This window comes from Ursus maritimus, unplaced genomic scaffold (assembly GCF_017311325.1).
Source record: "Ursus maritimus isolate PB19 unplaced genomic scaffold, ASM1731132v1 scaffold_2, whole genome shotgun sequence".
NCBI lineage: Eukaryota > Metazoa > Chordata > Mammalia > Carnivora > Ursidae > Ursus > Ursus maritimus.
The window spans coordinates 95,770,181-95,840,468 of NW_024424452.1; the positions used below are offsets into that span (position 1 = coordinate 95,770,181).

Consider the following 70,288-nt stretch of genomic DNA (forward strand, 5'->3'; position numbering starts at 1 on the left):
GAGGGAAACCAGGGCCACAGTTAAACGTACAAGGCACCAGCTGGCAGCGGCCGGAGCTCACCCGTTCAGGTACCATGGAGTATTTACGGTGCTGGAGCTGTCACTGTTCGGGGCTTTAGAGTCTCTATCCTGCCTCCTTTTCTATAGCTGCCTCCCCAAGATATGAGGTTTGTTGTGGGGGGAGGCGGTTCCTGTCCCCAGCAGCAACAGTCCCCCCCCACCCCAGCTGTCGCTCCGCATTGCCACACAGCTGTCTCCACACACACAGACTGGGGCCCGATATACTTCTGTCCATCATGGCAAATGGAGAGGTAAGGAGCTCCGAGCCAAGCAAGCCCCTACCCCCACCCCACCCCCCAGTCTGATCATAAAGAGCCGGGAGCATTGTGTTACAGTCTGTTAACTACAAATAATTCAGAACTGTCCGCAGGGAAACTGGTGGAAACAAGCTTGGAGGTGCTGTCGTTTTACCACTCATCTGCACCCCCACCCCCATCACCAGCACCCTCACCCAGGGGCAGTCTGTTATCAATTCATTATATGTGAATATTCTCTTTCTCCCCTTCACATATGCTCAGCTCCAACAATGATGAATGGCACCGATTCCCTTATGGGAAACAGTTTTTCACTTAGTTACAAAGATTTCATGCCTGATTAGAGTAAATGAAGGCTGGGTGTGCGTCCACTTCTTTTTTGGTCATTTCTAAAGGTGAGCCCTGCCGAGACAGAGAAAGGCAGTTCTTCCCGGGGTCAAACGGCTGGTCCCAAGGCGCCCTGGGAGGGGTGGATGGTAAGAACGGGACACCCCTTTTCTCCTCGGCTTAGCCCTCGGGCTCTCCGGGGCTCCATTCCCTGGCACTGGGGCATATGGAACCTCTTTATCTAACTCCACACTGTTCCATCTGGAATTCGAGGGCAGAAATAGAGGCGAGAAAGTTCTTTGTTGGGGAGCAGGGTCCCTACAGGGCAAGAGTGTAAAGGAAGAGGAGGAGGGGAGGATGAGAGCTAAAAGAGAAGGCTTAGGCCTGAGCCCTGCAGAAGTTCCCTGCTCCTGCAGTTGGTTAACCATTAACCCCCTGCACTGCCTTGGCCAGATCTCCCGCTTGGGGGAAAGGATCCTTCTCAGAAACCCAGAAGCCCAGCAGGTGTTCCCTGCATCCCCCTCTGGCTCAGCAGAACATTTGTTCTGTCTCCCCTCCTTGCTCCAGCCAGAGGCTCAGGCCTGGCCCCCACCCCCCCCTTCCCCCCCTTCCCTGGCAGGGTCACCCTCTTCCCACCCCCTGCCAGCTGTCCCTGCACCCAAGCATTGCCTGTTGTTTCATGGCAGCATGCCTCTCAGCGACCAGGAAGCAGGGGAGCTGGTGGGGAGAATTGATTGAGGGGAGCAGGCTGGTTCCACTCAAGACCCCAAAACCAGAGCGCCAAGCTCAGGTTAAACAATGTTTCAAACGTACGTATCAACCCAGAGGGCCCAGGTTTGCTTGGGGGACTGAGTAGGGGAGAGTTTCTGTCCAATTTCTGTTCTCCTCCAGCAACACTGAATTGTCCTAGTGCTTCTGTGGTCTGGCTGGCAGGTCCCTATTTGGGCTCTCTGAGAGTGGGTCATTTGATCCAAAACCATGTCAGAGCATTTCCAGTTCATCAGCATCTTGAACTTCAGAAGAAAAAAAATAAAAAAGCTAGCCGATGAACCAAGCATGCAGACCAACCAGATCCAGGAGCAAAGGCACACGTGGAAAGCCCGAGTCCAGATGTAGAAACAGTCACAGACACACAGAGAAGCAGGGTGACGGGAAAGGAAGATAAGGACAGAGAGACTGACAGTATGAACGGGGCACAAAGAGCTGAGAGCAAAAACAGAAAACAAGTGGGAAAGAACAGTCTAGGCAGAAGGAAGCTCTGCTCAGTCTTCCCAGGCAAGGGCAGGCTCCATCTGGGCTGCAGTGGGAAGCTGAAGTAGCAGGTTATCTCCACTAGAGGGGGCTCTTGAAAACCAGGCTTGGCCCTAAACTGTGGTTTTTGTGCCTTTTTATTTTTTTTTGAGAAGAAAAAAAAATAGATGTATTAGAAACTCCCAGCTGTCACTACCCAGAGACTACAACTGGTAGGGTCCTATTGCCAGTGGGACCTACGGGCCGCCGTCTGGGAAAGGCGTCTGCGGCATTAAGTGGAGGGGGCCCCAGCACTGTGTGCAGCTAGGGAGAGGCCTGCCCCCGCAGGATGCGTCTGGGGGTGGGCCCTGGGGAAGGGGGTGCCCTCTCGAGTCAGCAGGCAGTGCAATCTGTTGGCCCGCCTGCCAAGAGGCTCTTGCCTTTATCAGCGGCAGAAGTTCTTGGCCCAAACCCAAGGGGCCTTCACATGCCTCCCCTACCACCACCCCCCTCTTCCAACTCCCTAAATGTGGATTTTTGAGATCCTCCCAGGTGGTGGCAACACTGCTCCTGGGGAGACTTTTTTTAGAAAGACTTTTCCGGAACTGAACGCATGTCAACGTCGTATCGCTGATTTAATCTTTGTCTTCATCATAGTCTCTGTGGGAGCCTTTCTCGGAATCATAATTCCCCCCTCATTTCAGCAGAGGACGGTGCGGAGAGGGAGCAGAGTCCAGAGGCTTTTCTCCTCTGAGGAGATAATAACTGTCTAACAGGGGTCTGGGAAAAGATCGAAGTTTGGGGACGGACAGGGGGCCCGAGAATTGCGTCTCTTCAGATCTGATATCAGCCTCTGATGCCTCATCTTCACTTCCCTTTGGCTCCTATTTACCTGGGGTCAAGCGGAGGGAAGGAAGGGAGGAGAGAGAAACGAAAAAAGAAAAACAAGATAAATGGATCATGTTATGAAGTTTAATCCTGCTTTTCCTTGGCTAAAATTACTCTCAGTGTGAGAGATAAAAGGCAATGGAGTTGCCCTTGGAAAGTTCAACTTGTCTTTGAGAGGGAAGAGGGGGAGGGATCCTGGGGCTCAGCGTGAACTGCCCATGAATGAACCTCTTTCCTCCGTGCCCCCCACAACAACATTCTCTCTGAAGCTGAGAGAGAGAGAGAGAGAGGACAGAGGCACCTTCAGTGCTCTGCGCGGTCAGGGAGCTCACCTCCAGGCTTTCTCTCCTTGTCTTCAAGCACCCTCCCTTCCCATCTTAGTTGCTTGGTTGGGGTTGCGGGGGATGGAAGAGGGGATGAGGGAGAGCCCCAGGATATCCCCGCCAACTCTACCCTTGGCATATGGATTGGCACACCACCCGTCTTGCCCTCGCACTGAACCAGGGAAGACACCAAAAGCAGAAATGGGAACCATTTACGTGTAAACAAATCGAAACCGATCACTTACTTGTGCAGTGCTGGTGACGTAGCAGCCCCAGAACAAGGAGGAAAAAGGAAGAGAGCCCCCCTCCAGGAACCAGTGCGGGGAAGGGGGCGTTACCTCAGCCAGGCTCCTCCAAGGAAACTTCAGTATAAGGCAGGATGGAGTTAACGGTGTACTGGGGGGCCTGGGGAAGTGAAGGCACAGAAGCTCCTGGAAGCTTTGGCTCTGGTCAGTGGAAGGTGCAGAATCCCATGACTGACAGTTTCAGCTGCCTGGCAGGAATGACTATCTAACCCATTCCTCAGCTTCTCAGAACTACCCCCGATTCCCCTCATTCTCGGGAATTTTCAGCGGACAGCCACCTCGTGTTCTGTTAGTCAGCATCCTAGAGCAAGACCTCCATGGCTGCACTCCTGAGGGCTTTCCATACTGCATTCTATGCAAATTGCATCCCTTTCCGGCCCTCTGGAGCTGGCTGCATGATGCCCACGTGGTTCATCAGGAAATGTTGTTACTCATCTGTGTTCACATTTCAGTGTCCAGAATCCTGCTGTTAACTCACCCACTCTTACCTGAGTGAACTCATTAAATGGATCAGACCCGAGAGAAAAAAAAAAAAAATTGGATTTTACCCCTACACCTTGGCTGGGCAGCCAAGCCAAGTCCACCAGCCACCTCTGCGCTGTTTCCTATCTTGAAGAAGGAAGCAATCTCTTTCTAAGGTTTCTGTCCGGGAGGAAGGCAGGGAGGATGAGTGGAAGGAGGCTAAAAGGAGGAAGATTTCAACTCAACAGAAAAACTTTATCCAATCCTATAGTGGAAGGCCGTACTCTCCTTGCACCTGAAAATGGTCACATAAGATCTGGGGTGGGCAGATCCTGCTTTGGGACGGACGGGACAAGGGGGCATGCTTGGGCTTCAAGAGGCCTTTGATCTATGTACATATATATGTAAATATTTGTATATTTGTATGTGTATATGATATATACGTGTGTGTGTGTGTGTGTGTGTATGAAGAGAGAAGTTGATGATACCCGCCCCCCACAAAGGTACAGAACCGCTAGACTCTAGAGTCTGGGGCCTCTGCCTGTCCTCATTTTCTGCTTTCAGCTCTGGTTGTGGAATGGAGCCTTCAGATGAGGAACTAACCCAGCACCTGCCCATGTCCAATGTGGTAGGCCACTCACTCTCGGGGTAAAAGAGAAATCCAGAGACAAGACGGGCTCCGAATGCCAGGGAAGCCCAGGCTTTGTCACTGCTCTGAAACTCTGGACAAACTGTGGAAGTTCTCCGAGCAGGAGGCAGAGCAGGGCTCCTCCCGTTAGGGGAGAGAGGGAAAGTTCAGGAGGAGAGGAAAAGGAGGTACAAAATCCCTGCCTGCCCTGTGAAGGCAGGGGGACCAGAGAGCAGACAGAAGTGGCAAGAGGGGATGTTGCTGCTTTGAAGTGGTTTCCTGCTTCATAAAAGCGAAAGGCCTCGGCTGGGCTGGGTAAATATTACGTTGGCCTCTGACCTCCCACCTCCCTTGACTGCTTCCCCAGCTTCCCATTTTTTTTTTTTTTTTTTCCTCCTGAACAACAGAGATACCTGAGGGAGAAGAGCCTATTTGCTCCACTTCAGGGTCCTCAGCGGAAACCTTGGTCAGAGCCAGACAGGAAGACCAGGCTCCTTGCCTGTCCCTCTTCTGGGTCAGCACACTCTACCTGCCCGCCACACCCTGCCGGCCGGTGGTGGCCTGTTCCCACAGAGAGGCGGTCAGGGTTTCAGTCGCCCGACCAGACTGGCCCGCCACCATCATCCCAGCCACCTAGACCCTTCCTGCCAAGTCCTTTGACATTCTGTGGAATGAAAACCCACACTACTAGGGTTTCTCTTAGGCACATACTCCTCCGAGATTTATGCAGAAATGAAGACATTTCAAGTCCACTGCCCCAGTCTTGAGGGGCCTCTTGAGGGACCTCAACCCCTCAGGGTGTGGAGCCCTCCAGCTTTCTGTGAGACACTTGGGGAGAATGATGTGACTTGCATGTGGCACTGGGAAGCCACGCCTGGTGCCCTTGTGTAGGAGGGACCCCCCCAAGAAGGGTGTCAGAACAGATGGCCAGGAAGAGTCTGGTGTCGGAATGAGGTCCTACTGCACAGGAACAAAGGGCCTTTCCTCACACTTGTCACTCTTCCCTCTTCCTAAAAGATTTCTCACCTGCCCACTGGGGCTTATCTACCATTTGCTCTCTGGTCACAGGAGGAAAGCAAGAGGGAGCACACTGTAGGAGGGGGAGCTCCTGCCCCTTATCCTGTACCTCAGTTTCCCCATCTGTACAGCGGGAATGTATGCTTTTCATGACTACCCAGGCACCCTCACTTCTCTTTGTTTCTGAAGCCAGGCAGAGGAAGATAGGGGATTTGGAAAAATGACAATTGTTGCAAATGTGCAAAACTATTCTAAAATTTAGAGCAGGATTAAGCCAAGCTAGGGACATTTTTCTCCTCTCTTTCTCTCTCTCTCTCTCTCTCTCCCTCTCTCTCTCTCTCTGTCTCTCTCTGAATTTGTTTGGAACTTTCTGAGAAAATAAGATTTTATTTAAAAGAAATCTATATGCTAAAGGTTCTTCTATATAAAAATAGATAAAAGTCTCAGTGGAGACTGAGAGCTGAGAGGAAAGGCAGTGGTGATCCTGGCATTGGGGCCACACGCATGGCTCACGCTTAACATTTAACCAGTGGGGCTGGATTTTGAATTTTGAACGTGCTACCCTGAGGGTTTTGGTGGCTTTGGCTTAAAGAGCCGAGATGAATGATACTATCACAGAACTGGTAAGTTGGCATATTTCTGGCAGTGAGCCTCCCGTGGCAGGAGTAGGGGCAGATCTCATGGGCCTCTGGCTGCCTGCAATACGGCTTCCTCGCTCCTGCGGAGAGCTCCTCAGAGTGCGAGTGTTAACGGGGCAGACTCAGCATGAAGGGCAATGGCAGGAGCTGGGTCCCAGAGCCCATGCTGGACCCCGGGCCTCAGGGATTAGATCCTTGGCCAGCGCGGATCACTGGACAGAACAGGAGGATGGCTGGTGAGATGCTCAGCTGTCGTCTCTTAGCCCCAGAAGCCCCCCGCCCCCCACCAGCCAGCTGGGGCACAAGGAGCTGGTCCCTTGCTGGAAGTGCAGAGCACGGGCAGGTGGCTCTGGAAGGAGGGAGGCCTGTGCATTGACAGCACTGTCCGAGAGCCAGCTGTGGACAAATGAGTGTGACAAGGTGCCTTGATTTTTTTTTCTAAATCACTTTTGAGAAAACAACTTGAATTACGAAAGAAATGGGTGTTATATGTAGAATACCTGGAAACTGTCTCTGAGTATTTGGTAGCAGCTTTTCCCCAGGCTCATATCATAGATGTGAAACCCGAGTCCAAACTACGTGAGTAGATGGCCCTGAGTCACTCAGCGAGTGGCCATTCACGGCCCTCCGTGTGCAAGGAGGTGTGTTGGCTCTGGCCTAACCCAGCACTCGTGAGCCCTTAGCCACGTTCTCTTCCATTTACTCAGTTCCCAACCGTGCCCAAAGACCTCCCCCATCTCTCTCTCTCTCTCTCTTTTAAGATTTTATTTATTTATTGAGAGAGAGAGAGCACGCACAGAGGGAGAGGGAGAAGCAGGCTCTCCACTGAGCAGGGAGCCTGATGGCGGGGCTTGATCCCAGGACACTGAGATCATGACCTGAGCTGAAGGCAGTCACTTAACCGACTAAGCCACCCAGATGTCTCCGTGGAGCAGCGCGGCGTGGTGTAGAAAGGCCCCCCTCTTTTCAGTTGCTCCAACCGGCTTTCCTCCATCCACCGCAAGCCTTGCTGTTTGCACAGTCAATGGCTCTGGCAAGGCCAGGCCCCCCTCCCTCCGCGAGAGGCACTGTGGGCACTGTTTGTGTCTCGGTCTCTATAGACTCAGCATTCACCACTTGAAGAGGGTGAGACAATGGCCAGAGCAGCTGCTTGCAGACTGGGCTGGCTGGGAGGCTGCCGGGGAGCGGAGCGGCAGGCCAGCCGGGGTTTGCGCACCATGCACCTGTGAGCTTTCTCAGGCAGCCAGGGCCAGCGCAGAGGGAATGAGCAGGGGAACTGGGATCCAGAGGACCTGGTCCAGGCCACCTGATTGGCTCCCTCCGCATGCCCGCAGCTTTCCTGGCCGAGCCTTCCACCAGCTGTGTCGTCCCTCAGGGCCTGGAGGAAAAAGCAGGGTCCTAGCCCCTGGGAAGCCACCATTTATAGCGTCAGGACAGGAAGAGGCAGGACACTTGCCCAGGTAGAGAAAGACGGGACACTTTGCCAGGAGCCTGTCTAGGTAGAAGAAAGGGACGTTACTTACAGAGATTGAAGTTGGTGCGATGTGATTTAATTTGATGGAACATGTATTTATTGAGTATGTACTGTGTGCCAAGTGTTCTGGGAGGAAGGCATGTCTCTGTCCAGGCTCATGACAGGCTTGCAATATGCAGGGGAGGCAGGGGATGAACATAAATGATGCTCGTACAAGTTCAGTGGAAGCACTGCAGGAGGACGGAAGAGAGAGGGATTACAGAGCCATCTGACCCAGAGGGGCCCTCCAGGAGGGAAAGAGCCCTACTGCATTTGGGGAATTTAAACAAAGGTGGGAAGATGACAACCGGGTCTCAAGAAGGGATTCCTCTGTGGAGCAGAAAGGTATAAGGGGTGGCTGAGATCCCCACCCACTTCCAGGTCTTGTAACCTGGAGCCCCTGTTTGCTGCTCAGTAAACACAACGGAGGAAAAAGGCTCCGTTGGAAGTGAAGTGGAGTGTTGGCCTGGGCTCGTGAGAATGACCTGCAGCTGCTGGCCTTAATTCCATAGTAAATAGAGCCGGTTCTCACCCCTCCACCCCCACGGCTCCCCTCCGAGCAGGGTGCCAGGAAGGCTAGGCTGGGCTAAGCCCTGGTCTCCCCTGGAGCCAGAATTCTCGCAATCACGTTAAAGTGAGCACTCCATCTACAAGCAGGGGCGGACCCGTCAGAACAGAGTCTTGGTCAGCTCTCTGCTTGCACAGCTCTAACTTCTAATCATTGTCATAAACAGGACGGAAGCAGCTGCTCACTCCAGTCTATTATCAGCTTGGTTGGAGACAGAGAAATTTAAATGACAGTACGATGCTTAGCAAAGAAACGAAAGTCGGTGTTAAAAATAAAGAAAACAAGACAGCTTGTTTCATCGAAATGGAAGGGTTATTAAACAGCCCCAAATTAATCAGTGATCTGCCAGGCCTGGGAATTGAAGAGCAGCAGGGCGAGGGGAGAGAGCTGGGAGGTGGATGGGAGAGTCGTCCCAAGGCAGGTAGGCGCTGCCGGTGCTCTCCTCTGGGCTGGCTGCAGGGACTGTGGAAACCAGGAGGTCTTCAGAGCGGGAGGTGGCAGCTGATGCTCTGCCCCACAGGTAAGAGCAGGTAGGGGGCCCTGGGGACTTCGGCATCCCAGCCCCTCTCCTTACAAAGTCCTGCTTCTGGCATCTTTCCATCAGCCACCACCTGCACCTGCCCCGGGGGCTGTCTCCAGCCCTCCGCCTTCCCAGCAGCCAGGGCCAGGCGGGAGCCGAATGGCTTTCTGGGGATGGCCAGAAGCTCCCCACCAGGCCTTTCCCTCTCTCACAGGGAGTCCGCAAGAACTCAACTCTGAGTTGAGCTCCTGATACCCGCCCCCCCCCATTCCAAAGGGCATCGCCGAGGATGACCAGTCTTGCCCAGCTGGAGGCAGTGAGGGATCCCTGGAGCCCGTGGTCTGGCCTTGGAGATCTCAGGGGGTGGCACCTCGACTCCAGGCAGCAGAGCAGCAGGCTAACAGGAACCCTAAGTCCCACTTCCACACTTGGGGCCTTTGCCAGAATATTCCATCTCCGATATACCTCTCTTCCCACTTGTGGAGCGGCTCTCCCACACGGGCTGTGGGAGGGGTACGCCAATGACACAGCGCACGGGACATTCTTGTGGGTGCTGCTGTCACTGCACAAATGGCAGTTTCTGTTACGGGGGGCGGGGGGTTCCTGGGTCCTGAGAACGAAATAGCAGAGGAAAGGTTTCCCAGAGGGCGCAGAGTGGGTCCGGCAGAGAAGCAGACGCGCTCGCGCCTCGGCAGGGCCGTGGGAGGGGAGGCGGGCCGAGCACATCTGCGGGCGCGCGTGCACCCGTCCAGCTGTGCAACATGTTGGATCCTGAATCAATCACTCCCAGAGCATTTTCTCTGCTCTTTGACCTCAACATTCTTTCTCCTCACCCCTCCCTCCCTCCTGCTTCCCTCCTGGCTGTTTACCCTTTTCCAGGCTCTTCTCTCACACCCCATTCATCATCCCGGCCAGATTCTCANCTCCCCGTGTCAGCCTCTCTGATAACTATGTCCTTCACTTTCCCTCCAAGGAGAGCTGGGGTCCTAGACGGCGCGCGCTGATAGGACGACAAGGGTCTCACCACGGGCTGATCCGCTCCAGGCGCTAAGGGTCCCGCAGACCGCGTGCTTGGGCATCTTGGCACCGACAAACCCCGTCAGTGGACGGATCTCTTTCCGGAATGGCAACCCCCTCCCAGTCCACATGTGTCCCTTTTATCCAGCTCCAGAACGCTCCTCTTGCTGCGCGTGCAGGGGTGTGAACGTGCCTGTGACTTAAGAGAAGCTGCCTGGCAGCTCAGGATCTTTTCTGCAGGAGCTCAGAGTCTCAGACAAAGAGAGAAGAAGAATAGAAACTGAAGGTGGGAAGGTACAGGGTGGGGACACAGCCTGCTTAAGAAGCTTCCTCTTAAAAAGGAGTTACAACTTTTTATTCGAAGGCTGGCTGTCAGTTCAGGAGAGCCCTGCAGAGGAGGAGAGGCAGGGGAGGATCAGGTGGGGGGGGGAGACTTCACCCCACGTTCTGGCCAGACGGATGGGAAGAGTCCAGAGAATGTGGAGCTCCAGCCCAGGGTGTGGGCTCCTGCCCCGCCTCCCAAGGGCCAGCTTTCCTTTTCCCTCCTTCCCTCCCTCTTTCCTGCCAAGGGCACCTGGATGAATCACCAAGAGCAGCAGAAGTGGCCCTTAAATCACCCTCAAGGAGAGGAAGTGGGGGGGTGAGTTGGAAAGCGTGGGGCTCAGGGGACTGGGGAGAAAGGTGACAAGGGACGAGCAGCCCCCAGTTCCCCAGTTCCCGAGAGGCCAGGGTCTCAGGAGCTGCCCCGTGATAAGACGGGTCACCTGATTGAAACAGAGCCGCCAGCCTTTGCCACCAGCACACACAGGGCAGCCGGTGCTGCCAAGGAGGTGATGTCCTTGTGCAGTGTTTCTCCAAAAACAGAAACAAGAGTCACTGGTGTTTATTCAAAGCGGTGGAGTTTGCGGAACACTTTCCACAGCCATTGTCTCACTGATTCTCACCACAACCCTGCAAGGTGTCCTTTCACAGCTGGGGAGACCGAGGCCCCGAAAGGTTAAATAACAGGTTCAAGGTCACTGATCTAGGAAGTGGTTGAGCGAGACCTGAGCCCAGGTCTGTCCTCAAAGCCCACAGTGTCTTTCCTGTGCCTGCAGTCTGGCCACAGGCATCGCCGTGAGTTTGACCCCTAACGGAAGAGCCCTGTTCCGGAGCCTTCTGAGGGGAATCTCACCCTAGCCCACTTTGCTCTTGATCACTCTTGCTGTCAGTTGGCCACTTATTATTATACGCATTTTGTGTGATCTGTGAACTTGTGCAATTTGTGTCTTTGGAGCTCTCTTGCCAAGACTTTTCCTGCACGAGCTCTGTCTGTGTTATGCATCCTTCACCGACAGAACTGGTGGCCCCACTCCCCCTCATTCTTCTTCATCCTTGTCCCCACCTCTTCCACCTCCCAGGGACATTTGCTCTTTCCCCAGCGGGTTCAAGATGAACAAGAGCCATGGTCCTTCCCAGACGGTCCGGCCCCTTCTTCATCACCTCCATCAGTTACAGCAAATCGTTGAGCCAAGCGCATTCGTTCACACCGTGTCTAAGGGCAGACTAGTTGCTGAGAAAAGCACATGAGCCTCCCCCTGTCCCCTCTCCCCTGCTCTCTATGAGTCAGACTGAGCACAGAACTGAGTGAGAGGTATCATGCCACCCTGCACGGGGTGCCGAAGAGCACAGGGATTACTCCTGCGTGCTTACCTAAGAGCCTCTAAGTCAACCGAGAGATAGGACACAGTCATGTAACAAGAGAGCCAACAACAGCAATGCAGTGTGTGCTAAAAACAACAGCTTCTGATTGACTTTGGAGGAGAGAGAGGTGATTACGCGTGGGGAGGTCCTAGAGGCTTCCTGAAGCTTTGAAGGACACACAGGGGTTGGAGAGGCCAAGAAGAAAGTGGAGACAGGTGTTCCAGGGAGAGCGGCTGCAGCCATGAAACTCTGCAAGGTGTCCTAGGGACTCAGCACGTGAACCGGTTGGTTGGGAGTGGAGTCAGTCTGGGAGAGGGGGAGAGGGAAGCTGTAGAAAGAAGAGCCAGCTTGGGAAGAACTTGAACTTGGGTACTTGGTAGACCAGCCTTGAGTCTATCTGGGCAACAGAAGGGGTTGCCATAGGTGCATATGACACTCTGGCCGTGTGCCTGGCAAACAGACAAGGAGTTTGAAGCACAAGAAATGATGCGGTACGAGGCATACCGGGCAGGACATCTGTGGCCAACTCTTAGCTGCCAGTGGCTTCCACCAGGGTCCGGCTCCGCGGATAGTCCCTGGGCCAGTCTCACATGGCTCAGGGAGACGACACCAGGCTTGCTGGTAAAGAGACCCACTCTTGAACTTCGGAAAGCCTGACTTTTGGAAAAGGACAGGATTTTTAAAATGCACCTTGATCTGGCCCCAGTGATTCCTTTCTTTCCCTGCCGCGAGGAAGAAGCCGCAGTGGTGGAAAGTGCTCCTTGTCCATGGAACACGTCAGTGGTCAGTGGCTGCCTCTGGGAGCCACCAGGGAGCAGAGAGCAGGAGGGTCTGCGAGAGGAGGAAGCGCCGGGGAATGGCCGGGGCCATTACAGCTTACCTTCAAGAGAGGAAAAGACAGGGCAGCTTGAGGGGAAAGCAAGTGGGGTTTAGGGCAGGCCATTGCTGGAGAGCTGAGATGAATGCCTGGTGTTTTGTTTGGGTTTTTCTTCCTCTCCTTTTCTCTCCCTTTCCCTCCCACTGCTGTGAATCAGAGCTGTGTCATTATTCTTTGAAAACATTACGGTTAATGGCAGCATAATATGCCATTATGTGGAGTAACCGTAATTTATTTAACAATTTAGTCGGGCGCTTTCTACCCTGTGTCCTGCTCTTCTGCCCCATTTCAATCCCAGAGCCCCGTGGCTCTCCCGTGTACAGTAAGGGTGGGGTGAGAAGGCAGGAGATACGTCTCCGGGCTCCTTGGAAAGGTCGTTTGGAATGTCTCTGAAAGGGGACTGCCAGCTAGTGATCCTCTTGCCACAAAACAGCCCCAGGATCCACCTTGTAACAGATATCTCAACCCCCCCACCCCCAGCCCTGCTTCATGACCAAAATAAAATGGGAGCCTCAGGTTTTGATCTTTAAAATAAAGTACTTGCCAGATCTTCCTTACCATTCTGCTGAGTTTTCCCAAACTGGCGATAAGAGGGTTTGGTTGGAAAATAACATCTCAGTATGTAGGCAGCGTGGAAGAGGGGAAACACGGCCCCAGAGAGTCCTGCTTCCTAGCGGAATGACCCCGGTCTAGTGATTCAGGCTTCCCGAGATTCGGGTTTTTCATCTGTGAAATGGGGAGAATACCCATCTTGCAAGATAATCACAAAATCCTCCATTGCATGTGCAAAGGCCCTAGCACAGTGTGCCACGTAGCAAGTGGCTAACAAATAATACAATAACGGTAGCTCCTCTTTATGATGTTTTGTTGTAGGAAACAAATGGCGGTGGCTATTTTATGCTACTCATGGCCCTTGTGGTACAAAGGCTCCTAACATGAGTCCGACTCAGCTTAGCAAAGCCATGTCCCCACGTTGATGCCTAGCCTGCCTTTGGAAGGAGCCTGAGAATTCCTTTCTCTGTCCTTTCATCACAGAATGCCTACCAGAACAGTAACCCCACTTCTAGGACGGTCGAAGCAGGGGCCAGCTCAGAGTCAGGGGAGAAGCGGAGTGACCTTTCAAGGCCCCACGCAGTGCAGGGAGCAGGCTTGCTCCCAGGGCCTGATACTCAGAGTCCTGCTAACACGCGGAAATTCTTTGCGCCCCAGGGGTGAGGTGGCCATGGCAAGGCGTGCTCCTCCCTGGCCATCCCCCAGAGGGGGTTGAAGAGGGCAGAGCCCACGGAAGGGGACGGGGCAGGGGGGTGGGGGTGGCGGGGCAGGCAGCTGCTTGAAATTGATTGCTCTTGTAGTTTAGTTTAGACCATGGGCTCTCTCAGCGCTGCCCGGGTGGCGACCTTTAGATAATAAAGGGAATTCTGGGAGATTTCTGACAGGCCCATGACATATGGGGTAGGTCTGCAGGGTCAGGCGGTGTATCTCCCTGCTCCTGGCCCCGGGGTAATGAATCTTGTTTTGACTTTGCAAAGCCGGCCCAGGCACTGCCCCAGAAAGGAGCCGAGCCCCCTCCCCTCCACCACCCCTCAAGTGTGTGTGTGTCTTTGGAACCCTTCATAATTCAGGGAGACAACTCCAAGCTTTTACAGCCTGTGAGGGGAGAGGACAAACACCGCATGTTTTGCTAAGGCCCTGGGAGAGCTGGTGTGGTTTCCAGGGCCCCATCAGAGCCCACTGGGAGAGCTGGGGAAAAAAGCAACGAAAACCCTTGCCTGGTGTAAAAATGGCAGTGGTCTCATAACAGGGCTGGGAGAAGAGCTGGGGTGGGTTGGAGGGAGTCACAGAATATCCCATAGGGTTCTAGGGGTCTGCAGGTGACACCCCTACTTCTCTGGGCAGGTGCAGCAGAGAGGACAGGAACCACTCTGCAGGAAAAGCCCCACGAGTGAGAGACGGCAAATGTCATCTCTGATCCCACTGGGGATAAAGGGGTGAAAGGCAGTACAGTCGAGGTCTCTGGGCCTCCGTTTGGTGCTGGGTGAAAGAGGGTGTATGTTTGCTGCCATCGTTCCCACGGAGATGTGGAGATTGACGTCTCTAATGCCTCGGCCCTATGTTGGCATATGCAAACACGCATGCTTGCGCGGGCCTGCCCACACACCATTGCCTTTAAAAGAACAACCCCCCTGAGTCAAGATGGTAGAGTACGTTATCCCCCCCACGCTATGTTAGTTCGCTAGGGCTGCAATAACAAGGTGCCACCAACTGGGGTGACTACAACAACAAAAATGTATCGTCTCAGTCCTGGAGGCTAAAGTCAAGGTGTCTGTAAGGTTCTCTCCTTCCAAGGGCCATGAGGGAAGGGTCTGTTCCAGGCCTTTCTCCTTGGCCTGTCGATGGCCGTCTTCTCTCTCCGTGTCTCTCCCCTTGATCTTCCCTCTGTGCCTGTCTGCCTTTGTGTCCAAATTTCCCCTCTCTATAAGGACACCAGTCATTTGGATTAGGGCCCAACCTAATGACCTCATTTTAATTTAATTACCTCTATAAAGTCACTGTCTCCAAATAGAGTCACATTCTGAGGCTCTGAGGGTTAGGACTTCAACGCACGAATTTTGGGGGTTCATGATTGACCTCCGAACGCATGCTTTCCTGCCTTTCTTGCCAGGACCCAGCCTCTGCACTTCGCCCTGTCACTCTGCCTCTGCCCACTGTGCCATCCGAGAGGTCAAGTCCTTCGCTGTCATGTCACCATGTGGATCCGGAGCAGAGAACCACACACAGCTTGGGTCACCCAGGCCCTCATGGCCTCACCTCCTGGAACACGGGTTCCTCTTTCACTGCCGATCAGGACCCTTAGGGCCTCCCCACATTGCCTTCTCCACTCCTTGATGCTTGGCCACTGGCTCTGGCTCACCCACCTGTGACAGGAATCCCAGGTACACACTGGTGGGGCATCTCCCTGCTCACAGAGACGGAAGGTGGCCAGATAGAAACTGTCCCCAGAAGTTGTCTCGACACACACCGGAAGGCCACAGTATCATCCAGTATCATTGATCCCACTTCCTCAGGGATGGATGCTGAGAGGGCGTGTAGGCAGAGGCTCGTTTTCCCCCTCTGGCTCCCCTCACCATCTTCCTCTCGCTCTGGGGCGAGATGTAGTCACTTAGCTTCACATAACAGCACAGAGTCTGGGGAAAAAATGACATTCGATTAATGAAGCAAACGCAGCTGGTATAGCAGTGACATCTAAATTGTTCCTTTGGTCCCTTTATTTTCTGTAAGAAATTCTCCCTCTCCCCACAGCCCCCCCTTCCCTTTAAATCGCGTGCATAAAATACGCTAATAACAATCTTCGGTGTCTGTGCATGAGTGACAGCTGAAATAAGAAAAAGACTAATCGTACCTCCTGCAGCCCTGTCACATGGAGATTAAATGAGCCTCCCTCCCGCCCCTCCATGCTCGCAGCCCCCTCCCCCACTCTCTCCTCTCTCGCTCCTGGTCTCTCCTCAATGAGAATCATGGGCATTTGAATAATAATATTATAGACGCCATCAGGGTGACAGTGGGGAAAAAATCAGCTCAAACCCATGATTATTCCTTCAATCTAATAATTATTTAAATACCAGATAACTCCTTTCACTCTAATTGAGGCCTTTCAGCTGTCGGCATTACCCGGGGCCTTTGCGTTCGCCCTCTCGCTCACCTTGTGCTGCCCAACGTGCCTGGACTACCTCCGAGGTCCGTGTTAGACAGAGTGGCGCTTGGCATGTTTGCATGTACGACGGCGCAGATGACATTATGACAGGTCCTTCAGGATCGTGCCGCCCACAGGGGACAAGCCAGGGCCCCAGAATCGCACATGTAGACCTTTTATCCTCATAGACTTTAATTCATAGAAATCTTAAACCCAGAGGAGCCTTCTGAGGTCACTGGGACCAATCCCTTGCCTCTGGGTAAACGTCTCCCTAGACAGCTGTCGGGAAAATTCACCATTAGAAAAGCCCATAGTCTCCTTGGCATGAAGCCCAGGAATCCTCTCTAGACAGGATGTCCCCCTTAATACCTAACTTTAGTCTCTCCTGCTGCAGTTCTAACTCTTTGGGAAGAAGAGGCTTTCTGTCACTTAGACTACATCTGACCTGTCTGTGAGGTTGTCTGCAGCCCAGAGGGATGTGGCATGGGACAGCATAGCCCCCAAATCACAACGTGGGTGCCATTTCTGCATGTGACAACGGCTGTGGCTTCAAGTAGGTCAGAGGAGGTTGTTCTCCCGACACAGAAAGGAGCCCTTGACAGTGGCTTTTTCAGCCCCCTGGGCCCCTAATCCCTGGCCTCCTTGAGTCTGCCCTGTGCACTCGCTCGCTGCCCAGGCCTGGTGGCAAGCTCACTTCTGCCCATCATGGGACTGCCACCATCACAGGCATCTTCTTTCACCAAACAGGGCAGTCTCGAGGCAGAACATAACTGACTCTCAGGATCCTTGCACCCCTCGTGCAGAGGAAGCACGAGACTTTTTGTCACAAAGCCTAGCCTGTCCATGACTCATCTGGGGTCACGTTGGACAACTGGTTTTCTTTCCATGGTCTGTGGTTTCTTTATAGAAAGAAAGAAGAAAGGAAGGAAGGAAGGAAGGAAGGAAGGAAGGAAAGAAAAGAAAGGGAGGGAGGGAGGGTGAAAGAAAAGAAAAAAGAAAAGAAAAGAAAAGAAAAGAAAAGAAAAGAAAAGAAAAGAAAAGAAAAGAAAAGAAAAGAAGTGGGTTGGAGTGATTCTATGATCTCCTTGAGCATTGGCCAGGACTCCCGCTTTATAGGCTCTACTCATTAGAAAGGCGAGCTCGGACAGAGGACGGCCTCCCCCTGTGGTGGGTGAGGAAGGGGGTGGCAGTGGAACCCAAGAGAAGCTGCCAGCTCCTTCTGATGTCACAGCCTTATGGCCACGCTTACCTTTGCTCTGTCACCATCCGGCACCTCGGGATCCTGGCCGTGAGAGCCACTGAGTCAGTGCCGTGGTAATCACAGGCACCTTTCACCACTACTGTCATGAAGAATATCATCGGCAACAGGATGCTGCTGATGACGGTGCAAGTGGTGGTGACAAAGGCGGTGACAGTGACAATACAATGGAGATAGTGGTGGTGGTATTGCTGCAGATGGGTCCAAGGGTGTCAGGTCTATGATCGTGAACTTTGACTCAATTTGGCAAAATGGTATCCCGACTCTAACTCCTCTTGCTATTAGCTCCTTTTGCTCTAGTGGAGACCAAGAGAAAGCATAGAGGCGTGTCACCCGGATCTCCTGGGGAAAGGCACCAGAGTGGGTAGGCAGGGAGGAAGCCTGCCCTGAGCTGAACTGGGAGTGCCTGATTGTCATTTCCTCCCTGCTTTGCCACCGACACCTACAGCACCTGATCTGGAAGGTATTAGATGCTTCCACTGGCTGTCACCAACACCTGCCTCCTGAATCCTGATCGGGGAGATGGTGTCATCAAGCCCTCCAAATAAAATATTTAGTGATACTTGCTTCCCAGAGAGGCGAGTGTGGCCTCTCCTTGGCGTCAGGAGTGCTCTGAGTAAAACGGATCCAGACGCCCGGCTGACAGGGCGAGTGTCCTGGAGCAGCATGTCCTGAATTGGGACCGGGGGCAGGGAGAAGAGAGAATAAGCAAGTTTTGGCTCTTGAGAATGCATGTGACAAACTGACCTCACAAACAGCCACAGAGAGAGAAATGACAGAAAGAAGGAGGCATTGTTAAGGGAAAACTCCCCAGGTTGACATTAGACAGTTGGTGTTAGGAAGAAATGCTGGGTGCACAAAGTCAGAGGCACGTGTTCGCCGGCTCCCACCAAACCGAGGCTGGAAAATTCATCCTAAGACAGATCATGGAATGGAGGAGTTTGTGAAGAGCTGGAAATATTGACAAATAAATTATTAATAATAAAGGCTAATGTCTCTGGAACGTTTCAAATGGACCGGACATCATTCTAAGTGCGTTATATGTATTAACTGACTTCATCATCATAATCCTTCAAGATAGATGTGACTACTAATCTCATTTTATATAGATTGGGACAGAGCACCACAGAATGGCTAAGTACCTTGACCAAGTTTACACAGCTGTCGGCTCTGTTTGAATCCATGCGGCTAAGTTCAGAGCTCATGCATTTAACCATTAGAGCACACTGCCTCTCATCAGAGGCCCAAATGTTCTGCTTTCCTCTGAACTCACACAGGGGACCTGATCCTTGCCAGCTGAGCCCTGCTTTGGAATGGCTACTTGGTAGTATCAGCCTTGGCACGGAGAGACGGAGGCTCTCAGCTTGGCCGTGAAGTCTGTCGTCCTTGTGAAAGCCACATTCCCAGAGCCGACCGTGAACCTCCCCTGCCAGCCCTGCACTGCAGACCAAGCCTCCCCTTGACTCCTGTGCACCAGTACCCACCGCTGCAAGATCAGAAGGTCCTAGGAGCTGTCGGTCCCAGAGTAGACGCTGATTAAGGAATGAGAGGAAAACAGCCCAGCAGAGAAGTCTGTTGAGAACTCCTGGCCTGACCAGCCTTACCAGGTAGCATGGAAGGACCTCAGTCTCAATGACAAACTCTAGAAGCAAAAGGACATAAGCCTCAAGGTTATCACTTCAACTGAAAGAAGAAATCCTACAAACTGGTTAATTCAAGCACCCTTTATTTTAAGATCAAGAAATAAGCTCAGAGAGATGCTAGACCAGTTTAAAGCCATAGTATTCATGGGGGACCCAGGCAGGATTTGACCCAGGAAGTCCTCCACTCTTCCTCCTGCTCCATGACTTCGTAGCCATCAGGTCATTTTCCCATTCATAGTTCACCTCCCAGCATTCTGCACCTCCACCAGCCTCCCTGCAGGCTGCCGAGAGACTATGTTGGGACTTGTGCAGTAGTATGATAGAGAAGATCACCTTGGATCTCTTCCCTTTCCCCTGACACAGGCTTCCCAGATTGAGCGCCTTCACTGGGTCAGGGAAAGCTGGGCCTCAGGGTCTGCCCCCAATGTTTATCCCCATGGAAAGGAAGAATATGGGCAAAAAGGGAGCTCAGGAGCTCTGGCAGGATTCCTGAAGCACAGTCTCCTAGGGAGGCTTCAGTGATCATAATAACCGTTGGCACAAGTCGAGCACTCACTGTGTGCCAGGTGCCATCCTAAGAGGTTCCCCACATCATCTCATTGGCTCTCGTGACAACCTGAGTGGTACCTTCTGCCATTGCCCCCATTCAGCCAGAAAGGGAGGTGAGACTTGACTTGCCCCAGAGCCCAACTTGTCCCTAAATTGTGCCTAACAGAAGCCGCTCCCTATTCAAACTGTGCCTCAGGAGGAGAGTAGGCAGGGGGGTGAGACGGTTGATCTTAACCTCACACCGTGTGCTTTGATGCTATCTCTGCTATCAGGACCTGCTTCCTCCCGCCACGGCCTAACCTTGTATGTTGCATGCGTGTTGCGGAGAAGGCAGGAGTGTAACATTCATCAACTCGGTGCCAGGGTGTCTGAGAGCACGCTTTCTGAAAGACCAAACCCCACGTGCAGGATGCTGACACTTCCAGCCTTTCTCACCGCTCCTCGTGGGACGCTCTGCCCTCTGCCCGGCCAAAGGTGCTTTCCTACCCAGAGACAGGGCCTGCCCAGAATGGTCTCTTGTCGTTCCCGCTCCAGCTGGAGAATGTGAGGATTCTGTTATTTCCTTTCCATGGCTCCTCTTGAGGAATTCACGTCCTGCTACCGGCCCCAGGACATCACTAAAAATAACCCCTGGTTTTCAAACCGAAAGCCCTGTCTGTCGGGAGGCTTTGCTGGTGTGCGCGTGGGGCCGGAAGGGTTGTGTCGGAGTCGCTGAGGTCAGCCTGGGCCTCATGCCGCTGCTGCCTTCCTCTTTCCAAGGAAGCCTGGGGCCTCATGAGTCACCCCAGAACACCCCAGCGGAGCCTGGTTGGAGGAGGGTGGTCAGGTGGGGCCTCCCTCTGGCACCATGGTGGCTGTCAGGCCCTGAGGAGGAGCGTTTCTAAAGATATAGAGCAAAAACTGCGGATTTCCAAGGTGGCGCCTGTGCTAATTCTAACCCATTCCGGCCCGATTTGGGGGGGCCAGGGGGGTTGAAGGAGACACGACTCTCCTAGGCCGCCTTGGAGCACATTCTCCATCCTTGGTTTGGGTGTTTCCACTCCTGCCGAGAGTTGTGTCTGGACTTGTCTGAGAAGGTTGCCGGACAGTCTGTCCAGCTGGAGAGCAGATTTCTCTGCCTCTTCCCGCTGCCGCCGCCGCCTGCTGCCTCTGCCACTGTCCCTGTCCCTGGAAGTCAGAGGCAGTGCTGTTAGAGATGGGACGAACTCTACTCTCCACCCTCTCTGCCCAGGAGGCTGGAAGCTCTCCATGTGAGCCCCACCTTGGCCTTCTGGGCAGCTTCCTCAGAATACAGAGAAGCTTTAGAGCCTGAGGGTCAGAGGGGAAGGAGCAAAGGAGTCAGGACAGGAGAGTGACTGGACTTCAGGCGGGACAGGCTTCACGCATCCTTAAACAGTCACAGGGCCCCAGCAGTGCCTGCAGTGAGACTGACCTCTGACTCCCCTCCCTTTGCTCCTCCCCCACGTTTTCGAAACCCAGAGCCCTTGCCTGGGTGGCTCAAGCTGGACTCAGGTAGCCAGTCCCCCTCAGCAAGGGGGCCAGTTCCTCCCGTGCTCCACCTGCAGAGAAGCCCAAGTGGAAGCAATCTTGGCCAGACCTGGCCGCCTGCTCATTGGAGAGGCGGTGGCTGCCATCCCCCTGTCCCAAAGCAGGGTGCGGGGGTATCCACCCTTCTCCCCAGGGCTGTTCAGGCCCCTGAATGGTACACGTGAGAACCCCAGTCCATCAGTCTCCCCGTATTTCACGTTTCTAACAAGTTTCAACAGCTGGCGCTCAGGGATTCTCTTTTCTGGAGAGGACGAGGCTGAGGGGCATTGGGAGGCACTGTTTTTCAAGATGAACAGCTCTTCTCCTTCCCTGTGGAGGATGGAGCATGAGAAAGTACTGAAATGCGGCGGTGTGAGGGGCTGGATAGTCTGAAGTAAGACGGAATTTTATTTGCAACATCAGGCTCTGGGAGTAGTTGACCTGGAGAGCCTGGAAGAGGGCCTTCTAAACAAGCTTTTCAAAAACAGGAGAGATTTCCACTCGGCCGGGAGAGGACAGACGTGACACCTGGGTGGGGAAGACGGCTTCAGTGCCGACACTGGGATCGACAGGCTGGATGAACTTAAACAGTCGTTTAACCTCTCTCCGAGATAAAAACGATGTCTTAAGAAGACAGAAATAGAGATGCTTTGTAAAAAAAAAAAAAAAAAAAAAGTATTTTACAGTGTAAAGGCTGGAGACCAAAATAGATAACAGGATTCCCTGAACATCCCAAAGAGGGGGAAGTATATTAAAAATAGAAAAACCAAAATACAGAAGGAAGAGCCTCAGAGCTAACCGGGATGGGGACCCTGGGTCAAGCCATCGTATTCGCTCTTCCCAGGGTTTATTTTCCCCTCTGACCACCCTGCCTTGTGTTTTCCAGAACCATGTGAGGGCCAGCCCAGGAAGGTGGAGTAGAAGAGAACTCAGAGGATCTGTGTCCTCCTCCCTGCCCCACGCAGAATGGAACAGAGGAGGCCCTGGCCACGCGCTGCTGAGGTTGACAGCTGGTCTGTGGTCCTGCTCTCCGTGGTCTGGGTGCTGCTGGCCCCTGGGGCCGCCGGCATGACTCAGTTCAGTACCTTCCACTCAGAGAACCGTGACTGGACCTTCAACCACCTGACCGTGCACCGAGGCACGGGGGCGGTGTACGTGGGGGCCATCAACCGGGTGTACAAGCTGACGGGCAACCTGACCATCCAGGTGGCTCACAAGACGGGGCCGGAAGAGGACAACAAGTCTTGTTACCCACCGCTCATCGTGCAGCCCTGCAGCGAGGTGCTGAGCCTCACCAACAACGTCAACAAGCTGCTCATCATCGACTACTCGGAGAACCGCCTGCTGGCCTGCGGGAGCCTCTACCAGGGGGTGTGCAAGCTGCTGCGGCTGGACGACCTGTTCATCCTGGTGGAACCGTCGCACAAGAAGGAGCACTACCTGTCCAGCGTGAACAAGACCGGCACGATGTACGGCGTGATCGTGCGCTCGGACGGCGAGGACGGCAAGCTATTCATCGGCACGGCGGTGGACGGCAAGCAGGACTACTTCCCGACGCTGTCCAGCAGGAAGCTGCCCCGAGACCCCGAGTCCTCCGCCATGCTCGACTACGAGCTGCACAGCGACTTCGTCTCCTCCCTCATCAAGATCCCCTCCGACACCCTGGCCCTGGTCTCCCACTTCGACATCTTCTACATCTACGGCTTCGCCAGCGGGGGCTTCGTCTACTTCCTGACGGTGCAGCCCGAGACCCCCGAGGGCGTGGCCATCAACTCGGCGGGGGACCTGTTCTACACGTCCCGCATCGTGCGTCTTTGCAAGGAGGACCCCAAGTTCCACTCGTACGTGTCCCTGCCCTTCGGCTGCACTCGGGCCGGGGTGGAGTACCGCCTCCTGCAGGCCGCTTACCTCGCCAAACCCGGGGACTCCCTGGCCCAGGCCTTCAATATCAGCGGCCAGGAGGACGTGCTCTTTGCCATCTTCTCCAAAGGGCAGAAGCAGTATCACCACCCGCCAGACGACTCTGCCCTCTGTGCCTTCCCCATTCGGGCCATCAACCTGCAGATCAAGGAGCGCCTGCAGTCCTGCTACCAGGGGGAGGGCAACCTGGAGCTCAACTGGCTGCTGGGGAAGGACGTCCAGTGCACCAAGGCGGTAAGGAGGTGCTCCCCTCACCCTCCTCCTGATCCGCTCTTCCGGCTTCCATTTTCCTGCGGGTGACCCATTGCGCAGCCTGTTCCCCGACCACCCACGGCCTCAAATGAGAGGGGCTTTCAGGTTCACTATCTGGTTATAACCAGGAACACAGAGCCTGACCTAGAGCCAACACTTGGGGTGTGTGTGGATCCACTGAGTCCTTCCAAAAATATCTAGGGAGTGCCTGCAAACGCCCTGCCTTCGCAGAGCTTTCATGAGTGAGGGGAGACAAATAAATACGTAAGAGGTGTAGTCTGTCAGATGGCAATAATTGCTGTAGAGAAAAATAAAGCAGGGAAGAGGGAGGGGCCATGCCCAAGAAGATTGATTCATTGAAAAAGTGGCATTTGAGCTAAGACTGAGGAAGGTAAGGAAGTGAGTCATGTTGATATCTGGGGAAAACATTCCGGAGAGGGAGCAGCAAGTGCGAAGAATTCAGGGCATGCCTGGTGCGTGTGCAGAGGTAGGGAGGCCGCTGCAGCTGCATCAGGGCGTGTGGGAGAAAGAAGGGTAAGGGACGAGGCTGGTCCGTGAGGACGGGGACCACATCGTGCACATGGAGGGCTTTGTAGGCCCCTGGGAAGCCAAGTGTGGGAGTCGAGTAGTCAGGGGGATATGTCAGTTGGAGGAGACGGGAAGGAGTCCAGCTTGACTGGTAGATTGAAAACTAGAGGGGCGCCTGGGTGGCACAGCAGTTGGGCATCTGCCTTCGGCTCAGAGCGTGATCCCGGCGTTATGGGATCGAGCCCCACATCAGGCTCCTCCGCTATGAGCCTGCTTCTTCCTCTCCCACTCCCCCTGCTTGTGTTCCCTCTCTCGATGGCTGTCTCTATCTCTGTCAAATAAATAAAATCTTAAAAAAAAAAATTTGTCATAAAAAAAAAAAAAAAGAAAACTAGAGAAGAAGAATCCAGAGTCTGGGCAAAGGGAGAAGAGGAGAGGAAGGGAAGCTCGGGATCCAGACCTGATAGAAGATCCAGATAGCAGATAGAAGAACATCGGTGGCGAGCACGGCCCTGACAGAGGGCCAAGATGCTGCCATCTAAGTGGTCACCATGATCCAACCATCCAGCCATCCAGCCATCCATCATCCATCCCTCCCTCCATCCATCTGTCCATCCTTCCATTCATCCCTCCCTCTATCCATCCATCACGCATCCATTCCCCCACCCATCCATCCATTTAGCAAGAGAGTATTGAAGACGTTCCAAGTGCCTAGTACTGTCCCGGGACTGGGGATGCACACATGAAAAGGAGGTGATAGCTACTCTTACGTGTCTCATAATCTAGTGGGAGAGAGAGAAGGGAGAAAGGGAGAAAGAGAGAGAAGGGAGAGAAAGAGAGGGAGATACTGGCAATGTAATACAGTGCCTAGGAGTTTGGGCCTCAGAGACAACACAGTCCAAATACTATCTGTGCTGCTTCCTGGCTTCAAAAGTAATTTAATGTCTTTACATTATCATCTGCGAAATGGAGATCATAATGTCTACCTTATGGGATGATCAGAGGAGATGATACACGGCTTAGATTAGCACCGTGTTAGGTTTACCCTTATGAGTTAACTAGGGTGTGTGACAAGTGCTAAGATAGAGTTCTGTGAAAAGTGTTGTGGACTCTGGATCTGCAGCCTGGGGGAAAATCTGAGACCAAGGGGCCCGTATGGCCTTTTGAGTACCCTAAATTGAGAGTGCCTGCTCTTGGAACCAAAAACCACTCCTTAAAGCAAGAAAACAGGTCGTGCCTCATCTGTGCTTCTGTTCACACCATCATTTGCTTGGTATGATAGGATAGTGCTTAAGACAATAGACTTTGAAGTCCAGCAGATTTGTGGTTAAAACTCAGTTCTACCACTTAAAACTGCGTGACTTTGGGCCAGCTCTGTATTTGGTCTGAGCTGTAATTTTTCATCTTTAAAAATAGAGATAATAATACCCTCTTTTTTGACTGTTATGGAGATCAAATAGAAAATGGATATAAAATGCTTAGCACCATACTTGACACATAATAAGCATCCAAAAAATGGAAGCTGTAATTTGTTAATATTAATCATAATAACACAGGACCAGTTATTTGCTCTTATTTCACTTCAATTTTATTTAAAGATTGATTGATTGATTTTAGAGAGACAGAGATTGAAAGCACAGGCTGGAGGGCAGAGGGAGACGGAGAGAGAATCTCAGGCAGACTCCCAGCTGAGCATGGAGCCCAACGTGGGGCTCGATCTCATGGCCTGAGATCACTACCTGAGCCAAACCCAAGAGTCAGATGCTTAACCGACTGCACCACCCAGGCGCCCATGTTATTTCCCTTTTATTAAATGAAGAGGCTGAACTAGATAACCTCCAAAGTTCTTTACAGCACTGATAATCTATATCTTATGGTCCCCAACCAATCAGGAGAAGTAGAGAGGAAATGCAAGGGTTAACCCCCTTCCAGAGTCCTGCCTGGTTCCCATTGCCCAGGGGGGCCTTGTCAGGAGGAAACTGCTGATTCCTGCCTGCTTCTGAGCCAGAGGGAAGAGGAAGCCTACACCCTTCTCTGGCTCCAGTGGCTTGCAGAGAGACAAGCCTGGGCTAGTGACCAAAGAGCAGCAAAGGCACTGGGAGAGAGGTGACAGTAGGTGGGACCAGGACCTCAGAGAACAGCCCCTCATCAGCGCCCCCGTCCCACCCCTGAGAGTCACACTCATCTGGTGCAACCTTGACAGCAGGGTGGGCAGGGAAGCTGGAATAGGAGTTGCTGTTTAAAATCCTTATAATCTAAGGAGTCCCAGACCTGGGGATCCAGAAACATTTGGTGGCAGGTTGGAGAGGGTTAGGGATGGGTGAACGAAGCTGTGGTCCCAGGGCTTCATTTTAACATAATCTCTGGACTGCCGTGGAGCTCTCAGATGAAGGACTTGAGCTTTGCACCCAGAAAAGGGATGAGGAAGAGGGCTGTCACTCACGGAATGGAAGCTGTGTACTGAAGACCGACCTGGGCAATTTAAGTGTTCTCTTATTTGATCCTCTATGTAACCCTATGAAGCAAAGAGCATCATCCCCATTTGGCAGATGGAAAAACAAAGGCTCACAAAGACTAAGTGTAAATTGCTTAAATCTACACAACTCTAATGACAAAGCAGGGACTTGAGTTCGGCTCAGCCCATAGGACTTCTGAGCCCAAGCTCTTTCTGTTTAGCCATGCTGCTGCTAAGGAAAGCCATACTTCAAGCTGTCACCATTTGAGCAAAAATGAAGGGGCATCAGATATTTGGAAACACCTGACAATTTAGAGAGGAGAGAAAGAAATGCCGGTCAACTCCAGGGCCTGAGGTTCTGGAAAAAGAAATTTCCTTTACAGTTCTGGAGATTCTAGAATCAGGAGGGATGTAGAGAAATCCACAATCACTGGCAAGTTTTTTTTTGTTGTTGTTGTTTTTTTGCTTTTGTCATCATTTCTCAGAAATTGACCTGGGCTATGCCTGTGCCCAGACTCTGCAGTCTTACCAGCCCCTGGAGAAAGTGGGAAGGAAACTGAAACCCTGAATCATGCACTTTCAGAGCAAAAGAAAGCTTGACCATCACCTGGTGCGGCCCTTTCATTTTACAGATAAGAAAACTGAAAACTGAGGCTCAGAGAGGGTCCGTGACCTACCAAGGTCACATGGCTGGATAGTGGTAGAGACAGGACTACAATTTAGATTTCTTGAGTCTTACCAGGGTACCTGCTGCGTACAGTGTAGGGATGAGAAAGAAAAGTAGAAAATGTAAAAAGTGCTAACTGACTCCTCCGACCTGCCTTTCTTGGGAGCTAGAAATTTCCAGCATTGGGTCTAGTGATGTGCTAGTAAATACTAAACAGCTGGTTCCATGCAGGGAGTGGGGGTGGGCTGGGGACACTTGATTAGAAGCATCTGCCAATTTCCAGGGTGTAAATACTCCCAAGGTGGCCAATTTCAAGCCACGTTGTGTGATGCCACTGAATGCAGACAGGTGCGCAGACATCCCTCATGAGCTGTCCAGCATGCCACTGCTCCACTCCCTTCCTGAGGAGCTTATCCCTTCTGCTGTGTCTCCCTGTTATCTAGTTGTTCAAGGTCATCCTTCACCTGAATGTCAGTCCCTTTGCTAGAGAATGCACACACACACACACACACAGGCACAGGCACACACACACAGGCACACCATACACTCTCACACACACGAGGGCAGCTCCGCCTTTCCCACCAGTACCAGGGGCAGCAGCTCTCTGCCAAACACCAGGGAATCACAAGATCTCTGTTCCCTTTGGATCTGAGAAGGAAACAGAAGGGAAGTCCCTGGTTTAGCCACACATGCACTAGCTCGTAAACCATTCATTCCGAAGGAACCGGCTGTCAGTGAGTGATGCACCGGCCTGTTCTACCCCCGGGTGAGGGTGAGAGGAGGAAGCTGAAGGGAACAGTTTGCAGGTTTCTCCCTAGTGCTTTCTGTTTCCCGCAATGGTCATTTCCTTCCTCCTCTGGGATGCCTTTTCAGACCCAGAAGGAACAGCTGCCACAGGACTCTCGGTTCTTTCTGGCCTGGAGTCTGCAGCCTCTGCCCACAGGATTCCTGGTTGTACAGTCAACCGGCACGTCTCCGGGGACCCGTCATGGCCCAGTCCCAGGCTAGGTGCTGTGCAGGCAGGACAAGCCCCTCGGCAGCCCCTGTCCTCAGGAAGCACGCAATCTCCTTCTGCTCCTCCTCCTCCTTTTTTCTTTTAACTGAGCGAGATCTTAGAAATAATCCATTTACTATCCCGTTTAACAAGCCCAAGAGGGGATATTACTGTTCCAGGTTCACACAGCCACTTAGCCGTCGAGCAGAGGCCAGAATTCAGGTCTCCCTACTTTGGGGTAAGCTAATTTTTCATTGGCTCAGGGTGGTCTTCTTTCAAAGGTGCCCCAGTGTCTCCTGAAAGATACTCTTTATCCAGGCACACCACCTGTCCCTTCAAAAGCCTGGTAACAGGAAGGAGATCACCTCCAGCATTCTGTTTTATTTATATCTCCGTGAACATGGCTGAAGACCTATAGTGTACAATAGCGGAAACCGGTGTACAACTTAACAAAACTCTGAGGAATGGGTTCTTCCATTTGCTCCTCAGTAATTTTCTCAGAAAAGTGGCCAAGCAGTGTAACAAACGAAGAAACTGAGGTTTGTGCTGACGAAGTAACTTTTCCAGATATGAGGGCCTGCCCTCATTGTGGCGATCTTCTCAGCCTCTCCCCAGTACAGGATCTGGTGAATGATGGGCTGGCTTACCATTCCTCGTGCCCAGAGGGAGACCTGGCAGCCCGAGACACAAACAGGAACCCTCCCCAGCTGATAGAAATCCTGTGAGGTTGCCTCCAGACTGAATCTCCCCTGTCTAAATAGAAGCATCCCTACAGAAGGGGATGGTCCCCAGGGACCTCAAAATGACCAGAAAATGAGTTCAGGCAATCAGCTTTCCAGGTGACCCCGGATCTCTTGGCAGAAGAGTGGATGGGTGGCCGTGGGCTAGTGTAAGGAAGGCTGCAGACCCCTCTATCTGGTTTCACAGAAGCCGCAGTGGGATTTGTGAGTCAGTTGGTGAGATGTTTTCGTCTGAGGCCTGTGTTAGGTTCCTGAACCCCACGTCTGTACCTCTCTGAGGCCTGGAGTCCTCAGGCTGGCGGTTGGGCGTGGGTTAGCGTAAGGAGATTCCGCCCTCCTTCCGCTGTCATTTACTCCAATTCCCTCTCTTCCCTCCAGCCGGTCCCCATCGACGACAACTTCTGTGGGCTGGACATCAACCAGCCGCTGGGAGGCTCGACTCCAGTGGAGGGCCTGACCCTGTATACCACCAGCCGGGACCGCATGACCTCAGTGGCCTCCTACGTTTACAATGGCTACAGCGTGGTTTTTGTGGGGACGAAGAGTGGCAAGCTGAAAAAGGTGAGCGTCCGCGAGCCCAGACAGCCCGGTGCTGTTGAGCTGTTGGCGGAGATTTGATACCGGCAGCTCTTCCTTTTCTTGAAGGGGGTTACAATGGGGGAGTAGGTAGGGGGTAATCTTGTGGCTTATCTTCTAGCTGCTTCCTCCAGGCATTAGTCGGCGAGTGTCTGGAGAAGGCAAACGTATTTCAGTATTGCCCAAACTTCATGGAATTAGAAAGGTACCTCACCCAGAGGGTGGGGAAAGAAGACTCACCCTTTATCTCCAAATCGAGTTGAACTGATGCTTTGACTATCTGTGTTATGAATCACCCATGTCACAAATCCCTCGCCACAGTTCATGGAATTGACGCCACTGGTCAGAAGTCTCTGTTGCGTCCGAAGCCACTGGTCGAATCAGGTGACTGGGCCCGATTCGAAGAATCCAGGCGTCTGGTGCCTGAGTGAGAAACCGCTCTCCTGCCTTTCCTCTTGCGGCAATCCCAGACTCTTTCCCGCCCTTCCACTCCCCACTCGAGACCTGAGCTGCCAGGAGGAAGTCGATACCTTATCTCACGCCCGCCCCGGGCTCCTCTGGCAGCTGGAGGGCACTGGCTGGCTGGGCCGGCGGCGCGGAGGGCCTGTGGTGCGGCGGGCCGAAGGCCGCAGCTTGTGCCTGCTTGTCTAGAGCTCAGGGTGCAGAGACGAGCGCGGTCTGGTTCATTATGTGGGATTACAGCAGCCCCATTCTTTCCGGCCCCAGCTAATCCCCTTTTCCCAAGCTTACCCTTCTGCCACCTTTCCTGGGTCCCGCCACCTGTGGAGCGAGGCACATGCAAGACTGCATCTCGCCCTTTGATGTTGACACCACCCCCAGCAGCTCTTCCCCCCAAATCCATTTAGAGCCCAGGGAGACATGTCTTTCGGGAATGTGGAAGGAGGGGTGGCAGGGCCTGAGTGAGGAAGAATTCGCATGTTTGCTTGTTCCGAGCTGCTCCCAGAGGAGGTGAGAAAAACTGGTCTAGGTTTGTGAGGAGGTGCTGAGCTGAACGACCGAGACCGCTTCTGGTTCTCATGATGCTAAGGCCTTTAGCCCTTTTCTCGCTCTGTGGAGAGGTTCCGACTTGTTCCTGTCCTGTGCCCCTACTCTGCCTGGGACTGTGGACCTTGGCTTGGCCTTTAGGCCCACAGAAGAGAGTATGGATGTGGTTGCTGTGTTTGCCTTTCCAGAATTGGGGGGGGGGGGGGGGGGGGGAGGAGAGGGCATTGCCTTAGGAGATTCTAAGTGGCATATTCCACTGCGCCGGTGTGGAATTCAGTGTGGACCCCTGAGGCTGGCTGCTTCCCTGCAGGGCTATCTACCTGTATAGGCAGGTAGGCAGTGCCTCGCATAGGGGCACTGGGCCAAGGAGCCTACAGGAGTTGAAATTCCGCCTGAACTCTCCATGTGCCCTAGGGTATGGACATCCATCCAGACGGACTCCCCTTACTAAGTCATCTGCCCACAGAGACCGCCTTTTTCTCTAATGCACAAAGTCTTCTGAAGGGCCAGCAGTACCCACAGAGAAGTTGGTGCTCAGCACCTGTCCCTGTTTTTCCAGCGCCTTCACTCACTGTTCTGGATCATTTGTGTGACTGTTTGTCCCCTTTCTCTCTCGAAAGTTCTATTAAAGGCAGGGGTCATGCTCCATTCGTATTTATTTAACTCCTTCTGCCTAATTCTTTCACCAAGCGTTCACACATGGGATGGCCCCCAGCCTGCTTTTGAGAAATAGAACCATTCTAAGAAATCTTGGAGATCATCCGGCGTAATACGCTTATTGCTCAGCAGGGAAACTGAGGCCCAGAGAAAACAAGTGACTTGTCCAAGCATAGAGATTAGGACAAGTTGCTTCTTGCCCTGACACTCAATTTGGCACCCTTTTTACTTAAAGAGGCATCCATGGAGCATGGGGATGGAGGCTGAGAACTGTCTTCAGGTCCAGGCTTGCTAAGGAGTTCAGCCAGGCACTCGTGCCTCCATTTTCATCGGTCCCGAGTCTGAGTTAAGGAATGAACAGTTGTTGACCGAGTGGATGAGGACTGAATAAAGGAAGAGCGATCCAGCCCGAAGCAAAGGAGCCCTTGTGCTGACCTTCCCGTATCTCTGTACCTCTCGTGCGGCACACACAGGGGGCTGCTTGGGGCATCTTTCCAAGCCACACACCCAAGTTAGCGAAGCTCTCGTGGCCTTGTTGGAATCCTGGCGGACAAGTCGCTATGGAGGCAAGTCAGCGGGTTCAAGGGTAAGGCTAGAGGCGTGGCTGTCCACGGCTTGTTCCAGCCTGCAAGGTGGCCGCTCCTTCTCGGTCTTCACTTGGCCTTTCTTCAGCTGTTTCTATGAGCTCATATCTCTCCTCCTATGCAGCCCGCCCTTCCTTTCCACCCACACTCCTTTGTGGCACCTGATACTTATACCCTGGCTCCCACTGGCCTCCCATTTACCCACCCGCTTGCCCCCACCCTCTCCAGAGCATCAGCCCATGAGGAATTTGTGGAATGTCCCCAGGAAACTCTACCATGGTCCAGGCCCCATAGCTCTTTCAACACAGGAAGGAAAATAAAGAAAAAAAACCAGCTAAGAGTTTGGAGAGGGGAGGGAAGCAGGGTGCGTCAGAACTGTTCACTTCTTCCCTGCCTGATCAGGCGTCTGTCAGACTGTCCAGCCCTCATCCACTGCAGCCATCGGAACAGGACGTCCCCATGTGGGGAAGTGTAGAGGACACGGAGACCATGGCATAACCATGAGGGGTTCTAATGTGCCGTGTCACATACTTGCTCATACACTGTTCTCTGCTAGATACTGGGGGAGCGTCGCAGACTAGGCCTTCTGAGGCCCAAGCCTGTGGAAGGGACAGGCAGAATAAGGATGAGACCTCAAAGCTGAGGTGGGTCATACCTGCATCAGCTAAGGGTCAGTGCACTACGGGTGGTAAGAAGACAGGCCATGGCCCACCACAGGGATGGAGCAACGGCGGAGAAACCAACCACTATGCTGTGATCGACCTTGAAGGCTTTATTGAGGAGCAAGAGTACCAGGACTTGGGATGAGAAACTAATGAATTGACCAATGGGGGAGAGAGAAGGGCATTCTAGACCTTGGGTGCCACACTGAGAAGGTGCAGAGCATGTGCCCGGAAGGTCTGGAGTCCATGGGGGGCTAGGAGGATTGGTGAGGGGAAGGTCGAGGTGGAGAACCATGAGGGTCCAACCCTGAGAGGACCAAGTGAAAAGGATCTTGGGATTTTTGCTGAACACAAGGTCAACAGGAGCCAACTGGGTGATGCAGATTTCCCAAAATTCATTAGTCTTCGGTGCATTCATAGGAGAATAACTTCCAGGTCGTGAGACATGGTGGAGTTACGCTCTGTGAAGAATATTTTTAAAAGGGTAGTAACTCAAGGAAAGAAGAGTAAAGGAGGAAACAAAACAGCTTTCTTCAGATAATACAATTTACTGAGCACTTATTATATGCCATGTGTTATTCCGAGAGCTGTATATCTATTAACTCACTTAATCTTGATATAACTCTATGAGGTAGGTGCTATTATCACCTCCATTTTACGGATAAAGAAATAGAGGGCAAGACATTCATCTGAGGCCACAGAGCCAATAAGTGCAGAGCCAGAATTTGAACCTTCATCGTCTCGTTTCACAGTTCACACGCTTAGCCATCAAGCTATGGGAGATGAACTAGACTTACCTGGTGGGGCTCCAGAGGGCAGAATAGAACCCGCGAGCAGGAGTTACAGGAAAGCACATTTCCACTTACTGTACGGAGGAAGTTTCTGGCAGCCAAACTGTCCCCACACGGAAAGAATTGACTCAAGAGGGAATGAGCTCCCAGTCAGTGGAAATCTCTAAGCAGAAACTGGATAGTCACTGACCAGGGATGCCATGGAGGGGCCCCTGCACCTGCCACACAATCCTTGTGCCGCCACTGTTCCTCTGACTCCCTCAGGAGGAGTGGGCGTTAAGGGAGGGCAGGCTGTGGCAGAGAGGAGGAGCAGAGAGAGGGAAGCCCAGGTGCCCTGGGTGTGGGCTTTGAAGTCATGGACTGGGTTCAGCTTGCTCTCAGTGTAGCAGAAAGGCCTCAGGGTCAAGGAAGAGGTACAGACAGGGCAAGGCATGGCCGAGATGACAAGGGCAGGCACGCCTGGGGTGGTGGATATAAGGGAAGGGAAAGCAGGGTATTCTAGGGCTGGGCACAGTGATGTCATGGCTAAGGGCCGGCTGAGAGTCCGGAGAAGAGAGGCAGGGAGCTCATGCCGAAGCAGACGGAGGAGGCATAGTGGCATCAGGAACTGCAAACTCGTGGACTAAGACTTTCCAGCTTGAAGGGAGGAGCCCAGGAGGCCGTTGGAGCACAGGTCATGGGGCAAAGGAGGGAAGGAGGTGGGCTGAGAAGACAGAAGCTGCCAGGACATAAGAGGGAGGACTCTCTCCAGGTTTGGGGCAGAATCCTTCTGGTTCCTTCTCTCCCTTAACGACTGCTGAAGCTTCTACCTCAGTCCCAGCTTTATGTCCCTGCAGGCCTCCCCTCACCCCTCAGCCCCAGGGCCTTCCCAGCAGCAGGAATTGTTGGCTTTCTGGTCTCTGTCCCCACTGGAAACCTCACTGCTGCTTGGGGCTGGCGACACGTCCCTTACCCTGTCCCTCCAAGCGTTGTGAGTAGCCCCCTCCTCGGGCCCCTCACAGCACACAATTTTGCTCTGATGGCTTCCGACGCGGGAGCAGCAACTAACATGTCCGCTTGAGATTCCCAGATTCTGAAGGACAGAGACCCTCTTTTTCATATTTATGCCACCCTTCCCCGGGCCAGATCCAACATCTCTCACACATTCGATGCTCACTAGATTTGTCTCCAGTGTACTGGGTGCCGCCTTATGTCAGACACCTCTTCGCACTGATTGGAAGAGAACCAGACGCCAAGAGTGACTGCTGTGGATGTGACTGGTTTGCAAGGGAAGGAAGTTATGCTGTTGGTAGATATGTCAGGGGGAGGAGGGTGGCGGTAGGATGAGGCATCAAGAAAACGGGAGAGCTTGGTGGGTAACAGGAAAAGAGTTTATGAACAACATTTGGAAGAGGGTGGGTGATGCTCTCAGACGCGGTGACCGGGGTGGAAGAAGGGGACAGTGTTTACACTGTTGCCTGGAGATCCCCAGAATAGCATGGCCAGCCATCTGCCTCCCTTGGATCAGAGGCAGGCTGGCTGACAGCAGGGAGCAGGTGCAAAGGCCCAGGTAGCCACCGCCCTGCCCCCACACTGCCAGCCCTCCGTTTATAGGACTCTTGGACAGTTTTAGAAATCCACAGAAACTCAGCCCTTTTCACGTTCTGGGGAGAGCCCTGGCCTCTTCTGGCACCACCTCCTTTCCTATTAGCTAACCAGCACGGCCACGGAAATGCCTGTGAAATTCTTGAGGAAAATTCTGTCTTTCCCTAAGGGACATACCAACCAACCCAAGGTCTCCCGTCCGCAGCCCACAGGAAGCCCCCACGTCCCAAGCTCATTCTTCGTTTTCTGATTTCACAAACGGTTTACTAAGCCAAGCCAGGAAAGCTGGAGCTTCTTGCTGTGGCAGCTGAGGCTCTGGAAAAAAAATCCACCGAGAGCACCAAAGTCATAACTCTCCCAAGCCCCAGGGTTCTTGCTCAGTTTTTTGATACCACTGATCATTTATAAGATACCTTTCTACAGTCCTTTTCATCATCTGAGAATACTTCAAGTAAATACGGCGATTGCCCCCTGCATCTCCGCCCCATTTTACAGATGTGGAAAACGGAGCCACAGAGATATGAAGTATCCGTCCTCCCTGAGGTTACACGGCCCCTCCATTGGCAATATTGACATTGGCATTTATACTTCCTCCCCAAACACACAGAAGTTCCTAACCTGTTACTTGACTTCCTCATGGGGTGGAGTTGTCTTGGCGGACAGGAGGCCAAATTGGTTGAAAAGCTGAGAAACATGCTTTTCTGTCTGTGCCAACCCCACCGAACAATAGCCACTCATTCCTCTGAGTGGAAATGATTCACTCATTTCTCAGGGTGAACCCTGGATTGAGTAAACAACCAGGCTGTGGGTCCAAGTCCAGGCGACCTCGCGGCTCTCCTGGCCCTTGTGACGGCCGACCCGAAGCCCTGACCCCCTCGGGCATCTCAGCAGTGCCGGGCGCTGGGGTCGTGGGGAGCAGACACCCTCTCTTGCTTCCCCAGAGCCTGCGGAGGAGAGCTGGGGTGGTGGCTCGGGGCTCACCACCACATCCCCGGTAATGAGTTTGGCTCCCTGCCCAGGCTCCTGCCGCCAAACGCGCTGTTTGTTTTGTTGTTTTATAGGCCTCTTGGGTCCCAAGAGCTGGTCTTCTGAAAGCTGGGAACCGCAGCACTGGGTCGGCACCCGGAAGGAGGCATAGTTTTACAGAAGCCCCCCACACCCCCCTCCCTTGGCCACCACAACCCTCTGCTTGACCAAGACAGGTGTAGAGAGGGCAGTGGGTTTCTCTCCAGAGCCCCAGCTGCCCCCCAGGGAGGAGGTCCTGATCTCCCAGAGCCATTCTGGAAGGGGAGACGCTAAAGATTCATTTATTTTTGGTACCTTTTGGGCAACTCCATAGAAGCTTCCATTCCGGACGGCCCCCGTAGGAGGCATCAGGCTGGGTGTCCAGCAAGCCGCTTTGCCATCCAAGAGGGAGCCCCTGGGGCTCGAGGCTTTATCTCAGGACAGGTTAAACACAGGGAACTGTGTTTCAGTGACGGGGTGGAGGAGGGGTAACGATTCAAGCTCACAAAATCCCGGTGACCCACATAAGGCCAAGCAGAATTTTTCAGGGACCAAGGTGCTAATATTTACAGAGCTCTCCTCTTTAGGAAAACACAAAGCACATCCTTTTAGGCCATCGGGCCTTGCCTGCCCGTGGATACAGGATGTAGACATGTATGTTGGGGTTGGAGGGGACCTCCAAAGGCCACCTGGTCTGTTCCTCTGTCTTCAGGTAGAAACTGATTTGCATAAGGAAGAGTATCTGGGCTTACAGGATATAGTCCTGACCGCCATGTCGGTTTCTTCATCTGTAACATGTGAGCAATGATGGTACTTGCCTCGTGAGCTTCTGCCGAGGAGTCAAATGATTCATTATTGAACTAAAAATGATTGAGTACCTACTATGTGCCATGTCTGGGTATACAGTTGTGATCAAAGCTGTTAAAAATGCCCGCCCTCATGAAGATTATATCTTACTGTCGAAAGACGGACTGAAAAAAAATAAAGATAAGTCAGCACACTATATAGCATGTTTGGAAGAGAATACGTGCTAGTAGAAAAGATAGAGCATGGTGGAATACTGCCTGTCCAGCATGGTGCAGGCTTTGCGCATATTTGCTCATAAGTATCACTACTATCATTACTTAACACGGGAGCCTTGATTTTTTTCTTCTGTGGAGTGGGGTAGTAATGAACACTTTGCATAGTGGTTGGAAGGACTAAATGAAATCGTGTACGAAAAGTACTTACTGTCAAGTGCTTGGCACAAAAGTGCTTCACATGATGATTCCTAACATCTTTGAGGCTTTCCCCAAATCCCACTTCTTGTCTGGCTCCCTGGGGGGAGTGGAGCTGTCAGATCAGCCTTCTTTTTTAGTGACATGTTCGCAAGGTCAGATGGAGGAAGAGAATCCTGCCCCCCTTCCCCCCAGCCCTGAGTCATGGGAAAAAATACTTCGAAGACTAGACCAGCTGAGCCGAACTAATCTAATCCTGCTGGACATTGGCATCCAGCTGCATTAGTCACCAGGGAGAGCTTTCCGAGACTTCCACCAAACAATATGAACGGACCCCTCCCCAGGGCGGGGCTGGGGGACGTGGCCAGTTGCTCTTGCAGCTTTGCAGAATTAATGACAACAGGGCCATTCTCTGTGCCGTGCATGTTCCCAGGCCGACCTCAATAGCCTAGTGCTGTACACTCTGCCTTGGATTAACTATGGAGCTTGGGGGCCGGATGGGGGCGCTCAGTTTCCTCAAACGGTCCGCACGGCACATGTAACGTACCTAATACAGAGCCCGGTGCATAGTAGGTGCTCAATAAATGGCAGCCATTGCTGCTGTCGCTACGAAATCTGACTACACGTCTTACTGCTGCTACCACTTCCACGCTATTACCACGCTCTTCTTCCACGGCCCAGATCCCCTGGGTTTCTATTAGCTCATTATTCCCATAACATTCTCTGATGAACAGGAAGGGTTGGGATATTTCTCTGCTCTGTTGCAGATGATGATACAGAAATTCAGAAAGGTTAAGGACTTGCTTGGGGTCATGGGTCAATCGAGGGAAGATGTGGGAATTGGGACCAGAGCTACAAATATTTCAGGTGGAGATGGGCCCAGCAGATACTTAGGTCACTTCTGTGGTTCAAGGTGATGAAGCTGGAAGCTTGTGGCTGCTTGAACTTATGTTTTCTTCTTATCGTGTGTCCTTCCATCATGTGCTCAGGGAAGCAGGAAATCTATGCAGACGCAAGGTGGTAAAGGTCAACCTGAGTTTCTGTCCTTTGGGGCCCTTCCTAGGATTCTGTCCCTCTCCGGCCACAGCCTCCAGAAAGGTTTCCAGGCTCCAAGGTGGGGCAGACGTTTAGGAATCAGTGCCTCTGTGATTGTCCCAATCAGCCACCACTCCTATACCATGTTCTGGGTTTTTAAATCGAAAGCTACTGCCACCAGCCAGGTGTCCCTACCTAACCCGGAAGGAGCAATGGTACCAACAGGCTTTAGTAACAAATCAGTGATTCTCACCTTTACAGCTCAGGGTGGGTGAGAATGCAGCCCAGAGGGGCCAGGGAGAAGGTGGACTCCCTCGTGCAAGGTCAGCATCTCACCCTGATTTTATACCCGGAAAGGATCTTAGAAAACTGGTCCAGCCTACAGACTTCGGGCAGGTGAGGTATTTATCGTTACATTTTATAGATGCCTAGAAATGTGACCTGATCCATTCAAAATCACTCAGGTTCTTAGCATCAGAGGGAAGACTCAAAATCAGGTGCTGCAATTCCAATGTTTGGTCCCTTCTCTTCGTATCATATGGAAGAATATTCTTTCTGCATAAAACATCAGATCCAACTCCGCCTCGCCCTGGCATACGAGCATTCCCTAAGCGGACCCTATGGGATCATTCTCCCGGGGACCAGAATCTGACTGCACTTCCTGTCACGGGCCTGACCGCACAGCCTTGCTCTAGAGTGACCAGCATCCCTAAGCCCTCCCCACATGCCTTGGGGATCTTAGCAGAGCCTAGCCAGCAAGGAGGCCTACTTGACCACAGAATGCTTGCCTTGGGGCTAAGATGTACTGACATAGCAGAAGAACACTGAATTGGGAATCTCAGGTCTTACATGTCAGTCCTCTCTAGACATGCCACTTTGCGGGGGGGGGGGGGGGGTCTAGTAATCTGTCAAGTGAAGCAACTTGACAGATTCCATGGCTCCTTAGTGGAAAGCTGGAATCTGAGTCCAGATCCAGGCTTTGGGAAGCCCTGGCTTTGAGCACTCTGTTGGCCTTCTCTTCGATCCCATTGGTGCATCTGTAACCTACCACCCGCCCTTCAGAGAGAGGCAAGGAGAGGCACAAGAGAAGCATGGAAGGGCTAATGCTTTGCACTCTTTAGAGCAAAAGTGCCCTGGGAACCTGGGACATGGCAGCTGTCACCTCGGCACACGCTGCCTTGTGTCACCCCCTCGGGCCTCCTCCTCCCCCTCCCCACCCATCTCAGCCCAGGCCACAATGGATGGGGTGGCAGCCCTTTGTGCCACACACAGTTCCCAGCTGACTCCCCTTTCTCCAGGCATCATTGTTTGCCGTGAGCTTTCTGAAGGGAAGACAAAGGAGTGTTGCTGACAAGGCCAAGAGCTGCTGTGTAAAGAGTAGGGGCCTCGGCCCATCACCCGTGCATCCCTTGGAGCCCCCGGGCTCTTCTTCAAAGATGCTGTCTGGGATCTTTTGTGTGCCAGTCATACCCATTCAGAGCTGGCAGGGCAAAGGTTCCAGGGGGTGGTAGGAGGACACTGAAAAATGGAGTCGTTTTGATCTGGTGAAATTAGAAGAGACATTAATGCAATAGTTAACAGCAAACCTCCGCTAGGGGGATGGGCCCGAATGCTTGTTCTCTGTTTATGGGGCTTATGCAGTTCCATCAATATTGATGCCTGATGCCTTTGATTCTGACACTAATCATTGCTATGAATTAAATTTGCAGCCATATAATTAGGATTGCTATTAATAGGGCCCTGAGCTAAGCACTACGATGCCGCGTGTCTTTTTCTTGATAGAGAATGGCATCCTTGGAAGTCTGCTAATGGGGCGCACCTGGGGTTTGCCAAGAATGATGTGAAAATTATACATTCTATATTTGTATTGGGCCTTTTCTGAAATACCAGCGAGCCAAGGTGAGACTGGAGGAAAGGTTCCCCCCTGCCCACTGCTGTGGGCAGCAACGAGGTGTATCTCCAGCTCTTGAAAGTCGGTGGGAATGGCTATTTCAGAGCCAATGGTGGTTGCTCATGGTCAAGCCTCCGACAGGAGGGTGGGAGCTCATGGTCAAGCTCATAGTCACAAAGGTCTTCCCAAAGTCTAACCTAATATGAGTCAACTTAGGCTAAGAGACTGGATACTATGCTATCTTCTTTTTAGACTTTAAGGCGGCTATGCGTCAACTAAGGGAAGAGGAGTGTTTCTTTATGCTCTAAGCTTGGTTGAAAGGGGCTGAGCCAGGCCCCTAGTGAGAGGCCCAGTGGGACCTCATTCCTCGGCAGATGGCTGGGCAAGACCCCCCCTCACACTCATCTCAAGGCCTCTCACCCGGAGAGCTCCCTGGACCACAGAGCACTGGTTAACCTCACGTCTAAAAGAACGTGCCACTACACGTGGTGGGAAAGAGTGAGCTGTCTCTCCCGACGAGATGCTTTTCTGGGTAAATTTGTAGCATATTTATTTATTGGGGAGCCCTGTCTGTGATTATGACCAGGCCCCAGTTCAGCAGTGCCCCACTGCCCCACTCACCCTCAGTCTGAGTAGTCCATCGCGCACACAAGGCTTCTCTAGCCCTCCGCTAACAACAGGACATGTGGCGACACCCCCCCCCGCCTTATCACTTAGAGTAATAATGTGCCCCCGATGACATAAGGGATGCATTAATCCCTGCTCTTTTGACCTTCAGACTGAACATAATTTATTGATCTTTTTCCTTTCACATTTTTAAGTTGTCGTGAGAAGACAATGGTTTGAGTTCAAGTCCTGACCTTTCTATTTATAAAGCGTATGACCCTGGCTAAGTTACTTAACCTCCTGGAAACTTGGAGTTGAAGGTGATGATAGTAATGTTTACTTCATAAAGATGATAATAAGGTTCGGGAAGTATCCAAATTGCTTATCACAGGTCTTCTGCACTTAAGAACAGGCCGCCCTCCCCTCTTCTCCGTCTCCTGTCACATAGACGCAGGTACAGAAGACAAACGGGTAGCTCTCGGTACCCACGGCCTCAGAAGAGCACCACTTTGTCTGCCACCCATGCTCAGGGACAGCACATGGAAAATTAACTCCTCTAGAACAGATGGTATTACTGGAACATGAGTTCCACATGCCCCCAGTCTTCTCACCTCACCCTGAAAGACTCAACCAGGGTCTTCTTCCTTGCCCCACTGTAGGCACCAAAGCGTCTGCTGTCTCTCCTACTCTCCAGTGGTCCAAGCCCTCGGGTGGACTGAATCCACCCCTGAGGTCAGGGCCCCACAGCTCCAGCACTACTCATAGGCACTGAGGATTCCAGGCTGTGGAGAAAGGGGCGAGACCATGTTAACGTCATCGGGAACAGGGGCTCTTCTCACACAGGGTTTCTGTGCATTTCTGCCTTCTGCCCCCCACATACACTGCGCATTTGACCATTCTGTGCAAGTGCCTGCTTAAAGGCATATGGGTGGATAGACAGCAATTGGCCAACAGTTGACGTGAACCAGAAATGGAGGTACTTTTCCACACAAAACTCTAGAGAACAGTGTGTGGGGTTGAATCCTCCAGTACCTGAATTTTTCATTAATTAACAAACAAGGGTCCTACTCTTTATACCTGAAGTTGAGGGGGGCTGGAGATTCTTGTTGGGTTAGTGTCGGGGTTGCTGTTGCTTTTGTTCTAAGTAGAAAGCATTAATCAGAGAATATTAGTCCTTTAGTATTGGAAATTAAGCTGATGCTGAGCAAGTACACAGTTACTCCTGAGCGCACTCAAGCACACATTCGACATAATTACACTCACCCCATTTGGTTCTCTTGTCACTTGCACGATCGCGGATGATACAAACAAAACCCCAAACTGACTCACCCTATGAGGCAACATCATGCACCCACACATCCCCCTGCACCTCCAGTCTTTCCAGGAGTCTAACCGCTCTGGAAGCCATAAAACACCGAGTAGCTTCAGTCGCAGACAGACTGGTGGTATTCCCAGAAGAATACAGTCAGAGAAACAGAGGAAAAAATATGCCCAACCTCCCCCTACCATCAAATCAAAGAAATAAAAAATCTGTCTCCTTGGTGCCTCCCCAATATTTATGTCTGAGCTCAGCAGACACCCCTGGGCTGCAGCCAGTCTGTGTATTAGCATTAGTCCATTACGCTTTTTATGATGCATGTTACCCACCCTCCACCCCCCCTGTACAACATTTTATGACTGTCCTTTTCATTTCTGGAAAGAGCTTCGCAGAATGGCAGATGCCTGCATTTCCCCACTCTTTGGGGAGCTATTTGTAGGCAGCCTGTCCCAGGCCATAAACAACGGGAGATAAACCACAGCCACTGGCAGTAAACGCATCCAAGGCCAAGGGGGTGCAAAAAGTAGGGGGGCCGGGGTAGGCTTGGTGCTGTCTGTACAAGGCCAGTGGCCGGTGGGTCTGAGCTAGATGCCACCCACAGAAGGAGAGTCAAGGGGCTGGTGTGGAAACGGATGCCCTCCCGGTTTCCAAGAAAACTCTAGGGCCACCCTACCACTCTCCCTCATGCCTGTCTCCCCCACCGAGACCCCTTGTCCCTTAACTGCGATCAGAACCGGTAAACTTTCCAGTGAGAAGAGCATGCTTCCCCTTGGCGTCATTCTCCTGCCTGTTCATGTTGCTCCGTAGATTACTATGTACCGCTCATCTCCTATGGATGCTTCTAGATCTTGGAGCAACTCCCTGGAGCTTCTCTGCCTTCTCCCACCCTCTCTCCCTGTGATACTCACCCCAGCCTCTTCCCCCTCCTCCTCCAATACTCTTCCCCTTTCTCATGCCCGAGACCAGCTCTTATCAATCAGTCACTACTACTTCTGGTTCATTAAAGCTTTAGCCGGGACTCCGATGGCCGTGGCGGTGATATTTATTTATTTCTGCTGTTGAGCTGCACCCATAAGCAAGTCGCTCGTGACACCGTAGGAGACAGCACCTGGAGCCAGCTTTGCTCCATAAAAGGCACCCCTGGGAGAAGAAAACCAAATTCTGAATGAATAATTGGTCTAGTAGAGATTTCAGATGCTTCCTACACACACAAACAGCAACTGAAAGCAAAGACTAGAGCAAAGATAAGAAGGGGGTGGGATGTAGAGAAGAAAAGCCAGTAAAGCCCTGAATTATTAGTGCATTGACCAGTTTTCTTTCTCATCAGCCCCATCTTAGAGGGCAGGACGTAGACAGAGGGTGGAGGTGACGTGCTTTTTCTCCTCCTTATTTGGTTTTGGACTCCACATCAAATGGAAACATGTAGGTGGAAGTGATGTGCATTTAAAGTGTATGTACATATCAGACTGCTGGAGATAGTAGCTATTATACTGCGTGTATGTTTTCTTGCAGTAAGCTGCTAAATTATTTATTGGGCGCTGGGCTTTAATCTCATAAACCTGCCTGCGGGCCCCAGGCACCAGCAGCCTGAGCACTGCATAAAACACAGACGTCGGGTGGGCTGCACAGAGCACTCTGGCGACTCTGGGTAGTGATGGTTCATTTTCACTGGGTTTTTTCTCCCAGATCAGCTCATTAACAGCAGGCAGACCCAATGAAGAACCTTTTCGTTTCCCCATCATTGAGAACTTGAAATTTGATTTGCACCTCATCGTAGCCTGAGCACAGAGGACCAGGGAGGCCTTAGCAAGAGGCTGCTCCCAGGGTCTGTCCTTAGCTGAGGGAGCACATGACTCCAGGGCCACTGGACGTTGCTAGGATTGCCCAGAGCTAAGTGCCCGAAGCTATGAGTTCCCCCCCACACCACCCCCCCCAGGACTCATCGATGGATGACTGGACAAATCGTGGTATATCTGGGGCCTGAATTTGTCCTTTTTAAGTAAAAGTGATCTCCGTTATCCTCTGTGGTTCCCAGTCCATACCTCTTGGTATGAATCTCCCCATCGTTTCCACACGCCAAGTCAAAAAGAACACCCTTAAACCTGTTTGGTGGTTTGAGGAATATAAAGAACTTTCATGTATATTTTACCCATGCCGAGCTCAAGTAGTCATCCTAACAAGCCCAGGGGCTGTTCATCTTAGGGATGAGGAAACTGGCCCAGAGGGGTCAAGTGATTTGCCCAGCATCACCCAGCAATGACACTCACACTGGAAACTGGATGCCCATCCATTGACTGTTCTAATCATCACCTACATACGTGAGTTCACTGGCATGAGTGTAGTGTGGAAACTGAGGCAGAGATCATTTCTGACAGCCAGGCCCCCTAGTTCTGTGTGAGGTCAGTGTTAATACCGTTGTCATAGAAGGTTGTGCTCAAACCCGGGGCTTCTGCTCTTTTGAGCAAACGAAGCAAAGCCGGGGCTGTCTGGTTTTACCATTCTCGGCACTGTAGTCACCCACCCGCATCTTAGAACGCTCCTTTGCAAGGCACAGAGGCAGGGAGACCCAATGGGAAATATGGCAGAAGTTGAATGCATGGCATTTTAAACGTGTGTTCCAGGATTCAGAGGGACCATGATCTGCCAAAAAAAAAAAACCCAAAAAACAAAAAAACTGTCCTGTAAACATTTGCATGTCTGTAAGTTTTATGTAGACAGCCCATTGCTTTCATCAGATTCTCAAAGCCGTCTATGATCCGAAAATGTGAAGACTCCTTGTCTGATGGCTTTTGAACAGTGTGCCTTTAAGCCCTAGAGTGACCACTCCAGTCCCCCAGTTCTACCCGTTTTTAATTAAAGCATCTTGCTCTCATCTGTATTTACATATGGCAAGGTTATGAGTATGATTTTTTATTGTTGCTTAGAAAAAACAGGTAAAAATGACGGATGATGAAATATTGGGCTTGCCTGCTCATTACATGGTGTGTACGCCTCGTGGCAGACATGCACACACCGTTCTTACCACCTGCCCCCCCATGTGCATGTGTGTATACACACACACACACACACACACACACACACACACACACACCTGGTGTCAGTGGCAGCAGTACAAGGCAAGGCTGCAAGAACCTGGATCAGGACAAGGAGGGGAGCCAGAGCGCCGGGGCAGGAAGAGCAGATGAGGCTCACAAGTTGGGGAAGACGACACCAGCAGGAGAGAGCAGAGGTCCCGGGCTTGGTTGCAAAGCCCATTCAGACAGCACGTGCTGGGAGAGGAGGCCAAACAGGTGGCTCCCAGGGGGTGTACCCAGGACCAGGCCAGGCCAGAAGGTAGGAGTCCTGTCCACTGGCCGGGCCCTAACCCAGCCATGAGACTGAGGGAAGGGAATCCACACAGGGACGGGAGGAACTGCCCCGTGGAACCTTGGCGTGTCTCTCTGCTCCTTCTCACGTGCATTGTTCTCTCAGACTAGGGCCACCTCTCCCTTCCCCTTGCCCAGCTCACACTTTCTCATCTTCAAGATGCCGTGGCATCACTGCCTCCAGGAAGCCTCCCCTTTGAGTGCTCCGTAGCCCCCATCACATGGCTGTCAGCAGAAGAGCATGGTAGTTAAGAAGAGTCCAGGTGCAAGAGCCAGGGTGTCCTGGATTCCACTCCCGATCGTGCCCTTTCGTGTACGGCAATACAGTGCCTGCTTCTCTGTGCCTGCTTCCCCCTCTGCGGACTGGAGATGGCCGTGGTTTCTGCCTCGCGGGCTTGTTGCGAGGGACATGTAAATGAGCGTCCACACGGAAAGCCCGCAGATCAGCGGCCACGAGAGATGTTCTCAGGAGACGTTACCTATTATTATGGCATGTAGTGGCATTGCCCTTTTCCCTTTCCCTGCCCCTCAGCAATTTTAGGACAGGGGCCGCATTTGTCATCTCTGTGTCTAGAGTGCCAAGTAATGTAGCAGACACTCAGTATATGTTTCAAAAGGAAGAAAGGAGAGTGGGGGGTGGGGAGCGGGCAGAGGAAAGGAAGGAAGAAATCCTAGGACCCTAATCATCCCTCTGCTCCAGTGTGAAGGCATCTTTTTGGAGTGAATCAAAGGGGCTCGCAGGTATGCGCTATGCCTCCAGGTACGGTAGGACTTAGGGGTTCCTGCTGATGCCTGTGGCTGGCCTTGGCAAACGATGAGGTTCTTTGGGAAGTGCAGATGATTCCAGCAGCCACATCTCATACCCGAAATTCAGGCCATTATTGGCTGCAGGCAAATCCCATTGGAACTGGCCTTTCCCGGAGGGGACAATACCTTCAGCCTCACTCAGCTCACAGCCTCCCCCCATCATTGCTCCACCTGCAAAGCCCAGCAGGTGCCAGGTCCGCACCGGAAAACAGCTGGCAGCAGAGACAGGAAGGGACTGGGGTGGGGTGGGGGGGCGCTGGGGGCCCTCCCCGACCCCTCTGTGATTCCACTAAGCTTCTAGGATATAAGAACTTAGTAGACAGTGCTCCTCCTGCCGAGGGCTCGAAGATGCAGAACGGCACCCATTAGTAGGTAGTGTGCTCATTCATGCATTCCTTCGCCCATTCAGAAAGGTGACTACTCCTATCACTGCCTACTATGTGCCTTCAAATGTATCACCTGGTAGTAACATCACTATTAATTACATGTGGCCGGTATTTCTCAAGTGGGGGTGATTCTGTGGACGTTTGATGATGTCCAGAAGGCATTTGGGATTGTTACGTGTGGGGCAGGAGGTGCTCCTGGCATCTAGTGGGTAGAGGCCACGGACACTGCTGAACATCTTACACGGGCACAGAACAGCACACAACGGAGTGTTATCCTGTCCAAAATACCAGCAGGACTGAGGTTGAGAAACTCTGATCAAGGCACCAAACATTTATAACCAATTTAGTGCCCAACACCGTGCTGGGCTCTTCACCTCTCGCTCCTCCTAAGCGCCCTGCAACACGGGAATGGTGACTGTGTATCTTTCCAGATGAGAAAGCTAAGTCTCGGAGAGGTAAAATTATTTCTGCATTAGTTCACGTAGGATGTATTTAGTGGACAACTCAGTGGGTGGTAGATTTGGAGGCCAAACCCAGGTGGGCTGGCCCCAAAGTCTGTGCTCATTCAAAACCATGCCAGCTCTCTGCGCAAGGTCAGGAAGGAGAAAACATGAAATAAGTAAGTGAGCGAGAAGCCTAAGTTTGGGGAGGAGAGTGTAGTTGATAAATGCCATTGGGTATGGAAGAAGATATTACTTTCCCTTTCCCGCCTCCTTCTTTCCCTCTCCCCCACGTATACTCACACAGGCGCATAGAAGCAATTGAACAACATCCTTGAGGCCCCAGTTCGCCGTCAGGTTTATTTTGGTGTGGGTGGTGATCGGAGCTCGAGATTGCACCCTCCTTCCTCCCCACAAAATGTTTCTCATCTCACAAGCACAGCCAGCCCTTTGGCTGGGAGGAGGGTGGAAATATTTCTCTTACTCCTGAAGTGTCTTGATAAAGATCTGCTCTCCGCCAGCCTCCAGCTTCTCCTTGGGCTGATTTAGTGCGTACTGTAAGAGGTGTGGTGTTTTATTGCTAGGTCCTGACTGGTGGGCTGTTTGGACGGGGGCAGCGTGTATCATGGGAAGAATGTGGACTCTGAAATCAGACCACCTTGTTTCAAATCCTATCTTTGCCACCTAGTAGGGAGACAACCTTGGAGAAATTGGTTAGCCTTACCAAGCTTCGGTGTCTTCATCTGCCGAGTGAGAATGATGATACCTACCTTGAAGGGCGCTTTGACCATTAGATGAGGTCAGGTATGTTCATCTTTTCACATGGTGCTTGGCAAAGAGGGAGTATTGGAGAAACGCTAGCCAATATGCCCCTCCCCCTGCCTCAGCCCCAGGCTGGCTCTTTCCAGGGGCTCAACCAGATGGGAAGGGATAGTCAGTGCACCCTCCTGGTGGGCCTCCCTTTCTGCTCTGGGTCTCCTCAGGGGCCCCTTGTGTAGGTCAGCCAAGGCGCCTGAATCAACCACGGGACTGACGTCTTGCCCCGCCCCTGCGGTGAGTCAGCTGATGTAGGCCACAGCCTGGCGTGCTCATGTGAGTTAAGAGTCATCCATATTTACCCATCCACTCAGCAGGGACCCGAAGAATGGCATGGAAGCATTAAGCGGTGGCAGCAGTTGACCCTTTCGGAAGACATACCATTTTTTTATTACTATAATTATTTTATTTTTTATTTTTTAAATTCAAATTCAATTAATTAACATATAATGTATTATTGGTTTCAGAGGGACAGGTCTGTGATTCATCAGTCTTATATAATACCCAGCGCTCATTACATCATGTGCCCTCCTTAATGTCCTTCACTCAGTTACCCCCATCCCTGCACCCCCCTCCCCTCCAGCAACCCTCAGTTTGTTTCCTATGATTAAGAGTCTCTTATGGTTTGTCTCCCTCTCTGGTTTTGTCTTGTTTTATTTTTTCCTCTCTTCCCCTATGATCCTCTGTTTTGTTTCTTAAATTCCACGTATCGGTGAGATCATATAATAATTGTCTTTCTCTGATTGACTTATTTCACTTAGCATAATACCTTCTAGTTCCATCCACATCATTGCAAATGGCAAGATTTCATTTTTTGATTGCTGAGTAATATTCCATTGTCTATATATACCACATCTTCTTTATCCATTCATCTGTCAATGGACATCTAGCATCTTTCCATAGTTTCGCTATTGTGGATGTTGCTGCTAGTAACATTGGGGTGCAGGTGCCCGTTCGGATCACTACATTTGTATCTTTGGGGTAAATACCCAGTAGTGCAATTGCTGGGTCATAGGGTAGCTCTATTTTCAACTTTTTGAGGGACCTCCGTACTGTTTTCCAGAGTCTGTACCAGCTTGCATTCCCACCAACAGTATAAGAGGGTTCCCCTTTCTCTACATCCTCGCCAACATCTGTCGTTTCCTGACTTGTTATTAGCCATTGTGACTGGTGCAAAACGGTATCTCCTTGTGGTTTGTATTTGTATTTCCCTGATGCCGAGTGACGTTGAGCATTTTTTTCATGTGTCTGTTGGCCATTTGGATGTCTTCTTTGGAGAAATGTCTGCTCCGAAGACACATCATTCTAAAAAGGAAATCATTTAAGACTCTGAGGCTGGGGCAACTGGGTGGCTCAGTCAGTTAAGCACCTGACTCTTGATTTCAGCTCAGGTCTTGATCTCAGGGTTATGATTTCAAGCCCCATGTTGGGCTCCATGCTGTGTGTGGAGCCTACAAAAAAAATAAAAAATAAAAAGGGTTCCCAAGGCTGGGAGGGGTCCTCAGGATCCTCAGTTATTGTCCTCACCACTGTCCTTTTGCCCTTCTCCTAGTGCTTCTCACAATAGAGGGCTTTGTAGAATGGATACCCATTCACCGAAAGCCTACCATGCACCAAACCCCTTGCCCCCCTCCACTGTAGCCCACCCTCCCATTCTGGGCACACGACACTCAACCCACCTGGGGCAGGAGGGCATGAGCAATGCTCTGAGGACTCTCAGAGGAGGACGTTCCTTATCTCTCTACTGTCTTACCTGCAACCCCCTGAACCTCCGGGTCATGAGACATCACAGTACACGATATATTTTCCGTTTGTCATCTCGGTCTGTTCTGATAGCAGTTCTAGAGGTATTCTTACCTCCACTTTGAAGGTGCAGTAAACAAAATTCCCCATAGATTATTCAGTCAGTACATCATGGAGTCTTTGACATAAACCCTCGTTTTGTGGTTCAAAGTTCACAACTCCCCATGATGCCTTGGTTCCCTTGTGTCCTTCCTTATAACCTAACCCAAAGTAGCCATTCAAACCAACTTTTTGTGAGACCTTGGGTTATTGGCCACGGGAGACGTAAAGGACCATAGAATAAAAGCCGTTTCCTCAAGAACCTATGATCTATTTGAAGGCATGGGATGTGTTTGCCTCCTTCCCGCTTCCCCTGAAGACGGGACATAGTGCATCCTTCTCTTAGAGGTTCTGGCCATGAAGCAACATGGAGCTGCAGAAAAGAAGTCCAGAAATTGAGTGGTGTGGGCTCTAGCCCTGGCTGTAGAGCCATGCATGACCTTGGGGAAGTCACCCTGGTCCCTTATCTATAAAAGGGAGATGGTGATAATTCTGGTTCCTGCTTTACAGGATTAAAGGGCAGATTTAGTGAGACATAGTATGTGTGGAAGCATCTGGAAAACTGCACACTGCTGTATAGATACAAGGGGTCGGTGCTCTCCTTTCTCCTCCCCCCTCCATCTTGCTAGTAGCCTCAGACCCTCAGGACAGAGTTCTTTTGCTGACCCCACCATTGTACTCTGACCGTCTTGGGACCAGGGCGATTACAGTTACCTGCTTTCCCTGCTGTCCCGAAGCCTAGCCCCTTCCCCCCATCAATTTCGTAGGTGACCTATGTGATGGTAGGTTAAAATGCCACCCTCATTAAAAACAAAAACAAAAACCTAGAATGAGCAAGGCCCTAGAGACAGAACCTGAAATCTATAGGTTATTTACCAAGAACATGTGGCCTGGTCATGCCCTGTAGGTAGAGGGGGAAAAAATCGTAAGGACCTTGCACAAAATGTTGGTCATTGACCCAACAGGAAGGGTTGCCGCGGTTCAGGGAGGGCAGAGGACCCTGGGACCTCTTCCCACCGTTCTGGCTGCAGAGGAAGGTTTTTGATGGGTGAGATTTTCAGGTTTGCCTCCATGAGATCAGCTGGGGGGAGCGAAGCTGTGAGCACGGAGCAGAAAAGGACGTCAGACTTCGGGGGTTTCTGAGGAATGCTTTGGTTGTTAAGGCTCTGTGGCTACTTCCCCGCCGCCTTCCAAGTCAAGCCTCTCACACTGCGTGGAACAGAGGCCAGCTAGGTAAGCAAAAACATCCTCCGCTCCCTGGTCTCTGGCACGCCCCTGCCCGTCTGGGAGCCGTTACCTTTTCCAGACGGGGAATAATTACAGGGCTCATCACCGCTGGGGTCTGCTGGTATCCGTCTCCAAGGGACTCCGGGTCCTTTTAGATAATCCTCATGACAGTCACTAATAATAAAGAAGAAAGTGGGAGATGCTGAGTAGAGAAGGGAAGATATCTGCCCAAAGACACAGCAAGCTGCCCGTAATTCCAGCTCGAAATTCTTAGGTCCGCCAAATGCTGAAATATGCCTCTTGTCCCTCCCCCTTACTTCCTACAGGAAGAATTTTGTACAAAATCACATTGCGATTCTCAGAGCAGCGCTGCTCCATTCCTTAGCTACCTCTCTGCAGATGTGGGGCCACCCCCTCCTCCCCCCACCCCATTTTCTCCATCACCGCCCCCTGCCTCAAAGCCTCCCTTCCTGAAAGACGTTCTTGACACTGTCATTAAACAGCTGCCAGCAACACCTGCTGGCATTCTCCCTTGCAAGGATAACAGCCCAACTTAAAAAAAAAAAAGAAAAAAAAAAAGAATACTAAGCAAGAAAGGCTACAGGAGGTGTAGTTGTGGGTTTGAAATTTGTTTGGTTTTTGCCAGATTACGTTTTCTCTGCATTTCTCTGTTGATTCTCCTTTGCACTTTCCACTTTCTATTTATGAATCACCTCTTCCCACCCCCACTTTGAAAATCAAGAAAAGAAAAACTGTTTTGGGATTAACTGTGGTATCACCCTGTGGCTAGGATCTTCGTGCCTCAAAGAAAAGTCGCCAGGGCCGTCTCTACCCACCCAAGCCTTTAATGGTGGAGGGGGAAGAAAAAGCGAGAGAGAAATGGAAGAGCCAGTCTTTCCTTCCTCCCTTCCTGGGCCTCCTTCCAACAAATGCTGATGTAGGCTGATGAAGATAGGGTTCTCAGAACCTGTGCCTAATGATAACTCCCTTAGAAAGTCATTACCTGAGTGGCTTTTCCAGCCCTGTTCTTGGACCTGGAGTCTCTCCTATTTATTCCAGAAGCCATCCTAGGGAGACCCGCCACATCTTTGCTCATTGCCCCAGTGATTGCTAAGCCTTGATAGATGCCTACTGAGAGGACCCCATCATGCTGCCCACAGAGGGCCAGCCCGCTTGGCAACTGCCAGCACCCCATCCCTACCCACACTGTCCCTCAGTGCCATGGGATCCTGCTACCAGCTAATTCCTCCTGCTGCCCGCTGGAGCTCAGATACTAAGCCTATTATCTTTTTTAAAGGTAATAGGTCAAAAGCAATGGATTTGGATTTTTTTTTTTTTTTTTTTTTGCTTTCAGACAGAGGCCAACAAGAAATGAAGTGGCAGCTTCAGGAAACTGAGCTTTATTTTATGGTTGCCAGGGGCTGTGAGGCCAGTGAGGGCTGGAGGGGTTCAGTTACTGGAAGCAGGGTTCAAAGGGGCCTTGCGAAGGTCAACCTGAAGCCGTATTTGTGGGAACCATCAAACTGATGACTCTGCTGGTTTTCTATTGTGTCATGGAAAAGGCTTCTAGGGAATTCTTGCCAAGTCTTTAGAAGAAAAGATATATATAGCTAAAGATGTGTGTATTTATAGAGAGATGTATGGATATATTTATGCCAGTCGTGCCCATCAGCTCCGCAGGGAGGGGGAGGTGCCTCTGGAAGGAGAGTACAGCCCCAGGATCTCCCTGCAGCTCTTCCAGGCCCTTGGGAGAAGGGAACGAGAACATCATGGAAGGTTCAGCGATCTTTGGCTTTCATCCCCAGGGGCCCCCTTCGGGACCGAGAGAAGCTCCCTAGTGGAGGCCGAGCCCCGAGTTTTTCTTTGAACTCTTCAAGCAGGTCCCTGTGGTCTAGAGGACATCTTGGAAGGAAATCTTTCTGGGAGTCTGTGATCCCTGAGTAACCTAATCTTCAGAGCAGAGTGTGGGAGGCAGGGAGTCCATATGGGAAATTGCAAGGATGCCGAGGGGGAGGGGGTGAGGCCTGAGGGCTTGATGCCCGAAAGAAGGGAAGGAATGGCTCTGAATTCATTTGCTTTCCACCTGTGGGAACCAAGCTTAATTGGACTGTTGGCCTTGGAGGGGCCCAGACCCTGATTTTAGAGGCACTGGGAGACTTGCCTGCTTAGCTGGGACCATCTGCTGGGCCTCCCCCCACCCCCCACCCCCCACCCCCACCAGAGCCTAGAGGAACAGCTGAGGCTTACTGAGAATGGGCCAAAGATCCTTTCTAGAATCTCCCTGAAACTATGTGGTGTGTGTGTGTGTGCGCGTGTTTATGTGTGTATGTGGTGTGTGTGTGCATGCACCTGTGTGTGTGTGCGTGTGTATGTCACATGTGTGCGTGTGAGGTATGTGTGCACATGCCCGTGCAGGGGACTGTGTGTCGTGTGTATGTGTGCGTGCATGTGCGCATGTGCTCTTCCTGACTTCTCCCCGCCAGGGGACCTCTTGACGTGGGGAACGCAGCTGGGCCCCTGAGTGAGCTGGGTGGCGGGTTTAGCTGGGCGTGCCCAGTATCTGGCTCTGATCTCTCATTCCATCTCTATCATGTCAACAGCTTTCAAAATTGACTGAAGCGTAACCACTTGCCTCATCCCCAGTCCGTGTTCCCCGTCCCCCTCCCTGCCCACGCCCGCCCCAGTCAGAGGCCCGGGGTGTGATGAGTAAGTCAGGCTAATGACACTACACCCACCTTATCTAGGATTGCCCTTGGTATACCTTCCTAGCTTCTGAAGCAGGAGGTGGGGATGGGAGGCGGGGTATCATTGCAAAACCCGTTTGGCTGTAGCTGCCACCCGAGTCCCCGCTCTGCTACAGACAGCCGCCCCCTCCTCCCCAGGCAAATTGACTAGCTTCCTACTAGCAAAGAGACTCGAGGTCTAAAGAAAGCATACAGGTTGGCAAAATGAACAGAAGAGTTGTGACATTCCTACACCTCCCCTCCCTCCTCCCACCTCCGCCCACCCCACCTGGCCCAGCTCCCCACCGGCAGCCTGGGACCAGGAGGCTGCGGGAAGGGGGGTGCACAGTGCGGGCTGGTGCTGCAGCTGCAGCCAGCTGCCCCCCTCTGTCTCTGCCACTTCATTTCTCTCCTGCGAGCAGCAGCTCGTGGCCGCTGATGGTCAGCAGAGTCAAAGAGGCCCTCAGACCTCTCCTCCGGCTCCCTCTGCTCCCTGTCCCCTGCTGCGGAAGGTTGGGGGTGGGGGGAGAGGAGGAAGGAGACAGGAAGGCAGAGGGAGGGTGACATGAAATGTTAGTGGCATTCAAGAAAGTGACTTCATAGGGCTCCACTGCCTCCCCCCTCCGGATTCAGGATCAACCTTGTCTGCTTTCTAAGCCGTCAGTGACTTCTCCCCTGCCTGAGTCGTCAAACCCTGGTGCCCCCCCTCCTTCCTTCCCAGGCACACAGGAACACATGTGCCTCTCTCATCCAATGGCAGGTCCATCTGTGACCTTTATTCTTCTGACCTCACCCCTGGAGGGGAAGGGGGCCCCAGAGGAGCTTTCACTCCCTGTACCAGACTGAATAAATCCCCTCCTTCCACCCTGGCTTCAGCCTTCCCAGTTCCTCCAGGTCCCCAGGAGGAAGAGAGGAAAGGCTCTCTTTCTGGGCCAGGAGGTTGGCAGCCCCTGCTGGATTCCACATGTGGAGAAAGCCTGGCGGGAGCAAAGTGTCCCTGCTTCTGATCTCAGCCCCTTGGCCTTGGCTGGTTCCCCCAGCCAGGGAGGTGACCGCCCTGTGAAGTTATGTTAATTCCCTAGGCTGCCCAGCAGTAATTCTCCCCAGAGACAGGCTGAGCTGCCCCCTCCCCGGTGGGCGGTGGGCAGAACGCAGCCATGCTGGATGCTAACACCCTCTGCAGCTCTGCTCAGTCTGACGGGGCTTCAGGCCCCTTTGCCTTCTCCTAACTGCAGAGGACAGCAGAAGAGCTCTCGTTTCTGCCCCCAACCAGCAGAAGATGGCCATATGCCTCAGTTTCACCAGCTGCAAAATGGGAAGATGGCAGTGCGAGGGCCCTTCTAGAGCTAACCTTCTGCGAATGGAATTTCCAAAAAACTCCATTCGTGTGGGCCGAGCAAAGCACTTTCAGTAGCTATGGAACTGCAGTACAACCCTCTCGTGGGTTTTTAGTGGTTCCGATTTGTCAAGGAAGAGACGTGAGCTGGCTTCTGACCTCCCTGAAGGAGTCGAGCCGCTCCCTGCATTTGGAGCCGACTAAGTGCCCAGCTAGACTGAACAGGCCTGGGAAAGAAAGAGCACCGAGACTGGGCAGCTTAGCTTTTGTTCGTGTAGCAGCTGGAGCAGGGAGGAGCTGAAGTGAGATCGTAGAAAGAACTTCCAACCTCAGCCGGCTTCTCGGGGGAACGTAGGCTTTCCTTTCCTAGCAAAGTTTCCAAATAAGAAACTTCCAAGTTGGAGGCGTATATTTGCATCCTGAATTATTTTTCAGGGCAGGATTAAAAAACACATGTGCTCCTCGTATCTGTACACCAGCGCTTCCCAGCCCTGGTCCCTACCTTCCCAGCCCTGAGGGGGCCTGGTCTGCAGATGGTGGCAAGAGGTGGGCTCCAGGAGGAGGGGGGCTCCAGGAGGAGGGGGGCTCGCCAGAGAGCGGGGGTGACATTCCCCTCCCAGCCCCTCACTGACTTCTGACCTCTGCACCTCTCTTGCTGGTGATCCCTAAATTACCGAGCTGTCTAACCCTCTCCGGGGAGGAGAGGAGCAAACAGGGCTGACGGGAGGTGGAGCAGAGAAAGTATGAGGTGGAGGTCAGGGGTCGTTTCACAGTATGTTTTGGCAGAGGAGGCCTGTGGAGCAGCCAGTGGGATCAGACTTTCATCCTTCCAGAACTTCCCCAACAAGGAAAGCAATGGCTGTCACTTGAGCCGAGATGTGGAGCATGTGCTCCAGGAACGGGGACTCACCCCTCAGGGTCCGCCTGCCTGGGTCGATGTGAAAACAGTCACGGCCTTACCCTGTGCCCCCCCGCCACCCTTTCCTCAGCCTGGGGTTGGGGGGGGTGACCAGAGTGCCTGGGGAGGCCACAGGCTGTCCTTGAAGGGGCTGCTCCTGAGAGCCCCAGGCAGGACAGAGCTTCTGGGATGCGCCTCATGGCGTCCACAGCGCCATGTTGCTGCCAAGAACCACACGTGCAGATCTGCCTCCTACACGGGTACATCAAGGTCTGAAAGGAAAGAAGAGGTCACAGGCTCAGGCCTGGAGTCTAGAGTTTTCCTGCCGAGTGAGCTCTGGGGTTGGGGATGGGGCTAGAAGGCTGGGAGTTTGGGGTTCCCGAGGAGCTAGCAGACCCCATCATCCCTTCTCAAACCTGGGCAGAAGGGAGATGCCAAATGCTTCACCTGACCGGGGCCAGAGCAGCTGGGATTCTTGCCCCTGCTGCCTCTGCTCTCCTGCCCACACCCCAGCTGAGCTGTCGTCTGCCCCAGCTCCCTGCGGCTGCTTTGAGGTGGGAGGCAGTGGCCGCAAATACTCCTGAGGGGCAGCAACTCCATATAATAAGCTGGTCTTAACTGGAGCGAAGTCTCCAAAGATGTGGGCCACGGTGTCGTGTGACCTGTTTCCAGGCTCGGTCCGCCACTTCCTAACTGTGTACTTCACAGCTGGGACTCAGTTTTCTCATCTGCAAAATGGGGGTTCACTGTAAACTAGATGCAGAGTGCATACGCCGTGCTCGACGCTAGGAGGCACACGGTCAGTGTTAGCTCTCTTTTGTTCTGTTTTGTCTCCCAGCTCCTCTCTGTCTCTAACACAGGCACAGTGACGCCTCACGCCCAGGCAGCCACAGCCACTGCCATGGCCAAGGCATGGACCGAGCGACGCACCCTTTCCCCTCACCCTGCTCCCAGCCATCCGGGCGCAGAGGTGCCCGCTCAGGCCCCCGACCCCAGCCCCTCTCCCAGTCCCCGGCGCAGAGGCGTTTCCTCTGTTGACAGCCTGAAGACAGGTCATTTTTCTTCTCTTCCCATATAATGGCCTTTACTCCCCTACCCGCCACCCCCTTTTCAAACCTTAATGACTTTAACATACATACAGTTCTTTAAAAAAAAAAAAAAAACAAGCCCCCAGTGAGCTGCCCCAAACCTCTTGTAGTGGAGGAGAAACAACCAAGCACATGTTCACAAGTCGCTGCTTGCGATGACAGGGGGCCTTGTGCTAATTTCCTCCTGTGTTTGAAGCCCAGCGTGGGGGCAGGGCGGCAGGCGGCAAGAGGGAAGAGACTGGGGGTTCAGCTATTTGGTTGTTCCCTTTGATCCTCCTGGAAACGCTGTAGCATTTGGGGAAATATTTCATCCTGGGAAATCTTGAAGAATAAGAAAGATGGGTTGCGCGGGTGGCGGGGGCTATAATGCCGAAGGAGAATGCTACCAGATGACCTTTTCTCTCCTTGAGATTCTGCATCTCCGCTCTGCCTGGTGTTTCTGGGCAAGGGAGGGAGGAGATGCTCTCTAAGGGGAGAGTCTGGCTCAAAAGTATTTACGGCTTTGCTGAGGCCTCCTACCCCAACACACACCGTCTCTGTCTCTGGTTTCTCTTCGTGGCTTGCCCTGGGAGGCATGGAGGCCAGCAGGGCCCCTGCGCCCTCACCTTCTCCGCGCTGAGCCTCTCCCCAGCTGCCTGCCTCTGGCTGTCTCCTGACCTGCTGGGCTAGCATCCCGTCTGCAAACTGAATACCCACCGCATGGTCTTTTTGCGGGAGTGGAAGGCGGGTACTGCCTGCTTCTTGGCTGCCTCCTCAGGCCTTCACCTGTCCAGACTCAGGGCAGACTCCCCTTCCAGACTCCCCTTGACTGATAACAGGCAGGGTCTGGCAGAAGGCAGGGCCGGCCCAGGACTTGGAGCCCCTGGCTGCACACCACCCCCCACCCCTGCTGCATGGACGCAGAGCTGGCTGGGATCCAGATTTTCCGTTAAGGCAGAAGCAAACGCACGAAAGCCGCAACCTTACCCCTTGACCGAAGACGGGAAAGTGCCTGTCTGACCTCACGTTATTGGTGCTATTATCATCATTATTGGTAATATCACCATCATCATCCTGCAATTTACCAGTTTCAATGGCGGGGAGGCTTAGGCCCCCTCTGGGCATTATGTTAAGAGAAAATGAGTCGTGGCAGCCTCCCTGCCTCTCTCCTTCTCCCCCTTACCACCCACGGGGCCTTGCCTCCTGCGCTGCCACCCTGTCACCGCAGACTCTCTCTGGGCCCTGCCCAGCAGGTCTCCACCCTCAGGCGACGGGCGGGCACTGTGTGGCAGGGTTAGCTGCGGGGGCGGGGGGGGCAGGCCCCTCTGTTGTGGGGTGGTACATGTGCTTCTTCTTAGAAACAAGAAAAGGACTTCAACCCTTGCTCTAAACCAGTGGTTCTCAAACTTGGGCCTGTACCCACATCCCCCGGAGACCCTGGTATAGTGCAAACTGCTGGGCCCTGGCCCCCCGAGTTTCAGACTGAATGGATATGGGACCAGCCTGAAAATGCGCTTTCCTTGGATGCTGATTCTGGAAGTTCCCAGATGATGCTGGTGCTCTCGTTCTGGGGACCACACCTTGCAAACCACTGCCCTAAATCATCCTAAATTGGGTATATCGAAGGGGTGAACAGCTTCACGGCACAGGTGTTTGCATTGTGCCTCACTCAGTACCCTCCAAATTGCACTCCCAGCCAGGGGGCGGAGGGCGCAGGTGCGGTGTGAGGTAAGGGAGCGCGGCCAGCTCTCGAGCATAAGGACCCCTTGGAGAGAAAGCAGAGGCAGGCAACACCCCCATCCCCACCCCCTGAAGATTTATTCCTTCATGTGGTATTTTAGGCCTTCCTCAGGGGGAGGCTGAGGCCAGCCTGACTCACTGAGTAAACCTTTGTCAGGAACGCTGGGCCCCAGCCAAGCTCTCCTCCCTCATTCTTTCCCACCTGTTCCTCTAGCTGAGCTTCAGGGTCCTCAGCGTGACAGTGTCCCTGTGCACACTGTCCCTGTGCCCAGGGCGCACAGTGTGTGCACTGATCCTCAAAGCAAGGCTCCCACAATTCCGTGCTGTAGCGTTTGCCCTCCCCTCCGCTACAGAGAGCTCGGGGATTCTCCAGAAGCGTTGCCCCGGGAGCAGAGATCTTCCCTTTCATCCCTCTGGTTCCGCTTCTCTGTAGGAAAAGGAGGAGAGAGGGTACGAAGTGACACTTGAGCGACTCCTGCGTGGCAGAGGCCATGCTAGATTCAGTGCACACAGTCCGCTCCCTGCACGACTGTCTTCTCCCTGATGCTCGTTCTGTTCTGGCCCTCTGGCTAAAGCCCCAGACTTCTCTTAAATAGCAGGTTCGAATGCTCAGGGCACACACTGTACCCAGATGCTAAGAGATGGACAAAGTCTGGCCCAGTGGGCCTCAACCTTGAGGGTGTATTCAAATCACTGAGAGCTTGTTAAAATACACCCCGAGGGGCCCTGGGCTGGGGTGGGGCCTGAGAATGTGCATTTCTAGTAAGTTCCAGGTGGGGCTGATGCAGCTGGTCTGGAGAGCACACTTGGAGAACCACTGGTCTAGTTCTACGGCCCACTGATTAGGCTGTTTGCTGGCTGTCATTCCCTGTTTCACTTCACCAGAACCTTCCTTTCACCCCTCCATCAAATGATACCCTTCCTGAGTTCTTCTGAGTTCACTAAGGAAAAATGTGACCAGCTTGCTAATTCCATGTTGTTTCTTCATTCATTCAAAAGATAATAATTATTAGAGTAAACACTTATGTAGTGCTTACTAAATGCCAGTGTCCTGGAGCTTTGCATATATTAACTCTTTTAATCCTCATAATGATGCTGTCAGGTGTCTATAATTATTAGCCCCATCTTACAAATGAAGCAACTAAGGCACAGAGAAGCGAAGGGTATGCCATTCACCAGCAGCAGAGCAGGGATTCAAACCGGGCAAGATGGTTCTAGAATCCATACTCCTAACCAGTCCTCTTGACGCGCTGCAAGTCATTTATACCTTAGGCACTGTGCCTAACTAGTGATAAGTTGGGACTCTGGCTGGGTGCGGTGGGAAGAATACAAAGATGCATGTCGCGTTTTGCCGCATATTAGCAAATGGAATATGCCATAGAGCATTAAGACAGAAACACGTATGCCGGCCAAGGGCCGAAAGCAGAAAGAACAAGTGACTTGGCCTGGAAACGTTGGAAAAGGCACCAGAGAAGAGTAAGCATTCCAGCTCAACTTAGAAATATAATAAGGAGTTCTCAGCTGCAGAAAAGGCTGTGCCCACCCCCCCAGCCCCAGCCAGGTGTCTGTGCAGACCCCGTGTGCGCGAGCGCGGCAGGTGCGGGGCCTGTGAGCAGGTCGGGGCTCCAGGGGGAGGGGAGGAGGCAGCGAGGGCCAGCCACTGCAGAGGCACGCCAGGGCCAGGTGGGACGTGATCTGGAATGCCATGCTCAACGGTTGGACTTTGGTCACCAGGAGAGAGCTGTTTCAGGTCTTCGAGCAAGTCAGGGACATAATCGGATGTGTAATTGTGAAAGAGGACTCCAGCTCCAGGGTTGAGTCTTTGATCCAGCGTGGGCCGCGTGCCAGACACACCGATAGCTGGCCTCCCCCTGCTGCTTCACTCACTCACTTCCCCTGAATGGAACCACTCTTTCCTTGGCACTTTCTATCTATCTGGACAGTACCCCTCGACTGTCTAGCTCTCACTTGGGGCTTTCTCCAGTTATATTTCCCATTGTTCTCAAGGCTTTTACAACTTCTATCAACCTCGCTCCAACCTTCTTGCTCATTGTCTCTGGGTCTTATTCTCTATGACCTCAGGATATTTGGGTCTTATTCTCCACAGCCCCAAGGCCTGTTATTATATAGCCTCGAAGCCCATGCTTGGGTTGACCAAGGCTGCTGCTTTGGCAGGTCAGGGCATGCTGGGATATGTGGGGAATACAAGAAGTATAGTGGTCACAGCCCGGCCCACCCCCATGGAAATGGATCGGGCCCAGGCTTCATAAGAGGCCGTTTGGACCTCCTCTGCAGTGCTCACCTCCACTGTATTTAAAAGGCTTTGCTGGGTCCATCTGACCTGACTCTCATCGTCTGCCTGGAAATGCTGGTGGGTACCAATGGCAGAAGTGACACCCTTCCACCTTCATTTCCTCAGCTGTGAAATGGCAGTAAATCTTGACCCGTTATTCAGCAGATGTTTTGTGCATTAGATCCACATAACTTTGAAAGCATTTTGCAAACTGTAAAGTACTGGACAAATGTGAGGTGGAAGGAGGGTCCATCAGGCTGGTTGCTTCAGCCAGAAACAGAATTGAGCCATCCATCAATTCACTTCAGACAAAACCCCAAGATACCACTCAATGGGAGGCCGACCCGTGTCCAACCCTAGAACCATCCTGATGGGTCCCTAGGCATCTTTTAACTATCTTTTGAACCATAGGGTCTTCCGTCTTGGGCTGTCAGGTTTTCTTAGGCACTCTCTTAGGAAGACGGCCTGTCGTATATCCTTTCTCCAGCCTGACCCTTGCCCCTGGGGCCTCAGGTCGTAGCTCCCATCCCCCACTGGGACAGTGGCTCCACTTTTCAGATTTCCAGACCTTTCCCCAGGAGAGCAGTGACTACTGGTGTGGAGGCAGCTGGCCCCAGACCTCCCAGCAGAGGACAGAACCAAGCAGGATACAGAGCTTGCCAGGTTGCCTCGAATTTGCAGGAGGACAAAGTTAGGCCTGCCCACCCCAGTAGGACCTTTCAGAGGTCATTTAGCTCTGTCTTCCGGCAGGCCACGGAGCCTCCAACCTTCCCTGCTTGCATGCAGGAGCCTTTGTGTGCTCCATTCAGAGGACTCGGGGTGGCAGATGTGCCAGCCCTGGGGGGATCAAGGAGGAAGGACGGAGGGACCTCCTCCCACAAGGAACGACTCCACTTGCCCAGCAACTGGCTATATCCCGTGCTCGCATCCATGTTTTACTGTCAGGTGCTGAGCTGGGGTGAGTAGACCTGGGTGGAAGACCCCCACTGTTCCTGACCTAGCTTATCCCTGTCCCCCACCCCAGACCCGTGCTCACCCCTTAGCCTTCTTTTGCATTCGCCCTCGGTCTAGCTTCCCAATCCTCTTCAGGTAAAGGGTCTCCAGATGTTCCACATCACTCAGCGTACACCTCCTCCCAGAGATTTCTGCTGGATCAGCCAGTCTGCTCTCTGCTGGCGGGCTGGCCAGCGTGCTACGGAGTTCTGCTTTCTACAGGGTCTGGGAGCTCCCACGGAGTTGCCAGAGTGCAAGGTTCCAGCCGCAGCTGGCTCCAGGCTGACCCAGCTCCCCCAAAGACAGCAATTCGCCAGCCCCGGCCAAAGAGTTCCCCGTCCCGGGGAGATGTCAGACCAGCTGGGGCCAGATCCAATTTTCCTTGCATCCCAGGGACATGGAAGGAGACCAGGAAATACAGACTCATTTCCTTGGGGAGATTTCTCCTGTGTCCACTACTGCAGTCCTGGGAACATGGTCACTTTGCCGCAGAGGAGGCATGAAGGCTGATGCAGAGCAGGGGTGGTAGTGTGGGGGTCATGTCGAGCCCTGGGGGGCTTCAAGCAGAGCAAGGGGGCAGAGCGTTCAGCGCAGGGCCTGGCAAGCCCCGTGGTCCTGGCGCACTAACCAGCTTCACAGGAGTGTGCGAGCACCTCCCACTTCTCACTCTCATGGTGTCTCTGGGCCAGTGGAGGTGAGCGTCTTCTCTACTTGCCTCAGATGCCCTTCCCAGCTCTCCTCCTCTTATTTTGTCCTCTTCTCCCCCACGCCCACCTCCAGCCCTTCTCCTCCATATGGTCTCCACATCTGGCTGATGACCATCCAGAGATTCCGACAGTGCCTTCCTCCCTCCCTCAGCAGCCCTGACGTCCTCCCACCCCCACCCGCTGAGCCTCCTCCTGACTCTGCCTTCTGTGCTCCTCCCTGCCTCCCCCAGGTGCCCTGCAAGAATAGAACAACAACCCAGGCTCTCCAAAGAGTTGTCCTTTCTCTCCCCATCCCACAGCCCCCCACACAACCATAGGCCACCAGGCCTTATCAAGTCCCCAGTGCCCTCCTTCCTGTGTTCGGAAGCCCCTCTCACTGACAGAGGCCAAGACCAGTCTGGGGGCAGGGCCCCTCCATCACCAGGCAAGCCCCAGACAGATTTGCAGAGACCAATCTCGTCACGACTCCAGACTCTGGCCTCTGACCCCAGCACCCTCCTTGGAGGGAGCTCAGCATGAGGAAGAAGACCCACATATCTCCACTCGCTCTTCTTCTTTCCAAGGTTCTGCATCCTCGGGCCCCTAATTCTGTCCCCGGTGTATGTGCCTGTGTGCATGTGTTCCTCCGCACATCCCATCTTGGCCCCCGGGGCCCGTGTAGCTTTCCCGGGCAGGACGGAGGAGACGAGAGTCCAGAAGATCTGTAGGAGCAGATGGGGCCGAGCGTTCTTCTGGCTCAGAGCTGCCCATCCCGCCACAGGTCAGGCCCGTGATGAGTGGGTTAATTCTACTTCCCCTCCGTCTCAGCCCCAATGCGGCTGGCTAATGCTGGTTCAGCTGGTAACATTTTCATTGGCAAATCCCCTGCCCACCCTTGAGGCTGGCTCCGCAGATACACCAGGTCCAGAACTGGATCGGCCTAGAGCCAGAGCCTTGGCCCGAAATCTTGGCCAGATGTGGCAGCTTCGTACGGAAGGACTGGTCCTCTCTCGCCCCTGCAGACGGATTAGAGTGGAAAGAGGACCGGGTGGGGCCGCGTGTGGATCCTGGCTCTGCATTCTGCATGTGCCAGCTGTGTGACCTTGAGAACTTCGCTTGCACTCTCTGAGCTGGGATAGTCTCATTTCCTAGCGAGCATCATAACGTCAGACCCGCAGGACTGGTTGGAGGATTAAATACGATAATACATTCACATGTGGGAAGCGCTCGGCAAAGGCTGGTGAAGTCGGAATCTGAACGGGCTCAGAGTGCAGGGAGATCGAAGCATAGACTCGGAGGAACCCTTGGAAGGGCTCGCTGACAATGCACTTGTTGGTAGTCGTGGGGGCCGCAGTACGGGGAAGCACATCTAATGTTTCCGGTGCCAGCTCAGACTCTAAATTTTGAGCATGTATTAATTCATAATCCTGCACCAGCCCAGTTTACAAATGAGGAAATTTGGCTCGTGGAGGTTAAGTACCTTGCCCCAAGTCACACGGCTCCTTAGAGCCACAGCTGGGAGTCAAACTTAGGGAGAAGAGCTCCGGGCTTCACCCTCAACCACTGCCCTCCACTGCCCTCCACTCCCATGTGACATGGACGCAGCTCCAGCCCCGAGAGGGCAGGGACTGACTCAGGGTCACCCAGCTCTTAATCCTCTCCCTCCTAGACCTGGGCTTCTTTCCAGGGCATCAGGCTGATTGGCCACATTCCTTAGGAGGGGCCAGAGGGACCCATCTTCTGTAGCCAGTTGGCTCCAGAGCTATTCAGTTACCCCTCTCTTTTCTGCTGCTTGAGAAGGTGTCCCCTGAACACAAACAGCAGCTTTGTTCAGGCTACTAGGGTGCCTGCCAGGTAAGGCCCGAGCCCAGCCAGCCTTCCCTTTGGTGCAGATAAGCAGTGGACTTGGTACTTTCTGGGGGCACTTGGAGGTCAGCTTTCACTGCCTCCAGAATCTTTTAGAAAGAGAAGACAGCTTCTTTGGGACTGTGACCACCCCAAAACTCAGGGGCCTCACTCTACAGCAGTGGACAAGTGTCAGGGCACGTGCTCTACTCCACCTACCCTTACTGAGATCAGACCCTGGGGAGCCCTGGGTGTCACCTGCAGACCTGGGCAGTGCTGTGGGCATCTCGAGTGGGCAGAGGCATCAGAAATGGAAGCAGAGAGGGCAGCAGGAAGTTGCAGGTACTGTTTTTAAGGAGCTGTTTTTAAGGCAGTGGCAAAGTAGAGAGCTAGGAATAGAGAGAACAGCACACACCCTTTCCCAAAGCCAAAGGCAGGCGTTCCAGGCCTTTCCTGATGTGATCCCACCTATCTTTCCAATTGTACCTCCCCCAGCACAGAAATGTTACTCTCTAAGTTAACAGAGGCCCAAAACAGAGGCTTTCACATAGGTGTGCAAGCATGACATGTCTCTCTTTCCCAAAGCCACTTTTCATGATGTGCAGGCTAACATTTACTGAGCACCTACTATGTGCCAGACGCTGTGCCAGGTGCTTCCCATTTGGGTTCTTATTTCATCCTCACAACACCATCCTTTCAGGTAGGAGCTACTATTATTGTCATTTAATAGTTAAAGAAATTAACGTTTACAGAGTAGATTAGGTAGCTTAAGCAAGTTTCCTAAACTCTCGATGCCTCAGTTACTTCACCTCTAAAGTGGGGAATAACCTTCCTAATTGTGTTTTGAAGATTAAATGAGATGGTGCACAGAAAACCTTTAGAATCATATTTGGCCACAGTAAGCTTTCAGTAGAAGTTAACTATGATTATGAGTATGGTTACCCCATACTCACCCCACCCCACTCCCCAAATCCTTAAATCTTACTGGTGCTTCAGGCTCAAGCAGTGGCAATGCTATCACTCTTCTTTGATATGGACAATTAACCTCTTTCCAAGTTTGTCAAGTGCTAAGCAAACTTACCCACTTACCTTTAATCTGTATCTCCTTGTCCCATCTTGCAGTCGGGTTGCAACCCTTGATGAGATGGTACCACCCATTACAGGACCACTGAGAGTGACACCCCCTCCAGGAAGTCTTCCCTCCTCAGCCCCACCTGATCCCCGAATTCCTGGCACCACCACCATCATCAGGCATTTACTCACTGGCGTTGCTCCCTGTTATTTTTCTTTCCCCGCCTTGCTCTCTTTATTACATGCTGGGATTCTGGAGAACAAGGACTGCATTTTATTTATCTTCCTTACCGCCAGGGTATTTATCACTAGGAGGAGCTTAAAGCACTTGTTGGTTGGTGGATCGCCCAGTCATGGTAAATTGCTCATTAAAAACAATACGGATTAGAGGGTAGAAGGCATTTAAATCCGTTCCGAAGGCCAGAATAATTTTGGGGTCACGGAATCCCATCAGGAAAGCTATTTGATTTTGCCCACCAGACTCATCCCGTCTTCCTGTGCTGGGCTGAACTAGCCCCTTTAGGAGCACCCCCACAGATCACTCTGGCCTGCTTGCCAGCCTCTTAGCCCCCATCTGGCAGGCATCCCACCCCACAGGGCCCCCAGTTCCCCTGCCTCTGTGGGTGGCTGTGTCTCTCCTCCTGGCTATAGTTCAGATCGCAGCTGCCCCCCCCCCTTCCCCTCAGCCTGTCAATCACCAGTCTCTGGAGATGGTCCCCAAGGCCCATCCCATTCTCCCCAGCCTCCAGTCACAAATGACTGCTCCAAGGCAGGCTAGGCTTTGTTTAATGTTCCTTTCATTTGACTTTGGGCTAAAGAGGAAGATAAATGACACTCTGTCTCTTTAAGGTAAAAAAGAGGCATTAAAAAAAAAAGGCCTTTTTTTTTTTTTTGCCTTTTAAGAGGAAAAAAAAATCCTCCAAGTTATTAGGGGAAAGAAAATCATTTGACTTAAGCAGCCTCTGGCAGTCTGGTGACGCTGAGACAATATACCTGTCAGCATCCATCAGGTTTGGAAAACAAAGCCATCTGCATATGGGGAAATGAAGGGGGGCTGGGGAGTGAGGAGAGGTGGGGAATATCTAATGAGGGATGCACGCATGGGGCACCCCACTCCTAGCTGGAAAAGTCCTTGGAGATCCTGTTTCTGAGCTTGGCAGGGACCAGAAAAGTCTGGACATTTAGGGAGGGACTGATAAGTCTGGAATTTAAAATTGTTTTTAAATAATAAAGGTCTTTAGAGTTTATCCAACCTAAGCCCTTTATTTTGGGCTTGTTGGTTGGTGGATCGCCAACCATTTTGGGGGGTGGGGGGTAAATGAAGTCAAGACCATAAAAGAGAAGTGACTTGCTCAAAGCCACACTTGATTTGTGCCAACACCAGGACTAGAGTTGTCCTGGCCGTCCTTGGCATTGTGGGTTGGGTCTCCTCTGCCGCCTGAGGTCCCCTTTCTCACTTGTTGAGCATGCTCTTTCTCTTCTTCCTCCACCCCCATTCCCCCAAATGCCCCAAATCTGTCTTCCACTCCCCCGGGCTTCTCCAGATTCCATCCCTGTGAACCCCAAAGTCCCCTCCCAAGTCCAGGTCTGAGTCGCTCTGACTGCATGGTGCTCCCAGCCCCCACAAGGCAGGGTCACCCTGGAGTGTATAGGAGAGAGGCACCACTCTCGGAGAGGGGCCCTGGCTTATTTCCAGATAGGGCCAGATGCACCCAAGATAGACCTGTGGATGGAGCACCGGCCTGCCCTGGGACCGGGCCTCTGCAGCATCTAATCCACTGTAGGGGCCCGAGAAATATCCCTGATGAGCCAAGGTTCCAGCAGCATCCGGGCTGCCTTTGCTGATCACGTGTAACCCATCTGAACTTTCCCTGTGTCTTGTCGCCACCCCATTAATCTGCTCTTGTTTATCAGTTTTTTAGTATGTGTCATGTCTGGGTCTGGAGCGTGGGGCCTGTCACTCCGTCTGCTGTGACTCCCAAAGGTCAGCTTCTTCTGTCCTCCGGCTCTCTGCAGCATATGGGGGCATGCAGTACAGGGAGGGGCCCGCCTTTACCCCAGCCGGGCTGTCCCATGTCCAATACCCGGCGGGCCTGGGTAAGCACAGTCAGAACACCCTCTCTTGGGAATTCACTCCGAAGAGTGCAAGACGGGCGCATGATCAGCTCCTCCTAATAGAAAACTGTCCAGGGGTCACAGTGTCTTTTGAAATGAATATGGGGGTGTAGTCTGGAGTCCTGGGTCCTGGAGGAGTCCAGCCTTCTGCCTCACTGAAGTCCCACTTCTCATGCCTGCTAGAAAGTCCTCTTTTCGTGGCCTCATGTCCTGGTTAAAATGGGGACTTAATGGCACTATATAACCTGGCCACAGCTGGCCAGTTAAGAACTGGTTTGGGGCCCATTAGCCTCTCAGGAGCACTGTCCGTCGTTCTTAAAAGCCACACCCACTTTATCTTCTTTCTGTCTTTATGTTCTCTTTTTCATAAAATGAGAAACTCCCCAAGTATGTAGAGTCCGCCGAAGGCACTGGAAAGAGCCCTTAACTCTGACACCTGAGTGGTTAATCCCAGGCTAGCTGTTGGGCTTGGGGCAAGGCACTCAACCTCTCCGAGCCTGTTTATTCTTCTGCAAAATGTGGCAGTATGTTCCATTGCGTGGGATTGGTATGAAAATTAAATAAGAGAAATTATGTCCTTCAGGTATTTCCTGAGCATCTGCTATATGTTGGCCACTCTTCTAGGGGTGAGGGGTACATCAGTGAAAAAACCGGTAAGAACCTGCTGCATTCTAGTGACCTGTTTAAAATTCCAGTAAGTGGGGCGCCTGGGTGGCTCAGTCGTTAAGCGTCTGCCTTCAGCTCAGGGTGTGATCCTGGCATTCTGGGATCGAGCCCCACGTCAGGCTCTTCTGCTGGGAGCCTGCTTCTTCCTCTCCCACTCCCTCTGCTTGTGTTCCCTCTCTCGCTGGCTGTTTCTCTCTCTCTGTCGAATGAAAAAATAAAATCTTTAATAAATAAATAAATAAATAAATAAATAAATAAATAAATAAATAAATAAAATTCCAGTAAGTATGCTCTAAACTGAAATCTGAGCAGAAGGCATTGTTCCATCCCTATGGTACATCCCCCTCCTCTGAACAGATGCCCCCACTCCCCATCCCGATATAGGTGTCACTGTGCCCACTTTCCATATAAGAAAACCAAGGGCCCAAAAGTTTAGGTCACCTGCCCAGTGTTTCACAGCCAGGAAGTAGCAACCCCAGGATTTGAACCCAGGCCTTCTGACTCTAAAGCCCTGCCCTTTCGGTTCCACCAAGCTCATCATATAGCAAGTGTACTTTGTCACCTATCTCAGTATTAATAATGTGGGAGCCCCAAAGCCAGAGAGTAATTCTCTGGTTGTATTGGGGGGAAGGGGAGCAGAGGTAGGGGCAACATGCGGGTGCTGGTGGTTGTGCCTGCTTGAGTACGTTTGGGAGGGGGGTTCAACGATGAGGAGCTCAATAGGGAATTGGTATTTGAACTGCTAAATAACCACAATTTGTATTAAGCAGAAACATAGTCATTATGCACCCTGTGCGGGCTGCCGCGGCCAGCTCCATTACAAGGCGGGGAGCAGATGGTGCTTTGGCCTGTGGTCTGGAGAAGAAGCTTCCACGCAGGGGGGCTCCTGAGATGCCCTTCTAGGGGTGGGATGTGGGGAGCAGGTGGTGGGGAAGCAGGAAGAGAGGGGGACTGGACTTAAGGACCTCATCTTCGGGTGGCACATGCCTCACCCCGCCTACCTCTCCGGGCCTGTCGTCAGTAAGGCCACTCTGGTTCTCATTAACGCGAGCAAATACGCATCCCCACACCGGGCAGGGGACACATGTGTTGCTATTTAATTACATAGCGTGCGCCGAGTATTTTACGGCTCCTCTAGGGAAAGGCGGCTGCAGACAATGAGGTGCTATGGAGTCCATTCAAAACTACTTAGTTAATTAATGCATTAGCCGCTCCCGTTGCTACGAGGGCTATGGGAGACAGGACACCAGCTATTTTCCTGGTGTCTCCTGTCCCCTCTAGTGCCTGGCTTCCTCGGAGCCCTTTCCTTGCAGACGCTCTACGGAATTCTCAGCATTCAGGGCAGCCCCGTGAGGAGCTCTGGCCCAAGACGGAGCGGGCGAAGGGGGTCATAACTTGGCACACTGACTCAAGTTAGGGGTGGATTTCCTTTGTCTGTCGGCGCCCGTCTCCGGCAACCTGAGAGACTGTGGAAGTCAACTTGCTGACATCCCCGCGTCGCCCCGAGCCCTGAGCTCTATTTCAGGAGCTCCCTCTCCCGCTTGTAGCCCCAGGTGCAGAAGCAGGTGCTGAGCTGCACTGAATCCTGTCGCCCGGGAAGGAGAGTGGCTTGGGGCCTGGGAGGAAGGAGCGGAGGTGATGAGCGCGCCAGGTGAGGCGGGAGGGACTGAAGCCAGAGGTGAGGAATCCCTCAGCTGAGAACTGCCAGGAGGGAGACCCTTCCTATGGCTCCTGCCCACATGTGTGTCCCCCACCCTCCTGCAGCTCCAGGCCTGCTTCTTGCCTTTGGTTAATTATCATGTCAATGCATGACGCCCTCGTTTTGTGTTCTTTGCAAATCTCATTACTGTACTACTTCGCACATTTTGTTGATTTTCCTTTCCTCACCCCCCTGCCCTATGGACCTTATCTCTCATTCTTTTGAACTCTCCAGAACAATTTCCAAATCCGTCTACATGCATTTGTCATTAAGGCTCGAAGTTTTCTGCATTGCTTCTTCGGGGTGCAAGCTGTCTGGGGCCAAGGCCCCATCACAGCCAACCCCCCAGGCCTAGCACTACGCTGGGCATAGGCGGGCGTTCGACAGTATTTAAAGTGATGCATTCTGTCCTTCTCAGCTCTTCGGGAAGTCTCTGTCGTCGGTGATCATGTCTTTTTGTCTTTTGGAATCCCTGGTTCCACATCAGTGGGCAGAGCCTGTTGAGGGTTCCGGCCACGCTGTTTGATCTTAGCTCTTAGGGCAGCCACCCACGGCTTAGACCTCACTGTGAGAAGGGGGGACTGGGAGTGGAACCAGGTGACCTTGGTGTCTCTGTGGAAGTTCCCAATCAGTTGAGATTTCTTTTTTTCTCTTTTCCAAAATCTTGCTATTTTTGGTTGATTTCTTGCCATACCGTTGCCCTACCATGATTTCTTGCCAGACTATGAGAAATATAATCTGCTCTTAGCTGGGGTGGTGGGATTGGGGTCCTTTTCCAGAGTCTTCTTTCCTTGGGCCATTGGAGACA

The 70,288-nt window shown here is 52.5% G+C and overlaps 1 protein-coding gene and 1 long non-coding RNA gene across 2 annotated transcripts; one reads left to right on the top strand and one right to left on the bottom strand.

Annotated features, from left to right (window-relative positions):
• Window positions 1–17,035: 17,035 nt before the first annotated feature.
• LOC103672492 (plexin-A2) lies at window positions 17,036–29,761 on the top strand. The gene is made up of 3 exons (XM_040634508.1): window positions 17,036–23,132; window positions 28,913–29,095; window positions 29,675–29,761. Exons 1-3 carry the CDS (start codon window positions 21,945–21,947, stop codon window positions 29,759–29,761), a joined length of 1,458 nt encoding a protein of 485 aa, XP_040490442.1. The 5' UTR covers window positions 17,036–21,944.
• A 2,352-nt stretch (window positions 29,762–32,113) lies between these two features.
• On the bottom strand, window positions 32,114–35,283 carry LOC103672493. The gene is made up of 3 exons (XR_005836403.1): window positions 35,012–35,283; window positions 34,571–34,708; window positions 32,114–32,479 (listed from the first exon to the last, which is right to left on the bottom strand). It is a non-coding gene; the product is annotated as an uncharacterized LOC103672493 (long non-coding RNA).
• Window positions 35,284–70,288: the final 35,005 nt, after the last annotated feature.

Bases quoted from the DNA above. Each gene is read 5' to 3' on its own strand.
- LOC103672492 (XM_040634508.1), top strand. From the start codon at position 21,945: ATGGAACAGAGGAGGCCCTGGCCACGCGCTGCTGAGGTTGACAGCTGG. The intron at 23,133-28,912 runs GTAAGGAGGTGC...TCTTCCCTCCAG, and splicing joins ACGTCCAGTGCACCAAGGCG to CCGGTCCCCATCGACGACAA. The intron at 29,096-29,674 runs GTGAGCGTCCGC...CTCCTCTGGCAG, and splicing joins AGAGTGGCAAGCTGAAAAAG to CTGGAGGGCACTGGCTGGCT.